The sequence below is a fragment of the Lactuca virosa genome, chromosome 2 (genome assembly GCF_052849685.1).
Source record: "Lactuca virosa cultivar CGN04683 chromosome 2, Lactuca_virosa_CGN04683_v6, whole genome shotgun sequence".
NCBI classification, from domain to species: Eukaryota; Viridiplantae; Streptophyta; class Magnoliopsida; order Asterales; family Asteraceae; genus Lactuca; species Lactuca virosa.
In genome coordinates this window covers 218,971,022-219,043,110 of record NC_136427.1, presented here as the reverse complement: position 1 = coordinate 219,043,110, position 72,089 = coordinate 218,971,022, and the positions used below count along the sequence as shown (strand labels likewise).

Genomic DNA, 72,089 nt, shown 5'->3' with positions numbered 1-72,089 from the left:
TCATCACTAATATGCCCTGGAAGTTTGTCCAAGAATGGGTCTCCAACAATTTTATCAAAAGTATGTTCCTCTTCATCATCCCATTCATGTTCATATTCCATTGTCTCTGAAACTTCAGAATCCTTGTCATCCTCTACATCAAACTCATCCGACTCATACTCTTTACCATCTGCTAAGACCTCGTTATCAGCCCAATCAAGAATTGGTTCATTTCGGTGGTCAATGTACACATCTAACTCACTCTCAAGACTATCACTCTCCAGACTATAAATAGTTTCCACAAACTCCCAATAATCAGCATCACTGTCGATTCTTCTAATACCCTCACACAAGCTTTACTTTCTCATACAGTAGTAGACATTATCACAGGCTCCATTGGTTAATTTCGTAAGCCACAAAAGAAAATCTTTATACGTAAATCCCCCAAAATCCACATCACGTACATTTGTTTTTACGGGGTCTAAGTACACCAATGGGTTTGGCGAAAAGAATCCATTGTAATGAAAATCTACAGATACATACATACCTGTAGATAAGGATGCCATGGTAACAGTCGACTTTAATTCCAAGCCCTAATCGTCGATTTGCTGTATCGATTGATTTCTCACAGAAGAAGGTAATCGAGGTGTGTTTTGGACAAGCTGACGATGACGAACCCTAATTAAATGAGAAAGGGGTGTAATGGCCACGTAAGATTCCACATAATGTTTTTAACCGAGCTAAATCAACGTTACCGGCTAAAACAGGTAATAGCCGGTAATATTGGTTATTTTTGAACGGATGAAAAAAGTTAGTTGGGTAAACGAGTACAAAAAAACAATATTACCCATATGTGAACATAAGAAATACGTAATTACCTTAATAAGTCAAATTCCCTATTTAAGAAATGAGGAAAGGATCTAACATTGCTTGGAATTTCAAATCACGTGCTCCCTATTTTCTTCTCCTCGATCTCACCAACTCGTTTGTGTGCGCTCTCACTCGTTTTTCTCCTTCTCCACGTCACATAAGGGTTGGGGAGGGTTTTATATAATCCCAAGATGTCGTAGAGCAATGTTTTAAAACCCGAATTTTTAGTTGACCCGGTGTGATGACCGGTTCACGGGTCAACCGGTTCAACCGGTTGAACCGCCGGGTCAACCCGGTTTATGGTATTTTTTATTTTTATATATTTTTACTTTCCTGTATAATGCATAAACATATAAAATCAATAATTTGATGTCCACAAAGTTTAAACATTGAGAAACATTGAAGAAACCACAAACGGCTCGTTGTTTTGACGTTCGCTACTTGTATCTAACTATCCAAACCCTATTAAAACGGGTCAATCCGGTTTGAACCGGTTCAACATAAGTGTTCGAACCGCGGTTTAGGGGAAACCCAGCCGGTTCGATCCGGTCTGTATTCTTACAAAAAACCGTTCACAATTGACCCGCCTTCTACCCCGGGTCACGGTCCAACCGGTTGAACCGGCCGGGTCAGCCCGGGTTTTAAAACATTGTCGTAGAGGGCAAGGAAAATGGGTTGAATCCAAATCTGGAATGGAAAGGATAGGGGTTGAAATCCTGTGTTTTGCATGAAAAATCAAAATTTACACTAATGGTCCCTTCTGTTTTTGCACTTGACAAAAATTCCCCAAATCCCGATTTGAGTTAAATAACCAACCCTTTAAGGAAATTTAGATTACCCCCTAAACTTTCGAAGTTGATAGTTTTAACCCAAATAACGTTTTTGGTAACAAATTTGGTACTTTCAGATTTTGTTAAAAGATCCCCCTATACTTTCCTTAATTCAGCTTCTATATATTTAATTTACCTTTTATTTTTTAAAAATAAATCCCAAAATTAATTAAATTCCTTTAGTGCCATTTAATTATTAATTATATTCAAAATCCATTTAAATCTCTTACAAAATTTATTGTAATTACTTTAGATAAATCTTAAAATTATTTCAATCTCTTTTATTAAATTTAAATCTCAACTAAAACCTTTTAATTCATAAAAAATACTAATTATTTGACAACTAGAACTTTTGTGTAAAAACCAAATTAAATTATTTAAGTTGTAATGTCGAAAGACAAAAAAAACCCATAAGGGTATTTAGGTCATTATGTAATTGCAAGATCTATAATTTCATTGTAACAAGTTTATTTAGCTATTTAATATGTTACATGCTTGCATAAGAGTGTGTATTCAAGAAAAACTTAAACTTTATAACTTATCATATGAGGAAAGGGAAACAAGAACTTACAAAGCTCATATCTAAAAATATAACAAGATTGGGAAAATTTTCCACAAGGAAGAAATGATAGATCAGGTCAAATTCAAGTAATAGCAAAAAAAAATCAGGGAATTTGGAGTTCAGATGAAGAAGTTACGACCTTCTGAAATTGGTCAAAAAGTGACACGAATGGGTAAACACCTACATTTTCGGGCTAATATCTCGAAATCAAGAATAATTTAGCTATCTGATCGTGTACGCTAGGCGTACTTCCGAGTACGCTACATGTACTTCCGAGTACGTTGCACGTACACAATTGAGTCCCCATTTCTGGATTGAGAGTAAGCTGTGCGTACATGCTGAGTACGTCGGGCGTACTCAACTTGGGTTGACTCGGTTGACTTTTGGCCTTCACTTTGACCAGGATTTTTGACAAAGTTTGACCTAGGGGTATTTTGGGTATTTTGAGCTGTAAACTGATATCTGGTCACTGTTTGATGTAAAGGTGATCGGTAGAGTTCGAATTCAGAGCAACATGTCTCTCAACTATTTCGTCAAACTATGAGATGGGTTTTCCTCACTGTACTTGTGGGTCGAAGGCATGAAAGCCGGCCCGTTGGATTTTGTATCCTGATATATTGGATTGATGTTATGCTGAGTATGTGTTAGATTGGTAGATCTGTATGAATACATGTGTTCATTAAGTATGTGTTAGATTGGTAGATCTGTATAATTACCTATGTTGTTGGTTATTGATTGTTATTTTATATATATATATATATATATATATATATATATATATATATATATATATATATATATATATATATGTTGACATGTTATGGTTTGTTGGGTTTAGGCGGTCCTGTTTTGTGTTGAAGACCAAGATACCCGGGGCGGTACGGATAGACCGAAGGCATGCACGTCGGTCTAGTCAGACTGAAGGCCCGAAGAGTGGTCCAGATAGACTATAGGCCCTGCGAGACGGTCCAGTCAGGTTAAAGGCTCATATATGCATGCTATTATCTACATTGGTTGTATGTGGTACTTTGGGGGAACTCAGTAAGCGTTGACTTATGGTTTAGGTTTCGTGTTTCAGGTACTTCAAATGATCATGGTTTTATGATGTTGGATTCTGGAGATACCCTGATTTTTTATTTGACAAAATTGAAAAAATGGTCCCTGTGGTATGCATTTTTTTGGGGTTTTAGTCCAAACCCCGACTTTTTTGGATTAGTGGTCCTTTTGAGCTAGTTTCATTGCGTTTTTGGTCCATATGAATAGTAAAATGACTGTAATACCCTTAGAATATTTATTTTCCATTTTTCTTTCATTTCTTTTTAAATCTAATACTAATTTATTTATTTTAATAATTAAAAAAATAACAAGGGACCCACTCTCTCTCTCTCTCTCTCTCTCTCTCCCACCCTCCCTCCCTCCCCCTCCCCCCCTCTCTCTCTCCTAAATTATCATACACTTGGAGGTCCGACAAACACAATATAATTCTATTTGAATGAAACTCTCACACTTGTTACACAAAAAAAACATTGCATATCATATTCAAACTACAACCTGGAAAAAAATGGAGCACCTGATCATCTTGATTCTATACTCTCTACAAATCCACTGCTAAGAAGCCTCTCTACATATTTCCCCAATATATCCACTTCAAGATTCACCTTCTGCCCAATTTTCTTCAGTGGAATCACAACTTTCTGCTGTGTATACTCCACCAACAGGAAATTGAAACACTCCTCTTCATCAAACACATCCACCACCGTCAAACTAGTTCCATCCATCGCAATGAACCCCTTCGCCACTATAAAATTTAAAATCTCCGACGACGTCTTCACCTTTTTCCACAACGAATCCCCTTCCACCTCTATTGAAACAATCTCCCCTGTTCCATCCACATGCCTCTGCACGAAATGTCCACCCATTCGTGTCGATGGTTTCACAGATCTCTCCAAATTAACAACTGCACCCTTTTCCAATTCGATTAACGAATGTTTCAGGAGCTAACCCGACTTTGAATTCCAATCACTCGGAGTAGAATTTTGTGACTGTTAAACAAGTGCCATTTACCGCTATGTTGTCGCCGAGGTTGACGTCTTCGAGGACGATCGGCGAATGGATTACCATGTCGAATGATTCGCCGGATTCGTCGAAACCTAGTTCCCTGACTTTTCCCATTTCTTCCATGATTCCAGTGAAGGGGGATGTTATCTGGTTTTTTCGGTTGAGTTTTAGGGTAAGTGGTTTTGGTGTCTGCGATTTGAAGATCAGAGATGAAGGGAGTTTAGGTTTGAGATTTGTTAATCTAAGAGAGTTGTAAATTGCGAATTTGGGGATCGAGGTTTATGAAATCCCAAAAAAATGCATATCACATGGACCATTTTTGCAATTTTGTCTTTTTATTATTGCTTTTGAGAGCAATGTTTTGTAAACAATTACGGTTTTTGGTTGGGTTAAAATGATAAGAATGATAAACTTGTTTTGTAATTCTGTCTTAAAATGATAAGAATGATAAAAATGAAGGGAAGAAGATTCGAACTCGGGACCTCCTCCCCCACCTCCTTATTCAACCAAAGCTTTAACCAACTAGGCTAGAGTCAAACTTGTTATTTAATTCCGAAAATTAATTAATATTATATAAAAGCGTAAATAATTAATAATAATAAATATTTAGAAAAAAAAATTAATAAAACAAAATATATTTTTAGCGTATTGTAAAAAAATATTTTTTACAAAAAATTTACTTTTTTTTACGTATTTGTTTTACATAAAATATTTTTTTAATGTATTTAAAAAAATACGTTTTCGTATACTATGTTATTACATTGCTATGATCCTAAAACATATTTTTACGTTTTCATATAAAAATGCGTTTTTTTTTCTTTCACATAGAAAAAAAAGTTTTTTTACGTATAAAATATGTTTTTTATATATTTAAAAAATACATTTTCTTATAAAATGTTTTTACGTAAAAACATTAAGAACGTGATAACATAATGTAAAAATATGTTTTAAGATCAAATCAAAACGACTTATATTTTTTACGTAAAAACAACTTATATTCCTCATTTTTGGTTGAAAAATGGCTAAACATCAAGGGATGTCTAATCGAACATCAATACTATAACATCACAATGCTACCTACCTCTATTTAGTTTTGGCTGCAATTAAGTGGAATAGATGGCCTCCCATTTAGGTCAATTTTTATTTGGAGATTGAGTTTAAAACGTATCTCTTAAAACGTATCTCTTTAACCGTTATATTGCTCTAAAGAGATGTCATTGTGCATTCCTATCTTTGTCAGCTTTGTAAGTTTGAAAATGAAGACTTGGAGCAACTGCTTTTCTAATGTCCAATTCAAACCTCTATTATGGTATGGATCGAGGTGTTGGCATGGGCCGCCACTAGTTTTGGGGCTCAAAACACAATCTCAAACAAGTGTTCGATGGTCCAACATGTTGTCTCCATTTAGACCTAGAAAGAAAAGCTTCTCAATGCAATTCTCGAAACCGTATTATGGTATATTTGGAAAATCAATGATATGATCTTCAAGAATGGTAAGTTTAATACATAAAAATTAATGGATAACATTCAATTTTTCCTCTTTTTGTGTGTGAAATATAGAGGGTAGTTTTTTACTTTAGATTTGATAGATAGGTATTCATCGGCTTTTGATGCTTGTAATTTGTAACATTTTTTCGTACTAGGGGTGTGCAAAGCTTAGCAGATCCAATTCGAACCGACCGATCCAGTTACTAACCGACCAATCAGAGTGGATATCCAATTACAAATGGATTCGACTGGTTCCGAATTTCAAAATCCAATTGGATTGGATCGGATATTAGATCACCCTGAAAATCCAATGGATAACCGACCGAACCAAACCAATACAATGTTAATCTAATTAGATATCCAATATTAGTCCATTAAATATCCAATTATCATCAAATACTATTATTCATAATTACAAATATGTCAATTCTATTAATGATTTTCTATGTTTGAACCTTGATCGTTGAAGTTGAAGTCTTGAAGCGTCATTTTTTAGTCTAATTTAACATATTGTATGCGTTTTTAGTTTTAATTATCTTAATTACATTTAGTTATTATTGGATAAAATATGGATTAAAATTAGTTGGATAATGGATAACCAATCGGATATATATCCGATGGATAAAACCGATCCAATCAAATATCCAATTGGATAAACTCGGTTGAGTTGCATATAACGAATTGAATTTAATCACTTGACAAATACAACATCCAATGGATATTTGAATTAGTTCGATCGCAACAAAATATATTGAATTTAAACCCACCCATGTTTCGTACTAGTTTCTTGTTAGACTTGTTCCGTTTCAAAAAAAAAAAAAAAAAGAAAGAAAAGACCACCTTTAAAAAAAAAACATAAATATACAATATGTATAGTTACATGTGAGATTCTTTTTATTTTATTAATACATTAGGTTAGAGACCTATGGAAACCACAAATTTATAAGATAAGCAATGAAAATAGATTGATAAAATAATAAAAATTTAAAAATTCAATACTAAACTATATTGAAATATGATTGTCAATTTAGGATAATATTTTATTTTAATAAATGAGACTTGAATGATTCATAATTTTATGGTTTTTTTATTTTTTAACAGAAGATGGCTAAGGTGATTGTAAGATAATATGATCGGAATAAAAAAATGTTATTATCATTTGATTAAAGGAAAAAAATATACATCATATAGCTCTAAAATATAATTAGTTACTTCAACAATTTTTTTTATATGATTTGCATAGAATTATGCATTCCAAATATAACCAAAGATTAATACTTCAAAGACTTAAATTGTAACTTTGGAGTTAGTGGCTCAAAATATATAAACTTTTTTTTTGCTCAAAATGGACCACATTTGAGATACAAAAAGAATGACAATATTATATTTATTTATAAGAGATAAAATATGTAAAAAATAATGATTAATTATTTTAAAATTTAAATCTTGATTTGGCTTTAAAATTCAAAATATGAATATTGATATTTATAATTTTTTTACAGTATTAAATGTGAATGAATTTTTAAGAATGACACATGACATCATTAGGATCATACTTTAGAAATATACAACTTGATGCTTAGTGATTTTTATTTATTAGACTAGTATAGATATAAATATAAATAAATAGATAGATATAGATGCTATGAGAAAAAAAAGCAAATTGTGATCATAGATTTTATTTACTTGATAAAAAAATAAAATAATTATTTGAAAGAAAAAATAGACGATGAAATAAAAAAGAGAGTGAAAACATATAAACAATAACCATTTTTGTCGCCTGTCATCCAAATTATATGTGAAATATTAATATTACATAAATTAAATGATATTTTTGGACACATGACATTTTCTAAAAATTCAGGTTTATTTAAAAATCTACTTTAATAAATGAAAGTTTTTTGTCATATGTCCTCTTCTTCTTCATTTGGACACATGACATTTTTTAGAATTTTTAAATTTTCTATTTTCCACTTGTCATTTTATTGTATTTTTCATTTTATTAAATTAAAATTTCACATTTAATATGTAAGGTAATATATATGTAAGGTATTTATTAGAAATGGTTTATATATGTAATGTATTCAATACATTAAAACCTCATTAATTTTAATAATTCAAAATTTTTCTCATTTTTCTTATAAATTCAAAATTTTCAAATTGTTAAAATTTCATATTTAATTTTTTTAATTAAACTCATGTAATACATGAGTCTCACACCTAGTAACCAACGAAACAACATACGGAGCAAACATATGCATACTGTTTCGTTAAAGCATCTGCAAAACTGTTTCCTCTTAAATAACAAAAAGTTAAGGTTTATTTTGTGTTATCTATAAAAATTTCACTTTGCCCATTTTCGAAGACACGAAATCTCAAATGATATATAACCATTTGGGGTTTCCTCTCAAGTCGTCTTGGGTTCATATTAAATAGTATGAGGTTTCTTCTCAAATTGTCTACGAATATACATGTCGTTGATTCATGTTCTGTGCATTAAAGATTTGTACCATTGCAAACAATCATGTCATTTGCGGTTTGGTTCTTTATTTTTTCCGATTTACAGACGAAATTCATAAACAATTACCATAAATTTCAATGTATATAATAAAAAACTCATGTAAGATTACTTAAAACATGTTTTACAGAATGTATTTTTCAACCATTAGAGAGAAAATTCTTGTATCATTGAGTGTGAAAAATGAGCTATATTTTTTTTAGGGTTTAAATATATTAAGCTATTGGGTCATGAAACCGCAGGTATGTCACGAAACTGCAACCAATTTGACGAAATCGTAGACGAGTTACTGTGTCAAACGATGAAACCGCAAACGTGATGACGAAATCGCAAGCGTGTTACCTCGTTGTCTATTTTCCGCTAAATACTACTACTTTTCTGCTAAATTATTAAAAAATTAATTACTTTATCATCATATTGTAAAGTCTATACAATTTGCAAGATGAATATTAACCTCCTTCTTAATATTATGTCATAATACCTTTTATTTATTTTTTATATAGTTTTAGCCTATCTTTTTAATTTTTATAACGAATTAGGTCCAATTTTACTTTATCACCTTCATTTTTTTTTTCTTTTTTACTGTTTTACCCCAGAATTTAATACTAATTACGAATTTGTTCCTTCACTTTTCCTTTGTATAGCTTTGATCTAGTATTTTAGTTTTGATCCGAAGTCTGTGGACCACCTCTGCAACCCTCTGTTGCAAAAGAGGGGATCAAACGGCTGCAACATGTAATAAAAAGTCTGTTTGTTTTTTAACCTCTGCAGACTGCTGCAATAAGTTAAAGTAAGGTGTGAAGAGATTTGAAGAAGAGGGTCTAGTGTTGCGCCATGCAGTACACGCGCAACAACTTTTAAGTTAGATGTCTTCTGAAAAACAAACAACTGCAAATGACCAAGTATTACACGTGTGCTGCGCGGCGCAACAATAAACGGTCAGAAATAGTTTTTTAGAAAAAAACAAACAACATCGCCCCTTAATTTCTTTTTTTACAGTTTTAGACAATTTTTTTTTAATATTTATCAACAATTTGGTTCTTCTCTTTTGATTTTTACAGTTCTGGTTCAGATTTTTAATATTTATTGAATACATATATTAATCGTAGGCATGATTATCCGTATAAAGGAAGTTAATAGATAATATATATTAAACAAAAATAAAATAACAAATTTAGCTAAAACTGTTGAGCTTTTTTTTTATTATTTATAAATAAGAGCAAATTAAGTTAATTACAATAACTTTGCATTTTACTGTGTCCACTGCAAAAATGGGTTTTAGCCTTGCATAATGGGTCTTTCATAGTAAATATAAAACAACTTTTTTGTTATGGTAATAGTCTTTGAATATTTCTCCTATAAAGCAAATAAAAAAAAAGTTTTTTAACAAAATTTTAATACTTTCGTAAATATATGAATCAGTTCATACCGAATATTAATTTCCTAGGTCAATCTAAAGATTTTATTTATTTATTTATTTTTCTGAAACGACATAGTTTTTAGAATTCTGTATGTCGAAAGGTAATTTCATAGGTGACCTAAGAAATTTGTAGAAAACATTAATTTTTTAAAAACAAACTTAATATATATATATATATATATATATATATATATATATATATATATATATATATATTATCAGCAAAATTCCATTAAATACTAAACATGATAAAAGTTTTTAGATTTGTCATTCTCTCTTAAATAAACTTGATAAAAAACTAATAATTGAAATGGCTAAATTAAAAAGCCACAACAGTGACATGAAACCAAACAACAGCTAACGGACAAAGAAGAAGACGTGAATTTTGTGTCGTTAAAAGCTTGGGTCAACCGTCAGTCAGTGATGGGAATCGTCAAGTCAACTCGGCCCGTGAGATACGTTGAGTCACTTTCGGTCAGGAAAACGCGCCAAGTTAGTGGAGATTGGAGAAATCCAAATTACCACTCTATCCCTCAATTATTTTAACAATTACTAGCATCCTGAACAATTAAAATCCGATAACTTCATACAAATTACAAGATTCTATTGATCATTTTGAGCAACCAAAAAAACACCATACGAATTGCAAGTATTTACTCGTAGTTCTATTAGTATAAAGTTAGATGTATAAACTGTACCAAACATGGGGTCTTTTAGTATTTTCCCTTGAGCAACCATGGGGTCTTTGGTCCATTACCTTAACAGTCACTCCATATAAAGTTAAACCAACCACCAATGGCCATGGTGTTCCATTATATATTGTCACCAACCCGGCCCTCACTTATACCATATAAATTATCTCTATTTCCCCTTCATATATAAAGTCTAGCCATGGCAAGACAACTAATCTTTATACAAAAGACCATATTGCCCTTCCCGGGCATCGCGTTTTTTGCTGTTCTAGTGGGGGTTATATCCATTTTCTCAATCGTTGGTTTTCTATGTGGTTCACATGGTGGTTTGAAAAGATCCGATACGTATAAAAGAGAGAAAAACACAGTGCGTCTAGGAGTCAAAAAGCAGGCGACTTCCAAATTAGGAGGTGGTTTGAGTAGTAAAGCCTTATTGATGGCCAAGATGATCTCATGGAGGAAAGTGGAAGAATTAGGAGAAAATGATCATGATGATGAAGAAGCTGTATGGAAGCGTACAATTATTATGGGGGAAAGATGTCGGCCTCTTGAGTTTTCTGGAAAGATTTTGTACGATGAGAACGGAAATTCCATCCCCGAAACTCCTCATAAACATGTTGCTATGGGTCGTGATAAAGTTGCTGATATGAGTATGACACAACCGTGAACTTATTGGTCTATGTTGTAGGAAACAACTCTTTTATGAGTTTATTGGTTTCATTTGTGAATTATGAATTAACATGTTGATATATTTGAGTTGATTTTCATTGGAAATTTATAAATATTAGTGGGTTTTACGTGTTTAGTTGTTCCATTGGAACTTGGAAGAAATCGTGTGGTTTTTCTTTTGGTTTGGCAAAATTATATATATATATATATATATATATATATATATATATATATATATATATATTTGTTCCGTTTGGTATGTCAATAGTTATGGATCGTCCATATGGCTTCTGCTTCTAAATATTTCACCAATTTTCCCGTATAAAATTACCTTTTTACCCAAAGATTGACATTAACTGTGGGTAAAAAGTAAAAACCAACTTAATTCATGATGTACAAACATTGTTATGATGGAGAACACGTTTATATATGCTTAGTCATGTTAGTTTAAGGGTTGTTTGATAGTTGTTATTGAGTCAAGACCTGATTGAGTCTAAAATACAACATTTTATCAGACCTAAAGACATATAAAAGACAATAAGACAAATTAAATGCTTATAGTTATAGTATCAAACAATCAAAATTTGTGATAGTAATGGCGGGAGAAGGAGAGAAGAAACGGGCACATTGTATAATTTTCATAAAAAGTGGACTTGAAGCCCAGAGGAGATTTAAAACAGAAAACAAAGGCAAAAAGCCCATTATTACAGGTTCATTGGCGTTTTTCTTAAATGATTTACATATCGATTTAAAAATTTAGTAGAAATATTATATAATGTAATGTAATTGTATTATTTGAATAATCAAATCAAGTTCAAATACATATTGGTAAATGCTCATTGTGCTTTTTGTTATTGAAGATTTGTGAAAAAAAAAAATTTAATATATGAACCGTTTTAGAGTTTATATTTTGTTTATGAATACGTTCCCATGAGTTTACAAATAGTTCGGGAATTACTTACTAGTTTAGAGAAGTTAACAAATTAGACTAAACTTATTTATCATTTTCTAAGAACTAATCATCAATCAGACAAATCTTTAAAATAGCCATATTTTTCACCGATGTCACCGGCTTTCTGTAAAAGCACGTCGAATCACATAAACGGGCTGCGAAGTTGGGCTGAGAAATGAGCATGGTTGTGGTCCCCCTTCTTAAAGGTAAAAAACAAAAAAAATATTTTCATATTTGTCACACTATAATTTCACATATGATGAGAAATTATCTCTAAAAAATAGAACAAAACAGTCACGATCCACCTAATACAGTAAGTTTTGTTATCTTTTATACATTTCTTGGTAAAAGTATATATGAAAAAACTACATTTTCTCAATCAATCTGACGTAAACATCACATCAATGGTGGAACTACACTAAATTCTTATGTTCTCATATGCTTGATTTTATTTGGTTATTTGTTTGGTCAATTTTTGACGTTTGAGTTGCATTAAATTCCAACAAATACTAATGCTAATATCCTTAATTTTTCTTATTTCTAACTTGTTTATTTTTTAACTTAAATAATATGTATGCGTTTGATAATTCATTCCTTAAAGAATAAAGAGTAATTAAACATGTTGAAAATCATGTTTCTTTTGTGCAATTAATTAAAAATAAAAAATTAAAATAGTAAAAGCTAGATTCGTCGTGGATGTAGGTGGATTTAGGTGTTAGTTTAGGAGTAGATTATATATTATATTTTTCGTTTAAAAAAAACAACTTGTCCGTTATGATCTACACATATATGTCATCTAACACGATTAATATTCAAATAAAATGTCGGCTCTGTGCGACGGCTGTGTAAAATTAAACCTAATAAAACATCATTCAACGTGCGTGGATTCTGATTCTTTATTTTTATTTTTTAGATACAAAGCATGATCATTAGAAACACGAATATAAAGAAACAAAAAAATTTAGAAACTTTTGAAAAAAGAAAGAGAATCTTGGTGTGTTCATGCTTTAAAGACCTTTTGCAAATAAAAGTCCCCCCTAACTAAAGCGTCCTTCGCTTTATTACGATTCTGACTTCTATGGTATCATATCAGATTTCGTACGTGTAAATGCACATAGACATCAATTAGTTTTAGGGTTAAACACAAAATCCAGATATAAAGCAGTTCATGTCTACCATATTGGTTATTAAAGACTTTTTTTACGACTAATGGTCTTTCAGCAAAAAAATATTCTCATGTATACATAAAATTTTGACCCGTTATAACTGTTTCTTCTTGAGTTGGCGCTTCATGTTCACCTTGGGGGTCAACATTTGGTTTGTGTGACATTTAGGGTATTGGTACGTTCAATAATGAATTGTTGAGAGTTCTTATTAACTTACGAATTAAATAAAATCTTCTCTTGTTAGTATGAGTTTTATGTTTTTATTTTAAACTAAAATCTTTTAATCCAAATGGTGCTTCAAATCAAGGCCGGTCCAAGCATATATGGGCCCGGGGCAAAAAAAGCAAAAAGGGCCCCTTAGGTCACCGGTCCAACCATATATGTTGTCGTGTCATGTCGTGTTTGTGTTAGAAATTCGACACGATAATAACACATAACGTCGTATTCGTGTCGTGTTCGTGTTCATGTTCAAAAATCATGTATATTTAGTAACATTGTATGTTGTTTTATAGTTATTTTTATCGTGTTCTTCGTATTTAAATTAACTTTTTTACAAGAACTTATGTATGACATTATGCAAATAGTTACATTTTTTTATTTTTGTCGTTCCACGTCTACTGTTAAACAATATATTGTGAAAATCTCATTGAAATAAATCTCCTCTTAACTTCTTAACTATTAAAAATCTTTTAATATGTTTTTCGATTACATATATTTTTATTGATTAGCGTACCAAATTTAACATATATGAAATCATTGATTAGGTTGTTTTAAATAAAAGAAGACGAAGACGATAAATGAGACTCTTAAAAAAAGTATGGTTTATTTTTTAACGGTAAAAGTGTAAAACAAATATAAACGATTTACATATAAAAATAATAGTTAACAAAAAAAGAAAAAAAAGTCTCACATTTGTGAATTCAACGGACCACAATGTTTATGAACTTTATTAGTTTGTTAACTACAGTTCATTAATTACTACTAAACAAAACTTTTAAGATATTTTAAAAACTTGTGCATAAAAAGAATCGAACTCCAGCCATTTGTTTAAAAACCCGTTTCCATCTCATCTAAATGGAAGTTTATGTACCTATTTAAAATAAAACTATCATATATTAAATTACCTGGCAGAATTAATTTTAGGGCCCCCAAAAGTCATGAGGCCCGGGGCGGTCGTCCAGCTTGCCCGCCATATTGGGCCGGGCCTGCTTCAAATAGTTTTTGGAAGTTTTTAGCTTTTGATTTCAATGTAATTTTACACCTTTAAAAAATAACAAGTACTTTAGCTAAACATTTAAAAAATAGCTTTTTTCTTTTGGTTTCTATTTAATTTTATACCTGTAAAAAATAGCAGGTACCTTAACCAAACATTTCTGCATAAAAAAATTAAGAATTAGTTTTGCCAAACACACACGATATTTCTCTCTCTCTCTCTCTCTCTCTCTCTCTCTATATATATATATATATATATATATATATATATATATATATATATATATATATATATATAATAGGGTAATATGACCTAGAAAGGTAACGAACTCTGGTCTTTGTCCACATTTAGGTAACCGTGTTTATTTCGTTCACATTTGACCATTGAACTTGTTTGACCTGTTCAAAATAGGGTAATATGACTGGTAATTCCGGTAATATTACCCTATTATGAACATGTCAAACAAGTTTATTGGTCAAATGTGTATAGAAAAACATGGTTATCTAAATATGGACAAAAAGCCAAAGTTTCTTATCCGTTTTGGTAATATTGGACAAGCACTGTCTCAGTGATTGTGCCCTGGGATCAGGCTCCGACAGTTAATGAACAATTAGGTTTGACTTTGTCTAACCCAGTTCAGTCCCGAAAAGTCATGGGCTAAGCTGTGTTGCTAGGTCTTTAAAGCACATACAACCTAGCCCCTTAAGCGTATACAACCTAACCCTTAATTAGTTGTGCCTAAACTGGGTTGGCCCAAGACTTGACCATCTCCTCATACACAAAGACCGGACAACCCAATTGCATGTCACATCAATGAGTCTTATGACTACTTGTACTTAACATAAAGAACCCAATATTACCAAAACGGGTAATGAACTTTGGTTTTTGTCCATATTTAGGTAACCATGTTTTTTTCGTACACATTTGACAAGTAAACTTGTTTGATTTACCGCTAATAATTAGTCATATTACTTTATTTTGAACAGGTCAAACAAGTTCAATGATCAAATTTATACGAAAAAACATGGCTACCTTAATGTGAACAAAAACCAAAGTTCGTTAACTTTCTAGTTCATTAACCTATATATATATATATATATATATATATATATATATATATATATATATATATATATATATATATATATATATATATATATATATGTGTTTTTATACAAAAAAGTCACATTATTTTGAGAAATTTTTTAATAAATTTTTAAAAGTTTTTTTAAACAAAAGAAATCACGATTATTTAACATTTTGCTCAAACTAACAAAAAAATAAGTTTTTTATATTTTAACAGGAAATGACAGATTATGCGATTTTCATAAAATAATGTGGGTTTTCTGTTAAAATTTTTTTTAGGACTTTATCAAAATTTTTCTTAAAATAACAAGACTTTTCCACATAAAACCATATATATATATATATATATATATATATATATATATATATATATATATATATATATATATATTAAATATTTGTGCGCACTTGATAACTACTAATCCAAACATCATTTTTCAAAATCAAAACCATAAATATTAATTAAATATACCGTCTAAGCCATATCTGGCTTTAAAAAATAGATTTAACGATTTTTTTCACTAATGATTTTTTTTTGGCTGATTCATATTATGCATGCATATTTATTAATCAAGAGTCATATAGACTATCGATGTAGATATGACTGCTGATTTAGAGTTTTTAACTACTGATTTGGAGTTTGTAGTTTCACAAACAGGGGGCTAAATAATTAATAAATAGCCGGTTAAAAAACTTTATTAATCTTTATGATAACCTTAATTATGATATAAGTAAGACAAATAAGACAAATGGTTTTCTTTGAGGAACCCTGGATATTGAAAAACTTAATTTATTAATCAATATGGATAAAACAAAAATTGAATTCTCGATTTCAACTTTAATCTTTATGTTTACCATTTGATTAACAAGTTAAAAAATATTATTATATCCGTAAGGTTATCAGTTTAGATTTTCACATATAATTTGTTTAATAGATTAATTAAATTACATTTTGTATATCAAGACTTGAATTTGGATTGTTAATTCAAAACTATTGTACGAGCACAGAGCACTGTTTGTCCTTTTAACAGGTCCTTTTTACGGATTTCAATATTAAAATCTTTACATGTTATTGGACATGTCATTAGTGAAGTAGAAACCTAAATATGCATGCAAGTAATATACATAATTACATGAATTTCATACATGATGATATGTTATCATTAGAATTTATGAAACAGAAAACAAGAGCAATAAAAAAAAATATATTTTATTTGGATATATGATCTTTAACGATTAATGGATCTGTTTGAAATAAAAAAACAGATCCATTAATTTAATAAAATGTTTACTTTATTTTAAGCATATATAGATCTCATATAATATTACCATATATATAACAAAAAAAAAGGAATTAAACTGATCACATGATTGAACAAGCATTAGGGTTATCGTCGCTAAAGAGATGAGTCATCTGTTCATCGGTGGTGTTAGGGACGGAGAAGGCTTGAACGACGTTCTTAACGTTGCCGGCGGGAGCCCTTTTGTCGTAGGCTTGAGTCACGTACGGATAACTCACCAAATTGTAAGGTATGTACGGCCAGAATTCTGCTCGTTTTCCGGTGCTCATGATCTTCTTCAACACTTTGTTTGGATCCACATTTCCATTAACTGTTACTCTGCTTTGCTTTCTGTTAATCTCCACACTCTTTACGCCTGATGATGAAATGTCACAACAAACAAAGTTTTACGACAATCTAACAGTTTAATAAAGTATTTGTAATAAGATAGTCACTGGAGGTGGAGAGACCTTTCATGGATTTAACAGAGTTCTTGACCCTTCTTTCGCATCCATCACAATCCATTTTAACTTTAATTTCAACTGTCTGGGAAACAAGACCACAAACCATTCGTGTTAGAGAGAGAAGAATAAGAAGAAGAAGAGAGATGAGAGATGAGTATGCATGCCTGCATCGGTTTTCTTCTGCTTCTGCTTGTGCTTCTGGTGCTAGTGGCACTGCAAAAGTTAGAAAGATAGTCTAGTGCTCCCATTCTTTTTGCTATTTTGCAGAAAGAAAATGTTGGAGAAAGAGAAAGAGAGAGATGAAAGAAGTTTTTTGAAGTCTAGATGATATGCACTTGGTAGTTTGGTATTTATACAAGGGTAAGTAACCATGGTACAAAATAGACGCAGCGCATATAAGCTTCTTTAAATATGACGTGTTTGCTGTTGAATGTTCAAGTTTCGCCATAAACATATATGAAATTAAGGAGTAGTTTATGATAGATTTGCCGTTTAAAAGAAATAGCTTAAAAGATTTAAGACATAAGTTCAAGCCTACCTTTTATTTACCTAAATAATAATATATTTAAACACCTCGACATCCCACTATTTTACGGATTTGTTACTTGTTAGTGATTTTAGTGTAACATGAGTAATTAAATTTTATGTGTGTTAAAAAAGACCTAGAGGACAGAGATAATTATCAATACAATGGATGAATTTTGACTAATGCAAATTAGTCAACCATATGCTTTGTTTATTAGATTTTGGGTTTCTCATGTCAATCAAAAGACGTGGATAATTCAAGATCATGTATATATAACATTTTTTAAAATTTGTGATATTTTGACCATATTGTTTGGGGTATCATGGAATACAATTCAATTTGAGATAATCCAAGAGAGAATAAATTTGGATTTCAGGTAAAATCCGAGATTCCAACATAAAATATTTTGCTTTGATTGTGTCTGGGTTGAGACAAATATGCATAGCGAAGAAGAAATAGTTATTCGTATGTATTCTATCTTCTGCAACATATATATATATATATATATATATATATATATATATATATATATATATATATGAGGAAGATGACGGTTTTAAGGGAAACGGCGCCTCTTTTGTAACTGGAGCAAACATTGGTTATTTGGACAAGTATATTCGGTTGGACCCCGCTAGGGGTATTGCTCTCAGACCCCGCTAGGGGTGATGCCCCTTGGAACCCCACCATGGGTGCTGCTCTCGGATCTCGTGTTCCCGAATCCTAATTAGCTATCTAAGTGTGCACTTCCCTCCTCATGTCTTGAATTATACAAAATGTATTGATGACACTAACATCACCAACAAGTTATAATTTTGAGCACCTTCTTGAGTTGGAATGCCTTCTACACATTTATGAAAGTCACCATGTCGTATCCACATCCATTTTATGGATATCGTGGGTTTATATAGACTAATTTATGAAGTATGTTTTTAGGGTTCATAAGAAAATGAAATATCCATACACGAGTTTAGCAAGTTACTTCTTGTATTGTTTCTAAAACTAGAAGCGTCATCTTGTGGATTACAATGCAATCACATTTTGGAATTTTTTTTGGCATATGACTGAAATACTGATTAAAGAAATTAAGCTTTACAATATCCACATCTATTTCTAGAAGCATTGGTTATCATCATGCTAAGGGTGAAACATTAGTTATCGTTATGCTAAGTGCGAAGTGCGAAGGGCGTGGAAGCTAAGGGTGAAAGGTGAAATATTTCTAAAAAAATTGGTTATCCATAACTTTTTCTAAAAACAATTGTTATCATCATGCTAAGGGTCACTAGTAGAAAAATACCTTTTAATGAAACGAATTGTGTGTCATAAAAAGGTATAGATGACACACAAATGTGTGTCATTGAAGCTCCTATCATAAAGGAAGACGACACGCATTTGTGTGTCGTAACCTTACGATGTGCATTTATGGCACACAATGTGTGTCATAAAGGTGTGCAGATGACACGTAATGCGTGTCATTAAAGCCCCTGTCATAAAGAAAGACAACATGCATTTGTGTGTCGTAACCTTACGTCATGCATTTACGACACACATTGTGTGTCATAAAGGGGTATAGATGACACGCATTTGCGTGACATAACTTCAACAACCATTTACGACGTGCATTTACGATACATATTTGTGACGTGCATTTGTGCATAATACAAAAATACATAAACAAAAGACGATGCTAACTAACATTTCACAGTTAAACAAAATATTGTTTGTCGATACAAAATATCACCGATAAATGAAGCGTGTAACAAAAGACGGCCATTCTTCAAGGATGTCATCAATATCTTCATCTGTGTAGTGAACTTTGCCGCCCCAACCTAAAAAAAATTGCGTATAAAAATGATTTTTTCTTTAACAGTGAGTAGGATGCTATATTCAACAAATAAACATAGAATGTAAATTCTCCTTTCTTATTAGGGGCATTACTTTAAAAATAAATGAAAATACATTGATATTTCTTGCATATAACCTACTATATAACAATGAGTATGGTGTTATATGTAACAAATAAACATAAAATGTAAACTCTCCTTTCTTATTAGAGTATTGCACTTTCAAATAAATGAAAGTATGTTGCTATTTCTTGCATATAGCCTAATATTCAATTATAATTAGGACTACCGATCCACTGCGGTAGGGTTTAAGTCATGGTGGTTGATGAGGTTAGGCAGACATTACTGGAGGAAGCTCATAAATTGAAGTTTTCGATCTATATGGGGGCCATGAAGATGTATAGAGATTTGATATTGAGCTACTGGTGGCCCTGGATGAAGAGGGAGATAACATGGTTTGTTGAGCGGTGCTTGACTTTCAAGGTCGTACATCAGAGACCCCACGACAAGATGCAACCGTTACTCATTCCCATGTGCAAATAGGAGGAGATTACTATGAATTTTATCACAAAGTTGCCAAGGACGGCACATGGGGTTGATTCTATATGGGTTATTGTTGATAGGTTAACCAAGAGTGCTCATTTCATCCCTATCGTTGAGAGTATATCTGCCGAGACATTTGGCCGACATCTACATCAGGGAAGTAGTGGTTCAACACGGGGTACCAGTTTCTGTGGTTTCTGATCGTAATATTCGCTTCGCCTCCAAGTTTTTGGACGAAATTTCACGAATAATTGGGTATACAACTTCATTTTAGCAACGCATACTACCCTCAGACAGATGGGCAGAGCGAGTGAACTATTCAAACTCTTGAGGATATGCTTCGGACATGTGTGTTAGATTTTGGCGGGAGTTGGGATACCTACCTTCCATTGGCTGAGTTCTCTTACAATAATAGTTATTATGCCAGTATCGATTAACCTCCCTTCGAGATGCTTTATGGGAACAAATGTCAGACCCCGATTTGTTGAGGCGAGGTCATGCATAGAGTTATGGGGAGTACTGAGGTAGTATTCAAGACCACTGAGTTGATTCAGTAGGTGCGTGGTCGGCTGCAGACCGCACAGAGTCGCCAAAAGTGTTATGCTGACCGGAGACGATCAGACCTCGAGTTCCAGGTTGGAGACTATGTGCTTATGAAGGTTTCACCTTGGAAAGGCATCATTCGATTCTGGAAGTGGGCAAGTTGGGCCCCCGGTATACTAGTCCCTTCAGGATTATCGTGCAGGTGGACAAGGTTGCATACCGATTGGATATGCCAGATGAGCTCAGCCAGATCCACAACACATTCCACGTCTCTCAGTTGCGGAAGTGTCTAGCTGATGACTCTGCAGTGGTTCCCTTGGATGATATTCAGGTTTATGAACGTCTGAACTATGTAAAGAGGCCAATTGCGATCATTGATAGGAAGACGAATACCTTGCACACCAAGGTGGTTGGTTTGGGTAAGGTGCAATGGCAGCACTAGAAGGGTTCAGAGTGGACATGCGAGCTCGAGGAGGAGATGAGTGAGCATTACATAGAGCTTTTTGCTACAACGGACTTCGATGACGAAGTCTGATTCAAGTGGGGGAGAGTTGTAACACCCGTATCCTCAGGTATGATTCTTTATATTTAATTTAGCCACTTTTACACTTTGGGTGCCCTACGTTGGGCGTAGGATGGCCTCCTACGTTGGGCGTAGCTAAAATATTTCATGCGAGGGGTTAATGCTCTACGCTGGGCGTAAAGATATCTACGCAGGGCGTATGAACGCGTGACCTAAACCCTAATTTGTAACACTTGAATTGGGTATGATTATATTTAACCCTCCTATTTAAACCATTTCATTTTTGGTCCTTGTGGCTAGTACACAGGGTGTACCACAAAGTACGCTTGGCGTACTAGCTGAGATATGAATGTGAGCATCGACCACATACGTTGGACGTACGTGGGTTACACTGGGCGTACGTTGGCCAGGGGCAAACCCTGATTTTTAGGGTTTGTTCCCTATTTAAGCTTCATTAACTCACATCTTGGACATTTTAGACCAGCCTCCACCCTTTGAAAACCCTAATTTGTCCATTTGCCTTGTGTGGTGCTCTTGTTCTGAACTTTGGTGGGTTTTGTGCATCTTGAAGTGGTAGAAGAAGAAGTTTGAAGGCTCCTTCCTTGGAGGAGAGCTATGAGATCAAGATTTAGCTCCATCATTTGGTGAATTTTGAGGTATAAATTCCATACCTTGTCTACTCCTTGAATTGATCTACTCTTTATCTTGTTTACGGTTATTTTGGTCCCTTTTGGTTGGTATTGATGAGCTAAGGCCGTTTTAGAAACTAAACCTTGTAGATCTGGACGTTTTAAGGGTCCCTTAAGCATAAAAATGCAATCTTTATGGTATTTATGGACTCATGCATGTGTTAAGTCATTTGTTAAGATCTTTTGAGCTCTAAGAGCCTCATTAAGCCATGTATGCATGTAAAGTTGCCAACTTTACGCGATAAACCACCTTAAGGAAGTCAGATCTGAGTGTTGGGTGAAGTCTTAATCGATTAAAAGTTGAATAATGGAAGTTGGCTAAGCTGGGGGAGTACGTTGGGCGTACAAGTAGGTACTCTGCGCGTATAAGTCCCAAAGTGAGTACGTTAAGCGTACGAGCTGAGTACACCCCGCGTACTCGACAGATGGGCTTCAGACTCTTAGGCTCTCAGTTTTGGGCCATTTTTGGACTTAGTTATTTAGGGCCTTTTTTGGGCCATCAGATTTTAGTTGGACTGATGTTTTTATTTTGGGTCCACTTAGATGAAGGCCCACAAAGGGATTTGGGCCCAATTTGGAAAATCTGGCCATATTTGGGCTTTGGGGTGACAATTTTGGAATTTGGGCCTTTTAGGGTAGTTGGTTGGGCCTTAGTCTTGGACCAAGTTAGGTAAAGGGTAAAATGGTCTTTTTACCCTAATTTAGACTGATGGTTATGGATTAGAATCCAGTTATTAATTGGATGTTATTGGTATTGATAGCACGAGGATTTGTCGGACCAGTAGCCATAGATTTATCAGTGTGATTCAGTAGTTCGAGGTGAATCTTTCTCACTGTGATTAGTTGATCGAAGGCACCAATGCTGACCCATGGTTTTATATGCTAGGGTGCTAGATGTATGCGTGACTCTTGCATGTGTATGTATGCTTAGTGGGCGGGGCCCAATGGGTAATTTGTATGTCATTACTTGTTTTACGTGTATGTTTGTATATTGGGCGACGGCCGTTGTGAGAGTTAAGGCGGGGCCAGTTATACTCAATGGACGGGGCCCGTTATGCGAGTTAGGGCGAGACCCGTTATACTCAGTGGGCGGGCCACGCTATGCGAGTTTAGGGCGAGGCCCGTTATACTCAGTGGGCGGGGCCCATTATATGTTTGATATGTGTGGTATGTGGTATTTGGGGGAAACTCACTAAACTTAGTGCTTACGGTTTTCAGTTTATGTTTCAGGTACTTCTGGTGCAAAAGGGAAGAGTCTGGGGTGATTGCAGTGCACACACGATATAGTTCCACGTTTTGATGATAACTCTGATAATTCAGGATAATTATTGATTAATATTTGTATTTATTGTTAGTTGGCGCGAGGTCATCCGGTTCAGAGACTCGAGCAGTCATTTAATTATCAGCAGATTGAGGTGAGTCTCCTCACTGAGTTTAGCGGGTCGAAGGCATCAATGCCGACCCAGGGTTTATATGTTAGGATGCTAGATGTATGTAACACCCACAGATTCGGGCTAGTCAATTCAGAGACAATAAGCGTAAAAAATGGCTTTTTGATAGAAGATTATTTAGAGTAGATAATCTTAACCTAGTTATAGTATATGTCACAAGGATTCCGTACATATAAAGAACGCTGAAATCCGACTTATAACGAAGAAGTTATGATCTGTCGAAGTTTTGCGACAAAACCGGCACAACACCGCGTAACGTAAAAAGTGAATTTTGACGAAATAATTTTTAGCCTTAGAGATCTAAACCAAAGTCGTAGCATACGTTAAACCGAGAGCATGCATATAGAGAATGTCTAAATCCGACTTCGTTTGAGGAGGTTATGATTTTTCTAAGATTTAGCGTAGCAGTACATAGCCCAGAAATCGAATTTTAGATCGATCAATTTTTAACCGACACAACCTAAATGAGAATTGAAGATCTTGTTAATATAAGCTCAACGATATAAAGACAGTCGAAAACGGACGTCGGATGACAAAGTTATGAATTTTTAACGGACTTTAACTGTTTAAGCCTGTTAAAATATAACATTAAAAATAAAGTCAAAATTAGCCGACGGGGTCTAAATAAAAGTTGTAGATCACGTCGCTATCTACACATGGATATAATATGCGAAAGTTACGGATTTTAGAAGATAATTAGTTTTTGGAGTGACCAGCAAGTGACACGTGACACGATCTGAGCCACTGCTTCTTCCCCACGCCTTGCCACCAGATGGTGACACCTGACACCTCAACACGACGTGTTGGGGCTCAGAGCACGCCATGTTGGTCAGTTCCCAGCCTATAAATAAAGGCGCAAATCACCCCATTTCTTCACACCTTTTAACTCTTCTCTCCCAAATCCCCCCAAAGCCTCAAGGCTTTTCTCTAGCCCTGCTTAAGAGTTAGAGGCGAGTCCCCGAGCATCAAGAGGCTCCGATAAGAAGAGCTTTCGGCTCAGAAGTTCTGCCCACGCAGAGCCCGGTTCCTCGCTAAACCCCCTTGTAAGTGAGTTATGCTTACCCTACTTTAAGTATAACTTATGTTTAAGTTCATTATCGTTATTATGAACCTATAAAAAAGATTTATCAGTGATTCCAAGTCATTATACTGATTGATCTACTTACGGGGATGATGTCTAGGTTGTGACTTTGAGAGGTGTTTAAAGTGAGATTTCCAAACAGTATACTTCGTATACCAAACGGACCCTACCACCGATATGATCCTACCTGGTTGTTCTTTACTTGATAGATCATGAAAGTAGACTTTGAGTTAATGATAAATCTATACTAATAATTAGTCGCAAAAAATATTAGACTAAAATCTAGCGATAATAATACTAGATTTCGTTAAAGGAAAAGACGATTGTTAGAAGCGAAGCGCTACCCGAATTTCGAGTCATCACTTTAACAAGTGAGTACATAGTTACTTTCATCTTCCACATAGATATGAAGTATGTAATATAAATTACGTGTTATGTGTGCATATTATCTTTGTTCTTTTTATCTATGCTGGATGAACCAAGTATACATGTTTTATTTGATTTAAACTGTATATGTATTTTATACCTATAAAAGTATTGGGTAAAGATGGATAGATGAATGATGAGAGATGAAAGATGATATAGATGAACATTGGGAACTGTGCCATAACCTGTAGGTGTTTTTGAACTACGTGTTCACCAGATGTACTCTAAAAATCCTGGCAACTGCGCCTAAAGGATAATATTGACAGTTGTGCCTAATAGAGAACATCATAATCCTAACAGCTGCGCCTAAAAGATAATATTGGCAGTTGTTCCTAATAGATAACATCGGCGGCTATGGACTTAGTGCCTGTTGGATAAACCCTGGTGTAACGACCCAAAAATCAAGGGTGAAAATTTCATTTTTGATTAGCCAAAAAGCATTTCCATAAACCACGAAATCCAAATACAATTGTTTTCAAAACTCATATCAATTACAATTTTATTTCAAAACATCAGAGTGTCCCATAAAAATGCCTGAGAGAGTACATGTCACGCCATCAAGCATTTCCCTTTCCCTTGGGCTCAGAAGTACCTGAAACAAATCCACAAACTGTAAGCTAATGCTTAGTGAGTTCCCCAGGGCATACGCCACACACAATCTACGTAACACATAACATATTAGCTATTAAATCTACATATATACTATATAAGCCATGCATACAACAATAAGGATGTTGAGGGCTCGTCCCCAGGGTCTTACTCCAGGAGGCCATGGGCTCCCCACATGGTCTTACACCTAAGTGTCATGGGCTCCCCCATGGTCTTCGATAGGAAAACCATGGGCTCTCCACATGGTCTTACATCCAAGTGCCATGAGCTCTCCCATGGTCTTCCACACATACATACCATATATACCACTAACATGCATCCTAGCTCAACAAACTATCATACCACATAATACAACTATAGCTAGGATGCCAAATATCATAAAATGGGCCGGCCTTGGTGCCTTAGACCCATTGGTATGGTGAGGAGACTCACCTCTCACGAATGTTGTGCTGATAACCTGGAATCAGATATGTCCCACGTGCTGCTCCAACTCAACTGCCTATAATCATTAAATGATTAACTTGTCATGGTCCCATAATTACCCTCAAAGTCAACCCTGGTCAACCTTGGTCAAAGTCAAGGTCAACAGTCCATGTTGACCTCAACTCGTCGATTGCATCTAGCAACTCGTCGAGTTCCCGCAGAGTCCAGAACACCTGAACAAACCCTATCCAACTCATCGAGTTGGTTCGTCAACTTGACGAGTTCACTTGATATCCAATCGACGGGGAAACCCGATCCGACTCGTCGAGTTGCCAGGGCAAATCATCGAGTCCCCCTCCCTGTTTGCTTATTATGATAATCCATCGAATGCAGGGACTCCAGGGCTTAGATCTGAAACCCTAAGGTGTCTAGAAGGATAAAGTTTCCAACTTTACCTTCCAGAACCACTCCAAATGCTCTAAGTCCTTTATCAAAGGTTGGAAAGCTCTAAAGCTTAGCCATTTGGTCCAAGACTCTAGGGATCTGGAATCCTTCCTTTCCAGAAAAGTTTCTAGTCCCCAAAACGTTTCGAAGATGGAGGCTTTATGGACATATATGTCCTTAAGTCAAAATGGCCAAAAAGGGGAAAACACACTAAAAACCCTTGTATGGCATCCTTGCATGACCAAAAGCTAGATCTAGCCCACCTTGGGACTATTTTTCCCTGAAGATCCATAAAGTTGCAAACTTTATGAATCTCATGCATGCAATCAACAAGAATAATGGGAAATGAAGGGTAAACTCAAGATTTAGCCATTTTCAAAGATAAAAATCAAGTCTTGAAGACTTACAACAATCCACAAGATGATCAAGCTCAAGAGTGAGGGTTTGGTTTGCTGTATCTCCTCCTTCTTCTTACTATCTCCTCCTTCTTAAGCTCCACAAGTCACTCTTAGCTCACAAAATGGAAGAGAATGGGGATTAGGGTTTAGGACAGACGTTTTAGGGTTTGGAGGCTGATGAAAGGTTAGCCTCAAGGTCCTTAAGGAGATTATATAGGGTGCAAACCCTAAAAAATAGGGTTTCTCTTTCCAGCTCCTACTCGTCGAGTCGGGCCTTCCGACTCGTCGAGTAGGACCTAACTTCTGCGTCCTCTTGATAGAATCCACTCGACGAGCCGGGGCTCCCAACTCGTCGAGTCCCAGTATCAAAACCCTAAAATTTTGAAAATTACATTAATACCTGGAACAGGTGTTACACCTGGCAGCGATGGACTTCGTGCCTATTCCTTAGGACAATCCTTAGGAATGTATGATTGAAGAATAGATAATTCTTAGGGTAGATCCTTAAGAATAAAGAAGATAATGGGGATGGGAAGTTGGGTTAATTGTTTGATGATGAAACATAATAACTATATTATTGTGGGTTGAAAACCCTATGTACTCACCAGGTTTCCCAACCTGACCCACTCAGTTTATTTTTATCACAAGTATTGATGTGAAGATACATTACATTGAGAGATTAAAGGAGATGTAAATCATTAGTATAAATGAGTGTAAGGTCTGTTTATGCTTATGTTTCTGTATTGACGATAATATCCCAATTTTTTAATATAAATAAAACACATTTCTTCGGAAATGATTTGATAATATATTTATCATGTTTTTCTGGGAACAATTTCCATATTATCATTCTTCAAAAAGGATACTCTGATTTTTAAATAAATATAAATATTTTTTTTTAAAATGACCGTGAATTTGGGGATGTCACAATGTATGCGTGACTCTCGCATGTGTTATGTGATGGTATGCTTACCGGGCAAAGCCCGATGCCAGGCGGGGCCTGATGAGTACATTATATGCTAGTTATCAGTATGTGTTTTTATGCTTGCCGGGCGGGGCTCGATAACTGTATGGTATGCTATTGTCTTTGTGATTATCGCACCTGTTCGTATGATTATATGTTTGTATGATTATATGTGTACCGGGCGGGGCCCAATGCCAGGTGGGGCCTGATGACTGACATATCTGTATACCGAGCGGGGCTCGATGCCGGGCAAGACCCGATGCCGGGAGAGGCCCGATGAAGGGCGGGGGCCCAGTATGTGATTATTATGTATGGTATGTGGTATTTTGGGGAACTCACTAAGCTTTGTGCTTACGGTTTTTATGGTTATGGTTTCAGGTACTTCAGGTTCGAGAGGGAAGGGTCTAGCTTGATCGCAGCGCATCTACCCATGTTTATGCATTATGATGATTTTGGGATTGTACTCTGATAATTGTTTTCTTATAAAGTACTTGAATATTTAGAAAAAAAAAATATTGAATGTTAACTTAAAGACAATTGGTGTTTTAACTGTATTAAAAATGAAATTTTTACCTCATAGTTTTGGGACGTTACAAGAAAAAGAAAATCTGAAAAATGTATGTCCTTCAAGAATTCAGATCGTTGGAAAAATCATGTTTGGTTGGAGAAGATAACCAGAGACTCGTTGGAGCTCTCAAGGACGCCGAATACCGGCTAAACCTGGCCGGTCATAATGGTATTCCGTGAACAAGGTAGTTAAACAAGTTTAATGATCATGTGTACCAAAAAATATTAATGACTAAATATGTAGACGGGATAAAATTTATTACATGTATAAGTCACTAACCCTTAATAACACAATGAAATAACACAATGAAGATGAGCAATGTAAGCAATAAATAAAGAAAATCAACCAAATGAATCTAGATCAAATGTGATGAGTATACGAAAGTATGATGCGTGTTGTTTTGGTGTTCAAATATTTTGTAGATTGCAAGTATAAGAATATGCATAATCATTTATAAACCATAGATAAATATCCGAGTATATAGAATAATTTGTGGAGCCTACTCCTCACTCCTTAGCGATGGATTTGCATATAATTTGAGAACGACTTGTTTGACCCCCTGATTTTGAAGCCTTTTAATTATTCGTTTTCATTTGATGGTGTCGGTTTCATGAAAAAAGAATGTCACTTATTTGATTTCGATAGAAATGAAGATATAACTCGTAAAATAGAGAACGTATACGAAAGAGAGATGTAAAAATGGACCAATTGGAAGTGCCATGAAATAGTATGAGCATTTAAAAAATGGCTTTTCTGTATATTTTTTAAAGCAAGAAAATGTTGTGAAATGCTTTTACTTTGTTGCTCTGTTTTCCACTCATTGGATGTGCTCATTGGACGTGGGTTTTGCCTTTCTTATTTCATTTACTATAATATTAGCACCCACAATAATCACCTTTTGTTGGTTAGATTCTATCCATCTTTTCTTTAAAGTTGAAATTCCTTTCTTTTCGAAATTTCTTTTTTCAACTTAAACTACCACTAATAATTGAATACATGTCAATGAGAAAAAAACAGTCATCCCTTTGATATTCCTAAGCAATGTTCGAATTTATTTTCTTATTTTAAAGCAACTTTGTTTTGGTATTGTTATCATGAGTATTGAAAATGTGTCTTTCCCCATTGAGGGTTTAAATCTCGTGATACAAAAAATATATAGATTTAGAAATATAATTGATGGTATGTGAATTACCTGTTCTAAGAAAAGGTATATAATTAACAACGTGGTCGACTGTTCTAGAATTGAGAATTTCTACCATGTGAAAAGGTATAATTCTTTTGATAAAAAATTAGGAGATTGTTTAAAAAAGAATGGTCCTTTCCCTTTTTTCCTTACAGGGTAAGATAGCGTACAAATTGGAATACAAGATCTTGGTCCATTTTCTTTTTGTATAATTAGAAAAATAATCCCCTACGAGAATAAAGGATGCACCTCAATCCCCATACCGTATATTAATATGTGCAAAATCTATAGATTCCTACTATATGAGCCAAGTTATGCGCATCCGTATATTAAACTACTTAATACAACAATATATGGATACAAAATATACAGATACAATCATTCTAAATTCTATAAGATCCAATATGTGTTAGGTAACATTAAACAATAATAGGCAATATTGCTTAATATGGTTTAGTTTAAATTAGTTTACTATAAAACTAAGTGTTAAGCCCGTGTATTACACGGGTTGATTAAAAAATATTAAATATTAAAGTGTAACATTAAATATTTTTTAAAATAAAATTTTGAAATAATAAATAAGGAAGAAATATATTCATTGCAATTTATGTCACATTTATTAAAATAAATATTTTACATATATAAGTATAATAATAAGTATTATGTGACATTTTAATTTTAAAATTTGAAAAAATACAGAAAATGACATGTGGATATTATTTATTCTAAAAATACTACAAAATGACAAGTATCGAGACTCATAAGAGATTGACATTTTGGCAAAATGAATCTTCATTTATTAGAGTAAATAGTAATAAGTAATATTTAACAATAATACAACAAAATAGTATTTTAGTTCACATGAGAAGGAAGTACCTAAAAAAATAGGAGGTCGTGGAGATTTAGAATCACGATAGTTTGGTGGACATGTGTGGCAAAATCTAGCTTCTAGCTCGAAGCTGAAAGTTGTAATTTTGTTTGTGCATAAATATTAAGCAAAAGCAGTTTTTAACTTTTAAATATGTAAATTACATAAAACCAAAAGTTAAAAGCTACATGAATCGCTTTTGGATTATTACATTTTTTTAATAAAAGTTAAGAGTTCTTACTGTCGAACGAAAATTTTTTTGAACTATTTTCTTAAAAGCCAAAAGCTTCATGTTGAACACGCCTAAGAGCATATTTGAAAAAGCTAGTTGAAAGCTGATAGTTGATAGCTAGAAATTGAAAGTTATAGCATTTATTTTTGTTAAGTGTTCGGCAAAATAAGTTGTTAACTTTTAAAAGGTGTAAAAATAGATAAGAATCAAAAGCTAAAAGCTTCCAAAACCTACTTTAAATAGCTTTTGGATTTAATTTTTTTTTTAGAATAAAAGCTAAAAACTCCTAATTCCGATCAATTTTCTTTTTGAGTTTTAAAAAAAAAACTAAAAGTTAAAGGTTTCCAAAAATTTCGAAGACTCTGTCTCCAATGCAAGATTTTTTTTATATACTTTTTTAATATTTTCTTGATCACTAAACATCATTAGAGAGAATATGTTTTTTTATTGTTCGTTTAATATATATTGAATGATCAATATATATACTATAATGGTTTGTTAATTTTAACATGTTTCTCTTTAATAATAGTTTGTTTTACCTCCTTAATTTAATTTTAGTTTTAAATAAATTTTATTTCTTTACTACATTCTATTAAATGTTACAACAATTTATATATTACAAACCATAGTAAAGTTTAAAACAACTAATTAGATGAAGGTGTTTTATGAAACATTTTAGATAGATGCGTATCATTTAGTTAAACTCATAAAAAAATATTATAAAGATTAAACATTAGAGATCTAATTTTATTATATGTCAAAACTAATGGGATGTTCTGATGACAATAACTTTAAGTTATAACATATGTTTACCATTAGAGATATTCTACTTGTAGTTAATATACTAAGTTCCTTGCAACCGATTCAGCTTCTTGGGTTGTTGCTCAATTTTTACGGACTTAGTCTCCCTTCTTTTAAGTACTAGCTTCCTTGTAGTATTTACTTGTTTACCTTTGCTCTTTTAAATTTTATTGTTTGTACTAACATATACCTCATTTTTTTTTTGTTCCATTCCATCTATGAAAGATGTCTCCATACCCTCCGGTAGAAGTATGAAAAAAGTCTTCATACCCTCACCCTCATGTGGATGCAGAGGCGATGCCACATTAGAGTCAAGGGTGTCCATGGACACCCTTAATTTTAGAGTTTTTTATATGGATTATATGATAATTTTTATATGGACACCAAAACCATCAGTAACCACCACTGGCAAATTTGGATTTTCCTCCTCTATCTTCACTCCTGAACCTCTAGAACTCAACCCCTGCTACCAGAACCACTCTCTCGCTTCTCTTCACTCCGCTCTCTCGCTAAAAACTATTGTCGTCACCATCTAAACTGTCTTCCACCCCTCTTGGCTATATAAGCCTATTCATCTCTTTCTTGAACTAGATCTGTTTGGTGATGGTCGATGGTAATGTTGGTGGTTTCCGAGTGGCGGTGGTAGCGATAAATCTAAATTCGATGGTGGCAGCAGATCTAAATCTAGTGGTGGTGGCTTCAGGATTTTGGTGTCGTCGGAGATGGTGGTGATAGTGTGTGGTGTTCGCCGACGTTCTAGTATCTTCGGAGTTAAACAAATATAGTAAATTAATATGAACTATATACGATATTAGTGTGTAAAAGACATTTATTGAAAACAGTGATATTCAACACTTAGAAATTGACATTTCGGACATAAGTAGAGATATTTTTTCAAAAAAAAAAGGTAAAAAACCAAAAAATTATCCTGGAATTTGAAGATAAAACTCGGAAATCGGAATGAAGCAAAAAACTATTCTATGAAGAAAAAAATAGTCTGAAATAAGACATTTAAGAGATTTTGATTATTACTATTAAAATACTACTAGTAATTTGTATGTCAATTTCCCTTTTTTGTTATCTGAGTTGTTTAATTTCATATATATATATATATATATATATATATATATATATATATATATATATATATATATATATATATATATATATATATATATATATATATATATATAGAGGCTTAGGTTATTCTATTCAAACTAAGTATTGTGTTATTGTATGCATAATTGTGGGCCAATCATTTTACTTAATTTTGGAAAGTGAATAATACATATTATTAAATTAAATATAATTAAAAAATACCAACTAATTTCATTCTAAGGGTATTTTAGTCAGTTAACATAAATTTAAAAAAGGAAAATTCCATATTTGAAGGAAAATAGATTCTATTAATTTTAAAAATCTGATTGTGTGGATGATAATTCTCCTAATTCGAAAATTCTGACGGAATATGTTTATCAATATATTGAAAAGTAACAAATATGATTGAACCATACAAGAATTACACATTCTGACATAATATATATTTTGATTTAATGAACTTCTTGAAGAATAACAAAATTTTGGATACAAGTTAAAAAAAATTTCATTACATTCTTAGAAAAGAAAAAAAAATTATATACTATTCTATGCGAATGTTACACTTATTAATAACACAAAAAACATAATATATGAATCATTCTAGCAGAATATACTATTACATATATATTTTTTCATTACATTGTATATTATTCTGGTAGAATAATCCATTCTTTTTGGAAGATTGGTGGTCATTGTTCATCTTCATCCCATACAATGTCCATCTTCAATATTCTATTCTCACATAATCAGAATTCAAGATTCCATTCCAGTAGAATGTTGTAAGTTTCATATGTACCATATTTTGCTTTGATATCTCTCGTTTCATACCTACAAAAATAATGGTATTCAACACGTGATCATTACAAACCAACAATATAAGATAAAATTCAAGCATAAAGAAGCAAACCAAAATAAAGTCACGGAAAACCCATTAAAGAGAAATGGATTCGTGATTCCATTCCAACAGAATTAGAATTCATGATTCCATTCCAACAGAATTGAATTCGTGATTCCATTCAAATGATCAAGAAAATTGAAAACCAAATGTAACGCAATCTTATAGTCTGAATTCGTGATTTTTGTCTAATGAAGTTTTGTGCTTTAATGATTCAAAAAAATACAAGAAACGGGAAAATCACCTTAGCAAGGGATATATCTTCGTCCTTGGACCGAAAAGATATTTCTTGCTTAAATCTTTCCTTTGCAACATTCTTTCTTCAAGAACAATTGAAAAGATTGGACTGAATCCCTAAAATAAACAGCAACAGGCTGTTGTTTATTTCCAGAACCGGGGGGTCTACCCGTTGGTCTCTTCCCTGAAGATGGTGCCGGAGATGAGAAGTCATTGGATTGTCTCTGAAGCAGCAGGCTGTTGTTTATTCCCTCTTACACATTTCATCGAACACCTATTACACATAGCCAAACATCCAATTTAAAACTTCAATTGAAGCGTAAAGAACATCTAAACAAATAACATTATAAGACTGAAAACGAAGGGAGAGCGGATACGTGCAATGCAGGTGTACTGTTTCCCTCTCAAAGTCGTCCAATCTCTCTGCGTGGGTCATTCTTTTCAAGTGGTTGTGTGTAATTTCTTCCTTGAATATACATGTTGTTTTGCTTGATTTCGTAGGACAACCTTGCGGTGGAAGGAGTAAATACAGACTCATATGGAATCAAGATTGGAACAAATGGTCTCACCTGCGAATTTAATCAGGATTCGAAGGCTGTATCGGAATTACTTTGAAGACCTGTTCGCAATGGGTATTTAAAATCATCGAGTAGTCAGAACTCAAACTTGGAATCGAACTCAGTTTTCTGATCGAAAATGGCTTTGTATTTGGAATCTTGTAGCCAAGTGGTCTCGCAATCGGTGCTTAAGAAATCGGAACATATGAAATCTGAATTCGGAATATGATTGTGTACCCGTTCGCAATTGGATGTCAAAGTTGAAAGTCAAAATTGAGTTTTTGAGAATGTTTCACATGCGAACGATCGCACCACCATTTTCGGCTTGGACTGCCACCGAACATCTTCCAGGGGTTGCTGTCACTTCGATCGAATCAACTCTCGCACCCATCACTTTTTCTTACATGGAAATCTCAATCGACAAAAGAAATGAGGGATGAAGACGACGACCTGTTGTATATAAGAAAAGAAATTAGGTTAAAAGTGAAAGATAGCGTGATTACAGGCACTATTTGTGGAAGCTATTTATCAAATTACTAAAATACCCCTGTTTATTTATTTAATTAATTGGATTTTTATTTAATTTTGATTGGCTCATATTTATGCATACAATAACACAATAAATACTTTAAACACCTGAACCTATATATATATATATATATATATATATATATATATATATATATATATATATATATATATATATATATATATATAGAAAATCACGTGGGATGTTTGAACAGTAACTTTTTAACATTCACATTTCGACCCTATAGTTTTCTTTCCTTCACAGAATTGCCATAGGAGTTTAGGACTTTTGGTTTCTGCCACCACTTTTTAGGGGGTTTCACAATTTTCATCCTTCAACTTTTACACTTGCAATCTCCATCCACAAAAGTATGTTCAATTGTCAATTTAGTCCCTGTCTTTTCCAATATTGTTATATTTCGATACTTTTTCCAACATTGTTCTATTTCGATATTTTTTTGCACAATTTTTTGTGGTTATTACACATTTTGTCATTCCTTGGTCAATGGGTAGTCGACCCTATTGTAAAGTCTTGGATTTTGTCGGTTTTACATGTTTTTTTAAACTATCACTTCGAGTTATTTTTTTAGAAAACTCTAAATTATTTCTAACCCATGCGAAGCATGGGCTCTTTCCTAGTATATATTAAATCACAAGGATCTTAGCGACAGTAATTTTTTAGCCTTTAGGTTTTTGCCATAAATCTTTGGTGTATTTGACACTTTTCGTCCCTAAAGTCAAAACTTTTATATTTTTGTGTTTTGATTAAGTTTTTATGCCTTTAGGTTTTTGCCACAAATCTTTAGTGGCTTTGACACTTTTAGTCCTTGCAGTCAAAAGTTTTACATTTTGGTGTTTTTGCCACAAATCTTTAATGAATTTGACACTTTTCGTCCTTGTACTCAAAAGTTTTACATTTTGACATAAAAAACCTCTTTTTGAATTTTGCCACCATATTTTCCCAACTTTGGCAACTTTAACATTATTGCCACAACATTTTTGAATTTTCTCCACCAGTGTCCCTTCTTTTGGTTGTACACTTTTGACATCTAATTTTAGGGGCTCTCGATTTTCTCTCCTATTTGTGGTGATTTACAATTTCAACACATATCTTTTAAAGTTTGCCGATTTTTTCCATATTACCCCAAAAACGGCGTAGCCACGGGTTCTTTACTGGTTAGTATTAATTTTGCATGTTGCTACATCAAGTGGAACGTACATTTAATCAATGGAAGGTGCATGTTGCTACATGCACCGCCTATATCTTACCCTTCTTTTATCCTACTCTTATGAGAATTTGATATTTTTATTTATATCGACATATTGTTACTGTTGATACTTCATATGTTCAAACACGCTAGCTAAGCTATAAAGCAAATATTTGACTTGTATGCAAATAAAACCAAACAAATATCTATTTATAAAAAGGACCTTCGAAATCCTGCTATGCGTTTACATCCTCTTTTTTATGTACTTTTTTGATCTATGGTCTTAAGTTGTAAACAACAACCTCAAATGTTATACAAGCTGTCTAAGAAAGATGCCGATATGGATATTTGATATATACTAATAATACTATCATCACTTTACCGCAACGACGGAACCAATTAGTTGGTAGGAGTGGCACGTGCTACCCCTCATTGTCTCCCGACATATGTTCAAATTTTGGATTACTTTTATATTCATATACTGCAATGCTAAATTAAATGGTGCTTCTGTCTTAAATAAAAAGCCCAAAATTCTAAACAACTTCCAAATAATTAAAGGCCCACGAAATGAAGGAAGTAGCTCAAATTAGGCATGCACAAAAAAACCGGTTCAAGATCCGAACCGGTCAAAGAACCGGTAAACCGGTTTACGCTGAACCGGTCCACAGTGAACCGAACCGGTTTGAGAACCGAACCACCAGTTTACACCCGTTCGAGATTTTAGTCGTTGAAACCGGTTTAGAACCGGTTTATATCGTGTGAACCGGTTTGGAACCGGTATGGAACCAAACCGAACCGGTTTAGAACCGATTGAACCGGTTTAGAACCGGTGTAACCGGTTTAGATAGGTTCGACTAATTTTTTGAGTGAACCGGTTTGAACCGAACCGGTTTGAGGCTGAACCGGTTTTGCTTGGCTAGGGAGTGAACTGAACCGGTTTAAAGAACCGGTTCGGTTTGAAAAATGAACCGGTTTGTGCATGCCTAGCTCAAATGTGTACGCAAAACTCTAATATTAACGTAGCCAACAACAATATTTCAGCAAAGCAAAAGGAAAAAAGGAAAACTGGGTTTCCTTTCTCCTACCCCTTGCTTCGTGACAAGGCATATACAACACAAATGATCTTTGACATTTTGGTTTTTTCCACCGGTAGCAACCGCAACCATTGAAATATGTTTTTCCGCAATTAAGCTTTTAAAGACCGACTTGCATAATAAAATGGATAATGATTTTATGAATGATGCTTTGATTTGTTGTGTAGAAAGGAAGCACTTATGGATGTTAAGATTGAACGAGTGCTGAAACGCTTTTCAAAAATGAGTAAACGAAGATGTCAACTTTAAAATATAAGATTTTTGCACTAGTTTGTTGTATCTAATTAATCGTAATTTTTAAAAATTATCTTATTACTTTTTATCGGGAATTTTTGGTGCTACCCCTTGCAAAAGTTTCTGGTTCCCCCTACCATATTCCTTCTTTGCATGAAAGATCTTCTGTGTGGTACTTACTAATTTCAATTAGCTCCCTCAATTATTCAGTATAATCAAATTGCCCCCTCAAGAAAGCATAACTTAACTTTTCAAAATCTCATTAGGAAACTGAAAGTTCTGCTATTAAGTATCTAAGCATAACCATGTCCTATCACGAGGTATATGGTAATACTGAACCAAAAAGATGACCAAATGGTGAAATGGTAATATTAATATCAAGAATATATAACAAATTAAGATCAGTGTGGAGGTTATGTTTTGCTAATCTCATGTTGGAAGTTAGGTAATCTAACAAAAAACCCTAATGATATCAAGAATGTAAATCTTGAAGCCGTGACACGAACATTATTGTGGGGGGGACTAAAGGTGTGGAAAGTGAAAAGCTCAGAGATTCCATTGACAGAATCTATCCTTTACACCCTATTTTGTCTGCTTATATGATGCCTATGGGAAACTTCGCGTAGGGAAGAAACTCTCGAGGTTTATGGATGGAGGATGAGAGGACCATGGCCAAATACACTCATGGTTTTATTCTTGACATGTGGTTTGATCGATAAGAGGACCACTAAATCACCTTCCAGTCCCTGCAGCCCCATCTTTCTTTCTCTTTTTTGATCTTTCTTTCATTTGCATGTTTACAAGACCAGGACTTCATTAAGAAAGAGTTCTAATTCAAAATATTTACATATAGGTATGAAAATGGTTACATCTTATTTACTGAAGTCATCTCAAAAGCTCAACAGTATGCTACCAAAATCGAATTGAGCATGAACATTCATATCTTCTTTTAGGCTAAAAGGGTCAAAGATTTCCTAGAGGTAATGAACCGACATTTGAGGTCAAATGGTTTACTTACCGAACAGATAACATCCTACATTACACGACCTAGTTAACTCGAATTCAAGGCTTATAGAGCCTAAAATTTATGCAAAGCTTAGTGAAAAAGAAAAATTGAACCTAATGATTAATATTGTAAGCACATTTTTATTGTTTTTACAGAAACCATAATAAATTCTCAAATTAATAACCGATTATATGCACGAAGACTTGTGACATTTTATCAAATAAGAACCGAGATCAAAAGACATTTAAGTAATATTGATTCATTGAATGTCTCTTAGTGAGAAATGGTGGCTCATAGAAGCGATGATGAAGAAAGAATTCATTCTTCAACCTTTATTAGGGGAGAAATGTATTTGGATTGTAAACACCCTCGTATTTGAAATACTTGATTTTTTTTGTTTTCTTTTAAATTATTAAATGATGTTTGGGACCAAATTCCACATTTGAGTTTTAAAAACATATAAAAACGATTTCTCGGAAACTAACAATTTTTTTAAGCCCATACGAGGGGCGTTACAGAAGCATTCTTGATGGGCTGCTAATGATTCATGAATTATATTCATGAGTGGATGAGCCAAGAAAATGTTTTTTTTTTTTTTTTTCTTAAAGGTAGATTTTTACAAAGAGTTTGATTCGTTAAATTGAAACTTCTTGGACACTATAATGGAACAAGTGAACTTTGATGTTAAATGGAGGAGTTGGACAATGAGTTGTCTTTCATTGGATCCTGTTTTGATTTTAGTCAATGGCTATCCAACAGAGGCATTTGACATCCATAGGGGTAAGACTAGGTGACCCCTTATCCCTTTCTTTTCATTATTGCAATGAAAGGACTATATATGATGATGAAAGCAACTATCATCACTCACTTTTTCAGAGATATCTCCCCCTAAAAAATGGCCCTTTATTGCAACATCGGGTGTACACGGATGACGTTATGTTCATTGGTGAGTGGTGTTTGGTCAACATGATTAACCTTACTCGTCTACTTCGTTGCTTTCATATCGTTTTCGGTGTCAAGATTTGAATAAAGCAAACTGTACTGTGTTAGGATGGAAATTTGGAAATTGGTAAACCTTGTGAGTTTTATTAAACGTGAGAAACTTATTTATTACTTATTTACCCGATAAGAGATTTGATTGTTTATATAATCCAAATCAAAGTTAAGTGAAAAACTTATCTTTTGGTGGGAGACTCACACATGTTAGTTCGGTTTTGTGAAGCCCCCACTTTATTACTTTTCACTTTTCATGGCCTCTAAAAGGCTCATTGAGGCTCTTAAAGGATTAAGGAGATTTTTTTTTGGGGAAGTGAAAAAAAAAAAAAAAATCACGTAATTTAGTCTTAAATTTTATGACCGTGTCAAGTGATAGATAAGTGTGAAGTAGACACCAAGTCTTGATTTATTTAAAGTCAAACAAATAGCCGTATATAAATTTTCCCAAATGTCACTAAGGACGAGTTTTGCAAAAATAGCTGTTAGCTGAAAGCGGGTAGTTAATAGCATGTAGCGGAAAGTTGTAGCTTTTATTTGTTATATGAGTGTTTGGCAAAAGTAGCCGGTAGCTTTTGAAATATATAAAATTACATAAAAGAACAATTGATTAAAAATAAATAAATATATAAATATATTTTTAAAGATAATTATGGAAATTGATTTCAGTAGCGTTTTGTTAAACGGTACATGAAGTAGCTTTTAAATTTAGAGCGTTTTGTTTAAATTAAAAGCTAAACACTCGTACTGCCAAACGAAGCTTTTTGTTTAAACTATAGCGTTTTGTTAAAAACTAAAAGCTAGAAGCTCCCAAACGCTTCGTGCCAAACATGCCCTAACTCGTCAGAAACAAAAACACTCCATATTTGGTAATCGCAAGCTTTAAAACTTATATCATTTATCCTTTCAAATATATAATCAAAAGAAAAAGAAAAAAAGAAAAAACACAACAATATTTTACTACTACATACATTTACCATTCCAAGAAGAAGCAAAAAAATTATAAGTTATAACCTCGAAAACTCCACCTAAATCTGCTGGTTCCATATACAAACCTCCAAATTCAATTCCCCAGACGAATTCAAATACCCAAACGGAACCAAAAGAAAATCCGCAGGTGGAATCCCATCAACCCGACCCGGTAAATTCTGGGTATACGACTTCAATCTCAAAGAACTTCCACCTCTTTCTGACACAAGATAATATAAAAACCGCTCATCCGAATCATTGGGCCCAATTCCAGTAATTGTAACAGTGTGCCCAATATTTTCAGTCCCTTTATTTAGTAAAAAAAGAAGCCCATCTTCTTCTGCTTGTAGTACAAGAAAGGTTTCATGCATTCCCAATGACACTGGTAATGGGCAATTGTAGCGGAATCGGCGTCCCGAATCCCAATGTTTTGTGCTGAAGTGGTCGGATAGGTTTTCGTATTGCCCATTGAAAGTGCAGTTTGGAACAGGGCATTGGTTTTGATCGTATGCGATTCCGATTCCGATTCCGTTGTTTTGATCGTAATCCATTGTATTATTGTTATTATTATTATGATTGACACTCACATTCACATTGTTGTTGTATCCGAAACCTTCAATTTTTGTTGGTAGTGTAATTTGGTCCTTGTAATTCATCACCACGCTTACGCCTCCACCTCCCTACGTTAATTTAATGTACACATGTTTTAATATTATTATTATTAATTTATTATAATAGTTTGGTAGCTAAATTGATAAAGTTACCAGGTGTTGGTGTTCTTCCTGTGGGGCCACACTACGTGGGGCCAGGCTACGATAAGCTCTATGATTATCTGGGAGAGTATCAACATGCACCCCAAGACCCCTCTCCTTACAAATCACCTGCACAATAACATAATAAAGCCACTATATTTGGGCACTTTTCCAGCCAACTTATCAAAGAAAACAAAATATAAAGAATTTTGTAGTTAGACAATTATATAATTCCTAATGTGGAACTAACTACATTTGTAAACATAAATCTTACCTCTCCAGATCCATAACCACCAAGCTCTTTCTCTTGTTTTTCTCTCTCAGAAATGTTTTCTTCTGTCCATGAAGATAAACATGGAACAACAACCGGGCCCAGCTCTCCAGGGACTCCAATTGCAACACTCTCATAGTAAAAAAGCTGTCAAATATCAACATCAACAACCCAAAAAGAAAAAAAGCAAATCTTTAATCATTAAAAAAACAAACAAACAAAATCTTGTTTACCTGAAGAAACAAAAGACACCCACCAACTGCACGTTGTTTTCCTTGGCGAAAACGTGCAACCTCCCTAACTAACTTATCAAGCAAGAATTTTGCCCAATTGTATTCATGAATAGAATCCATATCTGTCAAAAAATGAAGAAAAGAAGGGCTAACATCCAGTCTTGCAGTAGGGCACAACAAAGTGCCCAAAACATATAAAAGAAACGCCCTTTTGAAGTCCTCTCCTGCTTCTTGTTCACCCAATTTTTCTTCCAAGAAACGGACAGAAATACCCCTATTAGAAGCATTGTACCTTAGGCGTAAATCTGCTACCACATCATCAGAGCCTGAACTCACCACATCTTTCCCACTTGCTGACAAACCCATTACAAGCTCCACATCAACAGGGGACAAAGGAATTCGTTTTCCACAAATCTCTAAGCTTCTTCTAATGGTGTTAAATCTTTCTAATAACCAAAGACATAAACTTCTGCGTAAAGTTCTACATTTTAGGTCAAGAAGACTACCAAATCCCATGGATTTCACAGCTTCCTTTTGTTCGGGTGTGAATTGTTTTATCACATTCACTAAACGACCAGGGGAACACCTTGTCACTAGATTGGCCTGTAAGAATAAAGATAAGTAGGTTGATTAATAAAGAGTTTGGTGACAAATTATTATTATGTAAAAAGAAAATGTTAACCTGTTTTCTTGGTTTTGGTTCACGAGCAGGTGTGGAACTCAAGTAGTCATCCCATACTTCACGAGCACGTTTAGTGTAAATTTCTTTCTCTTCAAGGCTCATTACTTTCCAAGCATTTGAGGCTGCTTTTGTTGCCTAAAAGATGATAGATTGATTATATATTAAGATTCTTTGAACTTATGTTTTATGTGTAGATGGTTGAATCAAGATTCAAGACTAAAGTGCTTACAACTTTTAGACCAGAGGATTCGGGGTGGGAAGCACTGTACTCCTTGATGAAATCACGGCTAGAATGGTGTTTACATTTGAATATGTTAATATGAGATGATGTAAGAGAAAGAGTATCAGGTGTGTGATAGGTTTTGCATTACCTAAAATGGACCCAAGAGCAAGCTGGACGGGGTGTATGACCTTTTTTATTCTTCTTCTTTCTGCTACTACTCCCTTCAAGCTCGTTATTTGTTATTTCTTTTCTCTTGCTCCCCATTGAATCTTCATCACTTAGCACCTGACACATAGAGAGAGCAGAAAAAAGGTTAAATGAAGCAAAGGTTTTAGACTCATAGAGATGTTAAATTACTAAGAAAGCACCAAACAATTCATTGGGCATACAAATGTCGAGGCTTTCTGTTGGCATCCCCTTAACCTAGGTTGTCCAATACTGTAGACGTGCATTCGCTATCATAATCAAAACACTTTAAACTCCAATTGAATCAAGAAAGACACCCCAAATTTGACACCAGAATAACACTAATTTCATACTTAAATAGAATAATCAAATCATAAACTGTGCCACTCGTCATAATTCGATCAAAAAGTCTGCATTAAACTAATGTGAATTACAGGTTATAGAAAAAACTGTTAAGAAGGGAATTTATACCAGTGGTGAGATGTCAGCTCTGTCGAAATCAGGACTATCAGCAGCCATGTATATACAAGAGTATATGTTAGTTAGGGTTGTGAAAAGGGCCAAAGGGGGCAGCTTCAAATCATTCTTATTTTTCTAGGGTTACGATCCTGATCGAGTGAGTTGGCTAATAGGCGGGATTTTGCCGATGATCAGGGGAAGGATAAGAGGAATGAAGGAGCATTTGGCGTCCGACGACAACGGATTTTGATGAGTTTCGGCTTCCGATTGGGTTCATTAGCAACTGCTTAGCGCTTTGCCCTTTTGTATTTGTGTAACTTTTCTCTATGCATTTTTGCCATTTCCTACCCTCTTTTATCGCATCTTTCACTTTAGTTGCCTATCTTCTAAATTACTTCTAAAATTAGTCATAGTGTGAGGCTATGATGTCATCTAAAACGATATATTTATTATCTCATTTTATCTACGTGTGCGAAATTCGAATGTCTTAAGACCTGCTTGGTTTCCTAATTGCAAAGTCATATTTCTTCGGGAAAATGACTTATATGGGTAACTATGTTTCAAAATTGTTCAAAAAATACAATTTAAGTTTGGTGAGTTCAAAAAACACCATCCAAGTAAAGCATTTGTATAAAAAACACCAACGAAATATATTCTTTGTTCAAATTTAGCCATGTGGTAACCGGCAATTACCGTAAAAAATAAGTAAAGGAAAAAAAAACAAGAGGAAATGACTCAAAGAGGTAACTATGTTTCAAAATCGTTCAAAAAACACCATCCAAGTTTGGTATGTTCAAAAAACACCATCCAAGTAAACTTTTTGTACAAAAAACACCAACAAACTATATGTTTTGTTCAAATATTACCCACCGGTAACTGGCTCTTACAGGTTAAATGATGACTTGGCTTAACTATTATGACATGACATAATAATTATTGACAAAACAATAAATGATATATTCCTCCTTTAAAACTCGATTTAGGGTTTCTTCATTAACAAATGACTTCTTCTTCTCCTATGATTGCTCTTCTTCTTCTAAAGTGATGATCTCGAACTCAAGTCCAAAACTCTAATCCTTGACTTAAGGCAAAAAAGGCTCCTTTACGCCTGCCTTAATGGGCCTCCCTCCCCCTAAGGCCCAAATCCATAAAAAGCCCCAAAAGGCATCCAAGCCCAACCATAAGGCCTCTAAGGCCCAATATGGCCCAAGAACCCCCAACATGGCCTTAAGCCCAAAAAATGACTTGCTACAATCATGTGGGCCTGAGGCCTAACTTAAACAGGTCCATGCATACGCTCAACATATGCTGAAGCCTCTACGATTGGGATGTCGAGCCAGTACGCCCGGTGTACTCCTAGCGTACTCGACTAGGGTCAAGAACCGCAAATCTTCCAAAGGCCATAACTTCTTCATTCTAAGTCCAATTTCATCATTCTTTATATCCAGGGGTAAAGGAGCCCTTTTTGCCTTAAGTCAAGAATTGGAGTTTTGGACTTGAGTTCGAGATCATCACTTTAGAAGAAGAAGAGCAATCATAGGAGAAGAAGTACTAATTCGTTCATGAAGAAACCCTAAATCAATTTTTAAAGGAGGTATATATCATTTATTGATTTGTCAATAATTATTTTTCCATGTCATAATAGTTAAGTCAAGTCATCATTTAACCTGTAAGAGCTAGTTACCGGTGGGTAATATTTGAACAAAAAATATAGTTTGTTGGTGTTTTTGTACAAAAAGTTTACTTAGATGGTGTTTTTTGAACATACCAAACTTGGATGATGTTTTTTGAACAATTTTGAAACATAGTTACCTCTTTGAGTCATTTCCTCTTGTTTTTTTTCCTTTACTTATTTTTTACCGGTAATTGCCAGTTAGCACAAGGTCAAATTTGAACAAAAAATGTAGTTCATTGGTGTTTTTTGTACAAATTCTTTACTTGGATGGTGTTTTTTGCACACACCAAACTTAAATGGTATTTTTTGAACGATTTTAAAACATAGTTACCCATATAAGTCATTTTCCCTATTTCTTCCTACCTATTACTTACCTCGAACTTCTAGTTGGCTATAAGATGAATCTAATTAAAAATTTAACTCCAATTGTTGAAAAACTATTGAAAAGTAATTTTACAAACGCTCCTTATGCAAAGCTTGCTCCCTCTCCATTGGTGATACTTACTCTTGTCGAAGCGGTTCTTCGAATCCTCCTTTTATACTACTTTTCTTTATTTAAAGCTCATAAAAAAAATACTATTTTGAGTATTAGGGGGAGAATTATTTGTGGTAGCAATCAAACCTCCAAAAAGATATGTTTTGGTGTCGTGTAACAAATTTATAAACAATAAAAATGGTCTTGATGTTGATAGCTTAAGGCCAACCAACTTTGTAGTCTTGTTAAATAGTGGTTAAGGTAAAATAAAAATCGCTTTTATATCTTTGTTATTTAACCTATCCATAAAACTAGTGGTCATGATAACTGTTCTCTTACCAAGAAAAGTATATTTAGCACTTGGAAGTGCATCGTGAAAAATGAAAAAGATTTGAATGTATAATATCCCAAAAATCAATGTCAAATTTTTATTTTTAAAATCATTCCAAAAATTAATAAATTTTACAAAACAGGTTTCCAAATGTCATGTAACGCCCGTAGATTCGGGCTACTCAATTTAGAGATATATAAGTATTAAAAATTAGTTTTTGATGGAAGATTATTTAGGAGGATTAATCTTAACCAAATTTTAGTATATGTTACAAGGGTTCCGTACATATAAATAACGCCGAAATCCGAGTTATAACGAAGAAGTTATGGCCCGTCGAAGTTTCGCGGCAAAACCAGCACGGCACCGGGAAACGTAAATAATGAATTTACAATAGAGGACTTTTGGCCTTAGTAATCTAAACGAAAGTCGTAAAATATGTTAAACTGAGAGCGTCCATTAAAAGAACGCCCAAATATGACTTCGTATGAGGAAGTTATGATTTTTCTAATATTCGGCATAACAATGCACGGCCCGAAACTCGAATTTTAGTTCGAGCGATTTTTGGCCTACGTGACCTAAATAAGATTCGAAGATCTCATTAATAGGAACTCAACGGTAAAAAGACAGACGAAAACGGAGTCCGTATGAAGGAGTTACGAATTTTACGCGGACATTTAACAGTATAATCTCCTCGTACTGTTAAATTTAAAATCGGCCAAGAATTAGCCGACGGAGTCAAAATGAAAGTTGTAGATATTATTTTTACCTACGTGTGGATATAAAGAACGTCGAAAACGGAGCTCGTATACGAAAGTTATGAATTTTTAAAAATCGGCTGATTTCCACCCTGTGTACGATGCCACGTTTCAGCACCAGGCTGTGCCTGGCTGTAGCCAGCTGGCTCACGACGTGAATATCAAGAAATTCACGACGTGAATCTTCCTTCAGCCCCCTATAAATAGAGGTGTCGGGTTCCATTCATTCTCACACCTTCCCATCTTCTCATTCTCTCTCTAGAGTCTCTCTCTAAGCCCCCTAACCCCTCCCTAAGCCTAGGTAAACCCCCTAGCACCCAAAGGAAGCCCCAAGGCTCCCGGATTCCCGAGAAAAAAGGGTCTTTCGGCTCGGGAACGCGGCTCCAGCGAAGCTCGGTTTTCGAGAAAACCCGCTGTAAGTGAGCTATGCCTACCCTATCTTTAGTATAGCTTATGTTTTAATATAGTAATGTTATTAGGACCTTATAATAATTAGTTGGGCTATTATTATGAGTTATATAAGAGTCGTTATAATATATTTTTAACCACTCGCGGTACAAGGAATCTGGTTTAAAAGGTCGCATAGGGTTGTTGGATTTCAGAAGTGCTATTTGCCAAAATGGTCCTGCCCTCCGGTGTTTTATGTCTGGCCTTGTCTGTACATAGTGGGTGAAGAGTATTGTTTAACGCTTATATAATAGTAATAATAGCTAGACTATTAATTAGTCTCGGTGAATGTTAGACTAAACCCTAGTGGTAATGATACTAGGTTCTGTCAAAGGAAATTGTTTTAAGAGTAACGAAGCGCTGTCTGAGTTCGAAATCACCACCTTAACAGGTGAGTGCATAGTTACTTTCATCTTACACATAGATATGAAGTATTTTATATAAATTACGTGCTACGTGTGCATATTATCTGTATACTTGCTATCTATGTTGGATGAACGATTTTATACATGTTTTAAATGATTTAAACTGTATATGTATTTTATATCTACAAAATGTGTTGGGTAAAACATGGGTAGATGTAATAGTTGCTGTGTGACAAAATAATGAGAGGCCTCGTTATAAATGTTATTGATGATCCAGTCATCTAGCGGAGTATAGATGACGACCACAGACTATTCTAGACAGTCTAGTGCAACGCTAGCAGGCTCGCAACCTGTAGATGTTTATTTGAATTGTGTGCTCACCAGCAGTACTCCATCCCCCACATGGTTGCCTTATTTGACATGAATTGCTGAGGAACCCCCGAAGCATGTGTTGTCACCCCGATGAAAGTCCTTAGACTAGGTCCCTTGTGTTAGACGTTTTTAGGGACGTAAAGTGAGGATAACGGGAAGGAGTAATCGGGTTTGATTGGTTTGATAAAGTTAATAAACTTATTTATTGTGGGTTGAAACCCCTATGTGCTCACCAGGCTCCCAAGCCTGACCCACTCAGTTTCTTGTATTATAGGTAGTGGCGCATGAGCATAGATGTTTGGATGAGAGACATTAATGGATTGTAGGCCTGTAAATATGAAATAATGTAGTAAGGCTTACATTGTAATGTTTATGCTTTTGCTCTGTATCGAACATGACATCCCGAGGTTTTTAATGAAATACATTTCTTCGGATATGCTTTGATAAATCTTTATCATATTTTATTTTGGGAACAAATTACTCAACACTTTTATTTAAAATGTTACTCTGATTTTTAAACAAAGCATAAGCAAAATCGGTCTTTTCTTGCCTTGAAAATGGGGTTGTCACAGTTGGTATCAAAGCATTAGTTTAAGCGAACTAGGAATTCGTAGGATTTCTAGACTTAAACTTAGAATGCTAAGCGATGATTTCGAGGTGAGTGCCTACTATATTATAGACACGAGCACTAGCTTATTTAGGGGACAATGCCTAACATGATTGTATGTGCTAAATGATTTATGTTATGCATTATATGATCGGATCTATGGTCTGTTACCGACCGGATCTGGAAACTTTAGGTGTTAAGATTTCTAATCGTTTAATTACGGTATTAGAACTGGCATGTAACTTTTCGGAGTAATAGGGAGATTTACACGTCGATCGTAAATAAAATCTTTCCTATCTTAATTCTCGTCATTACACATCGGACGTCTGATTTGGTGTATAGATCGAAATGGCAAGAACCCGAAGTGGATTCGGGAACGCGAATGAAAACAGGAATCAACCACCAGTGATTGAACAAATACCTGTGGTAGTAGCCGCTCCTTAGCCAATCACGATGGCCGGAGTGCAAGCAATGATCCAGATGATGTTGGATCGTCAAATGGAGGAAACAAGACGTTTACTTCAACAGAATCAGGATGGACCCACGATGCCTGTTGAACAGCCCGAATTGAATGATGGGCAGTCTGAAGAGGGAAACTACAACAGGACCGTTGGTCAAGCTAATCCGTCGGTGAGGAACAACCAAGATGACGGAGTCGAGAGGAATGGATGCAAGTATAAAGACTTTCTAACTTGCAAGCCATCGACTTTCACTGGAAAGGAAGATCCGATCGGAGTTACGGATTGGATCTCGGAGATGGAGTTGGCCTTCATGACGTGTGGTTGCAGAGGCAAGTTACAGACCACCTTCGCAGTGCGTCAGTTCCGAGGAGGCGATGTTCGTTGGTGGAACACCCTGGGGAAGACTCTAAGCCCCAATGAGCCCCTACAACTAACGTGGGCAGAGTTTTTGGTGCAATTCAAGCGCAAGTACTGCTTAGCCCAAAACCTGCTCGAGCTAGAGAACCAATTCCTGACCTTGAAGAAAGGAAGCATGTCAATTGATGAATACACCAACAACTTCACAGAGAAGATGGAGTTCGCCTTGCGTCTTGTTCTAGATGAGCTGACGAAAATCGACAAGTACGTAAAGGGACTTCCATGGGAGTACGCGGTGCCAATGCGTCAGGCACCTACTCTGGAGGCAGCTATCTGGGCTGCCAAGTCTGTTGAGGAAAGGATCAAGGGAAGAGTCGCCAACAAGATTGAGGTTGGCGAAAAAAGAAAGTTAGAGGGGTCTACGAGGCCCACTAAGAAGATCAAGTTTGGTTCAAAGGAGTTTAGCGGAGGAGGAAATGAAGCGAAATGGTGCGAGAAGTGCAAGAAGAAGCACTTCGGGAAATGTAGCGAGGAAGTGACCTGCTACAAGTGTGGGAAGACCGGGCATTACGCCAACGAGTGCACCGCCAACAAAAGGGTGTGTTATGAATGTCGTGAAGAAGGGCACGTTGCTAAGGATTTCCCGAAGAAGAAAAAGGCGGCAAGACCAAACATTCCACCGAAACCGAAGGCAAGAGCGTTCCATATGATCCTTGACGAAGCAGATGGCAATGAAAGGGATCAGGAATGAGGATCTATGAAGTAGTCGTGTAGATAGTACCACGTGGTGTAGCCTATTAGAGGCATAGTATAGGTTGAACTTGAACACCTATGTAATCGTTTCAAGGAATAATATAAAACCTTCGTTTTGTTATCTGGTGTGTTAAGTTCTTATGTGATTTTTTTGTATAGTTACTTGGAAAAACTACGAGACAATACTTCGGACGAGTATGAGTAGGTATGAATGGTAGTAGAGGCCTATACTACCGGAAGCACAGGACTCGCACTTGGATCAGGGAAAGTCACAAGGTTACCAAGAAGCTAGTAATTGATTTCGTTTTATTCAAGTATGTTGTTACCATCATTTCGGTAATGACTGAGAAGATGATTGTTATTCTGACCCTAGAGGTCATATCATCTCGAGTCCGACTAAGATGAGTGTGTTACGTGGTTCAGAGAAGCAAGTTTGATGTAGCATCCGACTTAAGTCAGGAGATTGAAGTGAAAGATAATCAAAGCGATTGTGATCGTTGTTAAAGTAAGAAACTTGTAGCTAGAAATGCTACATGCTAAAAGGTGATTATATCACATTAGGACATGAAGGAAGGTATTCCATTCTGGAATTTGACTCTAAGAGACATGAGTCCAAACATTGCATCACACGATGATAGGTCATTAAAATATGACACATCGGTCCATTGTAGTAATTAGAGAACTTGTCTTAAGTTCATTAAGAAGAAGAAGGAGTCTCCAATAAGTATTGAGTTTGTAACTCGAAGGTTACAACATAGTATGAAGAGCGGGTGCAGGATCGAGCACCGTATGTAGTAAGAAGTCCAAGAGATAGATATTCATTCGAAGGAACATAGAAGTTACGACTATTACCTAGGATGAAGAGATAACGCATGGAGTCATTGTACAAGTCCTGTTTTGTTGATGATTCTGGGACGTAATCATCCTAAGGGGGAGATAATTGTAACGCCCGCAGATTCGGACTAGTCAATTTAGAGACAATAAGCATCAAAAATGAGTTTTTGATGGAAGATTATTTAGGAGGATTAATCTTAACCAAGCTTGAGTATATGTTACAAGTGTTCCGTACATATAAATAACGCCGAAATCTGAGTTATAACGAAGAAGTTATGGTCCATCGAAGTTTCGCGGCAAAACCAGCACGACACCGGGAAACGTAAATAATGAACTTACAATAGATGACTTTTTAGCCTTATTAATCTAAACGAAAGTCGTAAAATATGTTAAACCGAGAGCGTCCATTAAAAGAACGCCCAAATATGACTTCGTATGAGGAAGTTATGATTTTTTTAAGATTCGACATAGCAGTGCACGGCCCGAAACTCGAATTTTAGTTCGAGCGGTTTTTGGCCTACGCGACCTAAATGAGAGTCGAATATCTCATTAATAGGAACTCAACGGTAAAAAGACAGATGGAAACGGAGTCCGTATGAAGGAGTTACGAATTTTACGCGGACATTTAACTAGGGCTGGCAATTCTCGACACGACACGCGACACGACACAAAATAAATGGGTTTGGGTTGAGTTTTTCAACCCGCCAACCCGTTTATTAAACGGGTCATATATGGGTTTCTCAAAAAATAAACGGGTTGACCCGCCAACCCATTTATATTCTTAATAAAAAAATTATTTTATTTTTAAATGTATTTATGTATCAAGTATTAATATTTAATAAATATTATATAATATATACCATTGATTCATAGACCATTTGACTATTTTGACATTTTGACTCGTGGTGAATGGTCTAAGGTCGTAAGTCGTAACCTATAAGGCTAAATCTGTAACATGTTTCTATGAATGTTTTTAATTTTCATTTAGATGTTTAAGACTTAAATGTCTAAAATTCAGACCCACGAACCCGCCAACCTGTGAACCCGTATAAATAAATGGGTTGGCGGGTCATATATGGGTTTATGTTCTAAACCCGCCAACCCGTGATCCGCCAACCCGTGACCTGTATATTTAAATGGGTCCTGTTTGGGTTGGCATATTTTGACCCGCCAACCTGCGACACGCCAACCCAAACACGACACGATTGCCAGACCTACATTTAACAATATAATCTCCTCGTACTGTTAAATTTAAGATTGGCCGAGAATTAGCCGACGGAGTCAAAATGAAAGTTGTAGATTTTATTTTTACCTACGCGTGGATATAAAGAACGTCGAAAACGGAGCTCGTATGCGAAAGTTATGAATTTCCGAAAATCGGCTGATTTCCACCCTGTGTGCGATGTCACGTGTCAGCACCAGGCTGTGCCTGGCTGTAGCCAGCTGGCTCACGACGTGAATATCAAGAAATTCACGACGTGAATCTTCCTTCAGCCCCCTATAAATAGAGGTGTCGGGTTCCATTCATTCTCACACCTTCCCATCTTCTCATTCTCTCTCTAGAGTCTCTCTCTAAGCCCCCTAACCCCTCCCTAAGCCTAGGTAAACCCCCTAGCACCCAAAGGAAGCCCCAAGGCTCCCGGATTCCCGAGAAAAAAGGGCCTTTCGGCTCGGGAACGCGGCTCCAGCGAAGCTCGGTTTTCGAGAAAACCCGCTGTAAGTGAGCTATGCCTACCCTATCTTTAGTATAGCTTATGTTTTAATATAGTAATGTTATTAGGACCTTATAATAATTAGTTGGGCTATTATTATGAGTTATATAAGAGTCGTTATAATATATTTTTAACCACTCGCGGTACAAGGAATCTGGTTTAAAAGGTCGCATAGGGTTGTTGGATTTCAGAAGTGCTATTTGCCAAAATGGTCCTGCCCTCCGGTGTTTTATGTCTGACCTTGTCTGTACATAGTGGGTGAAGAGTATTGTTTAACGCTTATATAATAGTAATAATAGCTAGACTATTAATTAGTCTCGGTGAATGTTAGACTAAACCCTAGTGGTAATGATACTAGGTTCTGTCAAAGGAAATTGTTTTAAGAGTAACGAAGCGCTGTCTGAGTTCGAAATCACCACCTTAACAGGTGAGTGCATAGTTACTTTCATCTTACACATAGATATGAAGTATTTTATATAAATTACGTGCTACGTGTGCATATTATCTGTATACTTGCTATCTATGTTGGATGAACGATTTTATACATGTTTTAAATGATTTAAACTGTATATGTATTTTATATCTACAAAATGTGTTGGGTAAAACATGGGTAGATGTAATAGTTGCTGTGTGACAAAATAATGAGAGGCCTCGTTATAAATGTTATTGATGATCCAGTCATCTAGCAGAGTATAGATGACGACCACGGACTATTCTAGACAGTCTAGTGCAACGCTAGCAGGCTCGCAACCTGTAGGTGTTTATTTGAATTGTGTGCTCACCAGCAGTACTCCATTCCCCACATGGTTGCCTTATTTGACATGAATTGCTGAGGAACCCCCGAAGCATGTGTTGTCACCCCGAAGCATGTGTTGTCCTTAGACTAGGTCCCTTGTGTTAGACGTTTTTAGGGACGTAAAGTGAGGATAACGGGAAGGAGTAATCGGGTTTGATTGGTTTGATAAAGTTAATAAACTTATTTATTGTGGGTTGAAAACCATATGTGCTCACCAGGCTCCCAAGCCTGACCCACTCAGTTTCTTGTATTACAGGTAGTGGCGCATGAGCATAGATGTTTGGATGAGAGACATTAATGGATTGTAGGCCTGTAAATATGAAATAATGTAGTAAGGCTTACATTGTAATGTTTATGCTTTTGATCTGTATCGAACATGACATCCCGAGGTTTTTAATGAAATACATTTCTTCGGAAATGCTTTGATAAATCTTTATCATATTTTATTTTGGGAACAAATTACTCAACACTTTTATTTAAAACGTTACTTTGATTTTTAAACAAAGCATAAGCAAAATCGGTCTTTTCTGGCCGTGAAAATGGGGATGTCACATGTCACAATCATGAATCAGAGTAACCCAAAATTATAAAACACATAAAATCTATGATGATGTGCATAATCAAGCCTTCGTCTTGCCCTTGTCCTCTAAAGTACCTGAAACCATAAAATCAAACTATAAGCCAAAGCTTGGTGAACTCCCCACACAAACATATAACATCATGCATACTGGGTCCACAATAATCGGAGAAGATTACCTCTGAGCCTACAGCACGAGTCTGGATTGCCCACCTGGCCCACAGCTCATCTCTGGATTGCTCCCGAGCCCACAACATAAGTCTGGCTTGCCTTTTCGACCCTCAGCTTATGTCTGGCTTGCTCCTGAGCCCACAACATAAGTTTAGCTTGCCTTTCCGGCCCTCAGTTTATGTTTGGCTTGCTCCCAAGCCCACAACATAAGTCTGGCTTGCCTTTCAGCCCTCAGCTCATGTATGGCTTACTCTCAAGTTTGTTGGCTTCCGCACAGAGCAATATTGCCTTAACCTAACCACACTATGTTGATATATACAACATATAAAGATATAACCAACAACAGGTAATCATGCAGATCTAATAGATCACTACAACATAACAAACATCCTATATATCAGGATACATAACCTAGTGGGTCGGAATTGGTGCCTTCGACCCACTAGTACAGTGAGGAAAACTCACCTCATAGACTGAAAGATAGCTAAACAGATCACTTCTCTAAATATTGAATCTACCGGTCACCTATAAAATAAACAAGGACCCAATCTCAAACTACTAATCAAATGAACTAAAATGACCTAAAGTCAAACTTGGTCAAAATCAAAAGTCAAAAGTCAAAATCTCAAACCAGACCGAGTATGCCCTATATACTCCATCTCTACGTATGGCATAGAGAGTGCCTTCCAAACTGTCGGACTCCCATTCAGTACGCGTTGCGTACTCCTAAGGTACGCCCATCATACTTACGCCCATATTTCCCTGTTTATTAAGCCCTTATTCCTTAAAGACATCACGTCTAGAACTCAGATCTAATCCCAAATATCACCCTAAATCATAAAGTTTCCAACTTTATGACTTTGCATGGCTAGAAGGTGCCCAAAACCAAAACCCTAACTTATAACAAAACTTCAAGCTTCATTTCTCTTGCATGAGTGAAAGGAAAGGATCAAGATCAGATTTTTATGACTCCAAGCACCTTAAAACGTCTGAAAAGATTACTCAAAAGGTCTGGAGTAGCACATACTCAACTAGACCAAGATTATTGGACCAAAATGCACAAAAGCCTTCTGGAGGTTGCGAAGGAGTAGAGCTCGCGAAAATTGACCCAACCCACCAACCCAACCCGAACCCAACCCAAAATTAGCAGGTTGGGTTGAGATTTCCAACCCATTTATGATAAATGGGTCAACCCATCTAACCCATTTAATTAAATGGGTAGGGTTGGGCAAATGTTTTCAACCCACTGACCCATTTAACTTTAATATATATTTAGATTAATAATTGTTCAAATATTAACATGTATTAATCGAAATATTAATTTATAAATCACAATGTTGTATTATTATTTATGTTTTAAAAAATACAGTCTTAATTCTTATCTTTTTTCTTTGTGCCGAAAACACTAGTTACTCTTCAAAACCATTTCGAAATTACATATCATTAATGGTATTTGAATAAAGTCTTTGTATTTGTGAATTGAGATTGTGCTTTTATTACAATTTGAAAGTTTAGTTAAGTTTGGAACTAATTTAAGTGTTGTAATCTTTAGTTAATTTATTTACTTTTTTATTTTAAATGGGTCAACCCATTTTTTTAATAGGTTGGGTTAAGAATTACATAAAGGGTCAACCCAATGACAACCCATTTATCTGAAAGGTTGGGTTGGGTCGGAAATATCCACCCATTTAAATAAAAAGGTTGGGTTGGGTTGGAATCTTCAACTCAATTAATAAATGGGTTGAACCCGAACCCAACCCAGGTCGACCCATAAGGAGATGTAAGGTCCAGATCCACGAGGCTTGAAACTTCTCAATTGATTTCTTAGAGCTTCATTCCTTCAAAAATGTACACAAAACACTAAAAAGGCTCAAAACTTCACAGATGGAGATTAGGGTTTGCAAGGGGTCGTTTGGAAGGATGGAGGCTGAAGGTGGAAAGGTTTTTAGGAGTTAAGGTTGTTTAAATAGGGCTCAAACCGTCAATATTTGGGTTTGCTCATCAGCCGAGTACGCCCTGTGTACTCCTTGTGTACACAAAGGCACCCACGTCACCTTTTAATGACCTACGCCCGTCGTAAGGACCATTTTTGCAACAAATTTACATTTTGAGTCAAGAAAGGAAATTACCTGATTTGGCTGGGTGTTACATAATGAATTGGGGATTGATCTTAATAACATTTTTAACTAGGAGAGTGGTTGATGGAAATAAAACTTAGTTTAGATGTCTCATTGCTTTTCTACGGAGTTGTACGTGTCATATTAAAGGGAACTTTATTTTATAAATAATGATATATAATTATATATCAAGCAAACGAATTATTAACCACAAACTATATAAATTTTATTATTTTGTTGTATTTTCATTAAAAAATACCTAATATAATTCATCAATCATGATTGGTATCTTAATAATTTTTTCATTTGCATTCTTTTTCCCTCGATAAAACTCATCCTGATATTAGTGATTTAACTAAATTCTAAAGGAATCGGGTAATTGATATAACACATAAGTAATACAATTTTATTTTATTTTCACATGTATGGTGTATTTTGGATAGAGTTTTTGGAAGATTTTAGTTTTTAGCTTTTAAGAAAAAAAAAAGTTCATTCGATAATACGGGCCTTTATTTTATTTTAAACAAAAATCTCTTAATTCAAAAGTTACTTCAATGGCATGTTCGACACAAAGCGTAGTTGTTTGGAGCTTTTAGCTTTTCAATGCTTTTAGGTTTGATTTTTATGTAATTTTATATTTTAAAATCGAACAACTACTTTTGTCGAATATTTATGCATAAATAAAAGCTAAAGCTTTTTGCCTCCAACTAACACCTATCAGCTCGTTTTCTTCAAACACGCCCCCAATATCACAAATAGATATGCGATTTTCTCTTATACTTATATATTTTAGTGTTGGTGACAGTAAAAAAGTAATATGAACGACCAATTTCTCTACTAACGGGTAAGATGTGATGAATGGTTAGTGCAACCAAGCAATAATTTAGACGGTTTATATTATCTTATCAGTATCTTCAATCTTGAATTATGAGGTTTAACTGTTTCTTCACCTGTGACTAAATCGTTTCATTCTCAACACATGACAAACTTGACAACCAACTTGGACCTTTTTTTTCAATTTTGAAATGAGACATTGTAAGGGTCTTGTTGCATTTTCTTGAAGAAAAGTTTAAATGTACGTTAGACCTGTGCCTTCTAAACTTACAAGTAATGTTAACAGGCAAAACTTCCATTTTCAGCTTTCTCATTTAAAAAACAGCCGAGGTGACCATGGCAGCTAAACTAATAAAATCTATGCTCCCTTACACACCAGCCCTATAATTTTCACCAACTCTATCCCATCAACAGACCAGAAAACCTCTCTTTATACGTAATTCTATGGTGAACCTCAAGATCTCAGATGGGATGGTTAGATAGTTCTTGTTGGGGGTATGTTGCTCCCACTTTCCACTCACCTCAGGTACACTCTTTATCGAGAAACATGTCTCCGAGCATCTCACACTAAGTTTGTATACAAAAGCAGCCCTAAATACGTTTGGTCCTACGCAATCCACATTAAAAACTCTCCCATGTCCTTGAATGTCATGGTTGAGGACGAAGATGACCCTTTCATTCTGTTCTTGAAGAATTATATACTTTTGACCTCTTTTGACATCAATATTGAAGGTGGTGTTGAAGGTGAAAGGAGTAGCAGAAGATGAATGATGGGTGCGGAAATGAACGTACAGGTTGGCGTAAGAACCGGTAAACCCGCAGGATGAAAGAGGACAGAAACATAATGTATGGCTACATACGTGTTCATGCTGAGCTTTCATATGGTAAATCAATGGCTCTGTGCATCCATACTCCTTGTTTTCGCAGTCTACTGTGATTGAATTGACTAGCTTCTCCATAGCTCGACATCGGTTGAATCCAATCGGCAAGCAGCATGAAGGACACTTGTGATTCGATTTCGTGCAACAACAGGAGCATGCTATGTGCCCATTTTGACACTACAATGGTAAATGCATTGTTAAAACAAGAGCATATGTGTATTCACGGATTTGAATTGAAAAGGGGGAATTATTAATTACCTGGTAGATTGGAGAGCGTAATGGTTCGAGGCAGATCGGACAATCGAGCACGTCTGGATCGGTGAACACCACCGGAATGTCTCTGCTTGAATCTCTGATCGGCGATGAAACCGGGCTAGAACTCGAATATCCACTATCAGAATGGTGATTCTGATGTTGCCCCAAATCATCCACGATCCAGACATCATCATCCACGTCTTCCATCGGAGTCCCTCCTGAGCCCAAATCGGAATCGGATTCCAGCGGAATCACATTCTCGTCTTCCTCCACCGTACATGACGGACAGACTCTGTGTGGCGCTCGTGATGGCTGAAACATCTGCTGCTGCGGTGCCGATTGGGCGAACCGCGGCCGCCTATTATCGGACCGGTTGACCATTGGATTCTCCGCATCGTCTTGGCCGCCGCCAGCAGACGCCATTGAGGCCGAAGCTTGAAGCCTCCTGACCATATTTTGACTTCTGTCCGCCATAGATTTGAGATTCTTGATTTTTAAAATATGAAAGGGACAGAGCAGCTGTTGTTGTTAAGAATAAAGAAATAGTTATAGCAAAATTTTACACCTGCTGCCGACTTCATTGCGCCTGGTTTCCAGAATTCTAACGAGAAAAAAATAAAAAAACAAAAAAAACGGGTGGAAGTAAGAAAAAAAAAAAAAAAAATTTGGCGTTTCGTTAAAGGAAGGAAGTAGAGAGAAATGAAATGATATTTTTCCTCCAAACTTTCCTTCCGATTTGGAAGGATTTGGAAAGAAAGAACAAAATGATTAACTTTCTTTCCAATTCCGAAACACAAAAGAAAATTTTGTTTTCTTTTCCTTTTCTTTTTTCTCCTAACTTTTTTTCTCTTCCTTTATTTTCTTTTGTTAAACTCGAAAACTAGGCGTTAAAGTAAATAAAAGAAAAGAAAAACAATGAAAGAAAAGAAAAGAATGAGAGCTTAAAGAATAAATTATTCGAAAGAAAAGAAAAAGAAAAGAACATTTATACCATTCATAGAAAAAAATTTATTTTAGGTGTTGAAAGGAAAAGAAAAAAACATTAAAAAAAGACTATTATAACATATTGAGTAAATATCTCCACTCCCAACCAACTCTCTCCCTTCCCCATCCCTTCTCCTCAAAACATTAACAAAAGATTTTTTTTAATATAGAATAAATAGCACAAAGAAAAACCACATGGCACATCATGAAACAAGTAAATACATAAGCTCAATCCAGTAATCGTCAATTGTTTTCAAGATACAAAACGAAAAACACAAACAACTAAAAAAAACAAAAAAAAAATCACAAACTCATCCAAAATCACCAAAAAAATATATGTTTCAAGTCAATAAACGCATAAGATCAATCTAGTAACAATCACCTAAGGTTATTTAATCGCGTATGCCCATCATCCTAGCTCTTACTTGATTTGCTGCCAAAAAATTTAGAGCCCTCGATAATTCATGGGGTTCCAAACCTACCAACTATATTTCTCTATAAATTTCTTCCCCTGTATACTCCCGATGATAAGCTCTATCAAATATTATATTACACTCCCTGATAGCAGCAACCACATTATCAATCAATTTCATAATCTTTGAGTTAAAATCTTCTTTTTCTTCTTCAAATTTCCTCTTTTTACTCTTACACTTCTTTGCACTTGAAGACCGATATGGTGAAAAAGGAGTTGGAATAACCTCCTAAATGTCATCATCAACATCAACCTATTGGTTCTCCAAATGAACTTCACTGGTAGCTAACAACTCATCAACTACTATAATTGTTTCTACTTGAAAATAATACCAACATATCATCGAAGTTTGCCCCCCTTTTTGTCTTTAACGATGCAACCTCAGGTTTTGACTGTTTAACAACACAAACATTATTAATATTGCAAACGATAACATAAAATATTTAAAAAGCTAAATAGACATAAAAGGAACACTTACTTGTATTAAATTATCTCATACTTCTTCATCTGCTTCTATTAGTTGAGTAGACAAATTCCAAGAGAACCCACTCAATGAAATTCCTCTAAACAAATTGTACCATTGAGAAAAATGTGTTTTTAAGGTTTTGTAGCGATTCTTTAAATTACTTTTGGTAATACTCATTTGATGCTTTGTGTTAAACACCTCAACCATTTGATCATGCGCAGTTGGTGTAAAACTACCATTTACTGTATTCCCTATATCTAGTTGTTTAATCATTGCTTGAATGTACGCACAATCCATTTTCTCTGACCATTTAACTTGTTCCTTTTTACTACCGTTGGCTTCGTGATGACTTTGCACATAGGAAAAAACAAAATATAAAAGAAGGATACATTGTTAGACCTAATAAATTCTTGGAAACTATTAACATAATACTAATGAAAAATATGAAAGGTAAATAACATAAATAATCTCAAAAACCTATCTTCAATACAATGTGAAATTGAAAAACTAAAAGTATCAATAGGAAACTAGTTTTACATATTACTTTTAATTATTTGAATGTATCAAATAATTTGCCCACATTTCATTTGCAATTGAATTCCTTAGTTGTTGTGCCCTACTACTACCCTCATCTGTTTCTGTTAAATTACGATGCTCTTGCTCTTATGGTCCATGTAAGATCTCCTGCATCACTTCATCTTCAATATTTATGTCGCGGTCTTCATCTAGTAGAAAGTTGTGTAGAATACAACATGCAGAAAAAAGTTATGGCAGATTGTGTTTCACAGGAATAAAATGGTTTTGTTGTACTTCGAATGATAGGAAACCTTCTTTTGAGGACACCAAAAGCTCCTTCAATGGCGTTACGTAAGGAAGCATGACGAAGATTAAACAACTCTTTTGAATTTTGAGGAGCACACATGAGGTACTCTTTTAAATAGGTCTGACAATTCTCGACACGACCCATGACACAACACGAGATAAACGGGTTTGGATTGAGTTTTTCAACCCGCCAACCCATCAACCTGTTTATTAAACAGGTCATATATGAGTTTGTCAAAAAACATATGGGTTGACCCGCCAACCCGTTTAGATTTTTTAATAAAAAAATTATATATTTTCTAAATATATTAAGTATTATTCGTAGGAATGTAGGATACTATGATATGATACCACTGTATTAAGTATTGACGTTTGGTGAGTTATTTTTAATGACATTTATACATTTTTACTTATGTGTGTTTTAACCTTGCATATTTTTTCTACTTAAAGGTTGAAGTTCATCATAAAGAAGAAAACGGTGTTGGAGAATTGACTTTGTTTTTTAGGAGAAAAAATGGGAATTGTGGCTTTTACATTAACACTTGAATTTGTCTATGTTTGTATTAATGTTTTAGTTTAAACATGTTTCCATGAATGTTTTTAATTTTCATTTGCATCTAGAATATATTCATGTTTAATTATCTATTTTATTTATGGAATGTGATCCACGAATCCAAATTTGACTCACGAACCCGTCAACCTATGAACTCGTATAAATATGTGGGTTGACGGGTCGTATATGGGTTTATGTTACAATCTCGTCAATCCGTGACATGTATAGTTAAATGGGACGTGTTCGAGTTGGTGTATTTTGACCCGTGACCCGCCAACCCGAACACGACACGATTGCGAGACCTACTTTTAAATGATATTGAACACCTCTATATGGCGCCATTAGTTTACTTGTATGAGGCAAACCCACATCTACCAAACCATATCTACCTATAAAAAGTTAAATCAATATCATTGTAAAATCTTATATATTGAAATTACTTTGGTTTAATAAATTACTTGATGGAATTAGTTGTTTATCATCTCTTGTAAATGCATTCTTTATTATTCTCGAGTATGATGTAGTACCCTCCCAACCCGTTAACACATACGTAAACTTCAAATCAAATGTACAAGCAGCTAGTACGTTTATTGCCGGGTATCCCTTACGACCACGATATCCAGGGGCATCTTTAGGTACATAGACACAAACATGTGTTCCATCAATTTCCCCTATATAATTCTTGAAAAAAGGAGGTACACAGACACAAACATGTGTTCCATCAATTTCCCCTATACAATTCTTGAAAAAGGATAAAATCTTTTTTTTTCTTGAATTTCTCTCGGTACAACGTCTCATTTAGGTTGCTGAATATAAAGACCTTCTATTGATATAATGGATCACAATACTCTATGAAAAAACATACTCGTTTTCGATCTAGAGCGACGATACATCCACGAGGTAAACCGAGTTCATAAATCGTTACTTACAATATGCAAAAATCTAGCAACATGCTCTTCAACGGGCATGTGTTGCATAGGTCGTAGACCACCTTTAGTTTGTAATATTTCACATAATCTCCTAAAAGTGTTTTCACTTTTACGAATAAGGTCACATTATTGACCTCCCTCTAAAAGATTGTGCAGTAACTCTTCCCATACAACTTGTCTTTCTAAAATAACTTTTCTAGTGGGCAACTTAACCTGCTTTGTGTTGGCCAGAGTACGTTGTGTAATAAAAGTCAACAACAAGCAAATCAAATTAACCACTTGCAATTGTCGAGCTCTCAAAACATGAGCGGAGGTGAGTACCGGATTATCCATAAGGACTATGTATATGAACTAAGCCCTTTTTCTGATACACGATCAAATTGTTTGAGTTATATTAAGAAAAAAAATTGATCGCTTTCAAGATACAAAAAATGCTAATTTCAAGAAAAGGAACAGTGACGAGTTCACAAAAAATTGTGATAGAATTGTACCTGAATGATGCGTCGGAATGGATTGATTGTCTGGGTTTGATATGTTTATATGAATATATGGATATGTTTAGATAGGGTTCTGCTATTCAGAAATAGACGAGCTATTTCAACAGAAGAAGATTGAGATCAACTCAAATCTTAAACACTCAAACTTAGCTTGTCTATTTCATATGGGCAAAGGCCCTATTTATAGGCTCAAAGGAGCCGAGTACAATAATTGAGTTGCAATCGTTTGATTGCAATATGACAAACCTATTTACATTATAGCCCCCTAGACTATTGAGGGACTTACACACTTTATGTTACATCACAATAATACAATGGACATATAATAATTATCCTACCGACACTTTAATTTAATAACAATCCTTTCCATATTGAAAGGACACGTGTCTTCAATAATGTGTCTTCTTTAATAATGGCTTCTTATGTCATTGCTTACGTCATTCCTCCCGCCTCCGAAAAGACATGTTTTTGAATAATGTTTGCTTTTGTCATGGCTGACGTTAATCTTCCATGAATGGTGTTTCTTCTGTGTTTTCTGAACAGTGACTGCAATTGTGTCTTGGAGCATGCATAATATGTTTGCAAAGTTGTTTCTTGATATCATCGGGTAATTCAGCCAGTTGATGAGAAATTTTTTTGAAAGGTTGTTCGAATGTTTCAATTGCTTTCATTGCTTCCGAAGTGATTTAATTGTCTGTTAAAGAGTAGATAATGAAAGTTTTACTAGCATAATTTACTCTGATTCTTGACCTTTGATCTTTACCGTTGCCAATGTGTGATGATGCTAAATAAACACCGGCAAGTGCAAAGATTAGATGTTCTTATGTTGGGGATTCATGGGGTAGATCATCTTTTGTTGGTTTTGAGCCGTTGCTTATTCCCATGTTTGCAAAAGTAATACTTGGGACAATTAGTTGAGATTCTTCATCAAAAATTGGGTAGCTAGAATGCATTTTGATGAATAATCCTCTTTCTTGTTTTGCAAAGCGTATTTTATAATTTCTGATGATAGTTTGCACAGCAGAAGGGAATTCGCTGATGCAGTGTAGATTGGTGCCTTCTAGATAGATGGTGTCGATGAACCCATGAATAAAATAATCCCATAAAGTCATAGGATCTGATAAGTCGGCTAAGAAAACTGCTTTAGGACCTGGTCGTCTGGCTACTGGGTAAAAGCCCATCAGAGAATGGACTTCGGTGTATGAGATTAGGCTGTCCCATAATTCGGCAAATTTTTTGGCAGATGGTTTTTTCATGGCTTCTTTTTCTTTGGTTGATAGAATGGATTCAAGGGCAATTTTTGCATTTAATTGGTTAAGGGATCTTGGGATGGATACAGGTTTTTGTGGTGTGAAGCTGGTCATAGGTTTTTGTGGTGTTAGGAGAACTGTTTTTGAACATTCTACGTTATCTTTTATTACTGCTTTGTATGCTTCGTTGTATGCGGCTTCTGCTTCATTTTTTTTGTAACTTTTGTGAATAATATTTCTTCCAAGAATATATGAACTGGCAATTCCCCAATTGTCATATACTCCTTTGTTTTCTCCGTTGAAAATCACGTACCATTTCTTTATATTTTGATCTGCTTGAAGTGGTGGATATTCTTCTGGATTTTGTATTATAGGTTGTTTTTCTGACTTGAGCATTGTTTGTGGCTGACTATCATCTGATGAAATTTCTTGAATGTCTTCTTTTGGTTGCTTCGTTGTTGAACTACTAGCTGCTTCTTCTTTAGGTACTGATTGGGATGATAGAATTTGTATTGTTTGTCGTAGTTGTTCTTTTTCTCGTCTGACTGCTTCGAGTTGTCTGACTAATGATGCTTCTTGCTCTTCTTTTTGTTTGAACTGGTGTTTGATTTGCTTCATGATTGCTTCCATTTCAATATATTTGTGGATTGAATATTTGCGTCTCTTGGGTACCTGAATAATTGCTTAAATTTGTTTGTTTTAAATAATGATATGAAAATTTTCATATCAATGTCTGCTTTTGGTGATATATTCATATCACTGTATGCTTTTGGTGATATATTCATATCACTGTATACTTTATTATTGTTTACTTCAGATGGTACTTTCATACCATTGTATGCTTTAGCAATGTATATTCCAGATAGATTAGATATGAGGTTTCCCTCAAGTTCTAATTCTAGTAATACTTTTTCCATAGGATTATGTACCTGCATCTGAATCAGAATCAGTTGTATATGCATAAATATCTATATCCGAATTTATATCTGAATCTTCTATGGGTTCGTATCCAAGGTCGTATGCAATTTTTAATATATTTGTTTCTTTTTCTTTTTTAGTCTTTTTCAGGCATTCATAAGCTTTGTGTCATTCTTCTTGACATATCCAACATTTACAGTCTTTTTTATTCGATGGGCAATAATTTGTTTTGGATTGATATTTTTGTTTATATTGTTTTCAATTTCGGAAATATTTTCTTTCCCCTTGTTTATAATATTCTTTATATTTGGGTTTATAAGTTTGTTTTTTCCAAATTTTCTTTTTACTTTGTTGTTTTTCTTTACACCCATATTGATTTACTTTGTTAGAAAGGATGTCACAACATAAATCAATTTTTGCATCTTGTGCTGTTTTTTGTTCTAAACATTTTTTCTGCATCCATGCTTTTAATATGCTTATTCGTGCTCCTAAGGTGTCTGCAACTTTATTTTGTTGTAATGCTTCTTGGAAATCTTTTATTACACTTTGGCTTGCTAATGATGGTAATTTTTGATAGAACATATCTAATGCTGCCTTTTTTCTAATGGAGTCTAAATTATAATAATGTTCAGAATATTCACATATAAATGGTTCTAAATAACACATATTACAAATTCGTAAATTAGTTAAATGCCATAGTGATTCTAATTGAAAAGCTTCTTTTGATATTTTATCTTCAATTTGTTTTCCTATGAATTCCTGAATAAGACGGCTTAATACATTTTTAAATGTTTCCATAGCATCAGTGGTGGCTATCATCATTGTTTCGGTTTCATCAAGAGATGAAAGGAAACGATATGCGTTACCTTGTGTTTTATGAATGATATAATTAAGAAAATGTTTTGGGTGTAAATTTCTTAATTCTTCGGTTAACTGAATTTGTACTCCCATTTTATTACTCCATTCTTGAATTTTTGCTTCAGGATTTTGGTCACAATCAATAAAAAGAATATCTGAATTTGTTGGAAATGTAAATAATTTAGGTATGTATTGAGGAGGTATTTTTTCCCATTTGTTCTGTTTATTTTTAACCATTCCTTGTCTATATAAAAAATTTTCTTCTAATGAAGGTGGTCCATAAATATATTGACTTTGATAATCATCTTCAACATATGATTGTTTTCGTTTTAATCCAAAATTGTTTTGTGAATCTCTATATGGATTTGAATAAGGGTTTTCATCATCTGAAGAAAAATCATATATTACTTCTGCATCATTATCATCTGAATTATTTTCTATTTCTATATTATTTTCTTGGGTTTCAGATGGAATTTCTAGTGCTGCAAATAATTTAGTTAGTGTTTCTACTTTTTCTTGTAAAGTTTCCATATATTGTGTGTATTAAAAATAAAATTTTTAGTTTCTTTTTTCTAGTGAAGTAGTTGTTTTTTCTATCATATTTAACAAATTAATTTTGTTATTTTATCTTCAAGGTTTTTTATTTGTTCTTGTTTCCAATTTATACTATTATTTATTATATGTATTGCTTCAATATTAGATATACAAGTTATCATTGACATGTCAGAATCTATTTTTAAGTCTAAAAGAAATTTTTTAGATTGTTTTAATGTTTTACGAAAAAAATTTAATTCTTGTTTATTTGTATCTAGGCTTGAAAAACTCATGATTATAATTTTATAATAATAATGGTTTAGTTTCGTTTTGGATTTAAAGTTACGTTTAATAGTAGTGGTAATTATAATAATGTTTAAAATACATACGTTTTAAAATACAAATAGTTTTGTTTTTAGACGACGTATTTGCTTATAACGGATTTTAATACTAGTTCTTATGAAATATCTAACATCATGAATATGGTTATTGTTTAAAATCGTACCTTGATTATTAGGTTTGTAAGAATCCTTGAGATTTTTCTTAGAATTATTTATAGATTCTTGGATTTGTTGTATTCTTAAAATAATATTTGTATTAGGAATACAATTCATCAAAATTTTGTTAGACATAAATATATATTTCAAGCATGAATTTGATTAATTTGATTATTAAGAACGAGTATTATTTTAATAAAAATTTCAAATTTTGTAGAATTAATAGTTAAAATAACTCGGAATGATAATATCATGAAGAAATAAAAGTAATTTAACAATTGAAAATATCTTGAGACATATTTATGGTATTAAATATTCTTACGATAAATATTTTAATTGTTGATAACCTTTTTAAATATGAATATTTAAAAACAATGGTTATTCATTATCATGTTTATGATGCTTATCATGTTTATGATGCTGCATATGTATATATTCTTATTAACGATAGATTGAATATGCAAGATAATAATAATAAGAATAATAAGAACGTTACTTAGCTCTGATACCAATTTTTTATAAACATGCTCTGATACCAAAATTGACGACATGGCGAAATTAATATGATTAGGATAGAATTGTACCTGAATGATGCGTCGGAATGGATTGATTGTCTGGGTTTGATATGTTTATATGAATATATGGATATGTTTAGATAGGGTTCTGCTATTCAGAAATAGACGAGCTATTTCAACATAAGAAGATTGAGATCAACTTAAATCTTAAACACTCAAACTTAGCTTGTCTATTTCATATGGGCAAAGGCCCTATTTATAGGCTCAAAGGAGCCGAGTACAATAATTGAGTTGCAATCGTTTGATTGTCTGGGTTTGATATGTTTATATGAATATATGGATATGTTTGGATAGGGTTCTGCTATTCAGAAATAGACGAGCTATTTCAACAGAAGAAGATTGAGAACAACTCAAATCTTAAACACTCAAACTTAGCTTGTCTATTCCATATGGGCAAAGGCCCTATTTATAGGCTCAAAGGAGCCGAGTACAATAATAGAACTGCAATCGTTTGATTGCAATATGACAAACCTATTTACATTATAGCCCCCTAGACTATTGAGGGACTTACACACTTTATGTTACTATGCTACCGACATTTTGCATATAATAATTATAAAAGACAAAACCATAAATAATTACAAATTCCTTTTCATATTGAAAGGCCACATGTCTTCAATAATGTGTCTTCTTTAATAATGGCTTCTTATGTCATTGCTTACGTCATTCCTCCCGCCTCCGAAAAAACATGTTTTTCAATAATGTTTGCTTGTGTCATGGCTGATGTTAATCTTCCATGAATGGTGTTTCTTCTGTGTTTTCTGAACAGTGACTGCAATTGTGTCTTGGAGCATGCATAATATGTTTGCAAAGTTGTTTCTTGATATCATCGGGTAATTCAGCCAGTTGATGAGAAAATTTTTCGAAAGGTTGTTCGAATGTTTCAATTGCTTTCATTGCTTCCGGAGTGATTTCATTGTCTGTTAAAGAGTAGATAATGAAAGTTTTACTAGCATAATTTACTCTGATTCTTGACCTTTGATCTTTACCGTTGCCAATGCGTGATGATGCTAAATAAACACCGGCAAGTGCAAAGATTAGATGCTCTTGTGTTGGTGATTCACGGGGTAGATCATCTTTTGTTGGTTTTGAGCCGTTGCTTATTCCCATGTTTGCAAAAGTAATACTTGGGACAATTAGTTGAGATTCTTCATCAAAAATTGGGTAGCTAGAATGCATTTTGATGAATAATCCTCTTTCTTGTTTTGCAAAGCGTATTTTATAATTTCTGATGATAGTTTGCACAGCAGAGGGGAATTCGCTGATGCAGTGTAAATTGGTGCCTTCTAGATAGATAGTGTCGATGAATCCATGAATAAAATAATCCCATAAAGTCATAGGATCTGATAAATCGGCTAGGAAAACTGCTTTAGGGCCTGGGCGCCTGGCTACTGGGTAAAAGCCCATTAAAGAATGGACCTCGGTGTAGGAAACGAGGCTATCCCATAATTCGGCGAATTTTTTGGCAGATGGTTTTTTCATGGCTTCTTTTTCTTTGGTTGATAGAATGGATTCAAGGGCAATTTTTGCATTTAATTGGTTAAGGGATCTTGGGATGGATACAGGTTTTTGTGGTGTGAAGCTGGTCATAGGTTTTTGTGGTGTTAGGAGAACTGTTTTTGAACATTCTACGTTATCTTTTATCACTGCTTTGTATGATTCGTTGTATGCGGCTTCTGCTTCATTTTTTGTTTTGTAACTTTTGTGAATAATATTTCTTCCAAGAATATATGAACTGGCAATTCCCCAATTGTCATATACTCCTTTGTTTTCTCCGTTGAAAATCACGTACCATTTCTTTATATTTTGATCTGCTTGAAGTGGTGGATATTCTTCTGGATTTTGTATTATAGGTTGTTTTTCTGACTTGAGCATTGTTTGTGGCTGACTATCATCGGATGAAATTTCTTGAATGTCTTCTTTTGGTTGCTTCGTTGTTGAACTACTAGCTGCTTCTTCTTTAGGTACTGATTGGGATGATAGAATTTGTATTGTTTGTCGTAGTTGTTCTTTTTCTCGTCTGACTGCTTCGAGTTGTCTGACTAATGATGCTTCTTGCTCTTCTTTTTGTTTGAACTGGTGTTTGATTTGCTTCATGATTACTTCCATTTCAATATATATGTGGATTGAATATTTGCGTCTCTTGGGTACCTAAATAATTGCTGATTTTTGTTTGTTTCAAATGATGATATGAAAATTTTCATATCAATGTATGCTTTTGGTGATATATTCATATCACTGTATGCTTTTGGTGATATATTCATATCAATGTATGCTTTTGGTGATATATTCATATCACTGTATACTTTATTATTGTTTACTTCAGATGGTACTTTCATACCATTGTATGCTTTAGCAATGTATATTCCAAATAGATTAGATATGAGGTTTCCCTCAAGTTCTAATTCTAGTAATACTTTTTCCATAGGATTATGTACCTGCATCTGAATCATAATCAGTTGTATATGCATAAATATCTATATCTGAATTTATATCTGAATCTTCTATGGGTTCGTATCCAAGGTCGTATGCAATTTTTAATATATTTGTTTCTTTTTCTTTTTTAGTCTTTTTCGGGCATTCATAAGCTTTGTGTCCTTCTTCTTGACATATCCAACATTTACAGTCTTTTTTATTCGATGGGCAATAATTTGTTTTGGATTGATATTTTTGTTTATATTGTTTTCAATTTCGGAAATATTTTCTTTCCCCTTGTTTATAATATTCTTTATATTTGGGTTTATAAGTTTGTTTTTTCCAAATTTTCTTTTTACTTTGTTGTTTTTCTTTACAACCATATTGATTTACTTTGTTAGAAAGGATGTCACAACATAAATCTATTTTTGCATCTTGTGCTGTTTTTTGTTCTAAACATTTTTTCTGCATCCATGCTTTTAATATGCTTATTCGTGCTCCTAAGGTGTCTGCAACTTTATTTTGTTGTAATGCTTCTTGGAAATCTTTTATTACACTTTGGCTTACTAATGATGGTAATTTTTGATAGAACATATCTAATGCTGCCTTTTTTCTAATGGAGTCTAAATTATAATAATGTTCAGAATATTCACATATAAATGGTTCTAAATAACACATATTACAAATTCGTAAATTAGTTAAATGCCATAGTGATTCTAATTGAAAAGCTTCTTTTGATATTTTATCTTCAATTTGTTTTCCTATGAATTCCTGAATAAGACGGCTTAATACATTTTTAAATGTTTCCATAGCATCAGTGGTGGCTATCATCATTGTTTCGGTTTCATCAAGAGATGAAAGGAAACGATATGCGTTACCTTGTGTTTTATGAATGATATAATTAAGAAAATGTTTTGGGTGTAAATTTCTTAATTCTTCGGTTAACTGAATTTGTACTCCCATTTTATTACTCCATTCTTGAATTTTTGCTTCAGGATTTTGGTCACAATCAATAAAAAGAATATCTGAATTTGTTGGAAATGTAAATAATTTAGGTATGTATTGAGGAGGTATTTTTTCCCATTTGTTCTGTTTATTTTTAACCATTCCTTGTCTATATAAAAATTTTCTTCTAATGAAGGTGGTCCATAAATATATTGACTTTGATAATCATCTTCAACATATGATTGTTTTCGTTTTAATCCAAAATTGTTTTGTGAATCTCTATATGGATTTGAATAAGGGTTTTCATCATCTGAAGAAAAATCATATATTACTTCTGCATCATTATCATCTGAATTATTTTCTATTTCTATATTATTTTCTTGGGTTTCAGATGGAATTTCTAGTGCTGCAAATAATTTAGTTAGTGTTTCTACTTTTTCTTGTAAAGTTTCCATATATTGTGTGTATTAAAAATAAAATTTTTAGTTTCTTTTTTCTAGTGAAGTAGTTGTTTTTTCTATCATATTTAACAAATTAATTTTGTTATTTTATCTTCAAGGTTTTTTATTTGTTCTTGTTTCCAATTTATACTATTATTTATTATATGTATTGCTTCAATATTAGATATACAATTTATCATTGATATGTCAGAATCTATTTTTAAGTGTAAAAGAAATTTTTTAGATTGTTTTAATGTTTTACGAAAAAAATTTAATTCTTGTTTATTTGTATCTAGGCTTGAAAAACTCATGATTATAATTTTATAATAATAATGGTTTAGTTTCGTTTTGGATATAAAGTTACGTTTAATAGTAGTGGTAATTATAATAATGTTTAAAAGACATACGTTTTAAAATACAAATAGTTTTGTTTTTAGACGACGTATTTGCTTATAACGAATTTTAATACTAGTTCTTATGAAATATCTAACATCATGAATATGGTTATTGTTTAAAATCGTACCTTGATTATTAGGTTTGTAAGAATCCTTGAGATTTTTTTTAGAATTATTTATAGATTCTTGGATTTGCTGTATTCTTAAAATAATATTTCTATTACGAATACAATTCATCAGAATTTTGTTAGACATAAATATATATATTTCAAGCATGAATTTGATTAATTTGATTATTAAGAACGAGTATTATTTTAATAAAAATTTCAAATTTTGTAGAATTAATAGTTAAAATAACTCGGAATGATAATATCATGAAGAAATAAAAGTAATTTAACAATTGAAAATATCTTGAGACATATTTATGGTATTAAATCTTCTTACGATAAATATTTTAATTGTTGATATGAATATTTAAAAACATTGGTTATTTATTATCATGTTTATGATGTTTATGATGTTTATGATGTTTATCATGTTTATGATGCTGCATATGCATATATTCTTATTAACGATAGATTGAATATGCAAACTAGTAATAAGAATAATAAGAACGTTACTTAGCTCTGATACCAATTTTTTATAAACATGCTCTGAAACATGCTCTGATACCATTTAGTTAGACACATTATTGAAGACATGTGGCCTTTCAATATAGAAAGGAGTTGTAATTATTTAGGTTTTGTCTTTTATAATTATTGTATGTCTATTGTATTATT

General features: G+C 34.2%; 3 protein-coding genes and 1 pseudogene across 3 annotated transcripts; all 4 read right to left on the bottom strand.

Annotated features, from left to right (window-relative positions):
• Positions 1 to 3,779: 3,779 nt before the first annotated feature.
• Positions 3,780 to 4,572, bottom strand: LOC145156813 (riboflavin synthase pseudogene; annotated as a pseudogene).
• A 12,125-nt stretch (positions 4,573 to 16,697) lies between these two features.
• Positions 16,698 to 17,584, bottom strand: LOC145156812 (heavy metal-associated isoprenylated plant protein 21-like). The gene is made up of 3 exons (XM_079076046.1): positions 17,412 to 17,584; positions 17,254 to 17,329; positions 16,698 to 17,159 (listed from the first exon to the last, which is right to left on the bottom strand). Exons 1-3 carry the CDS (start codon positions 17,493 to 17,495, stop codon positions 16,867 to 16,869), a joined length of 453 nt encoding a protein of 150 aa, XP_078932172.1. The 5' UTR covers positions 17,496 to 17,584; the 3' UTR covers positions 16,698 to 16,866.
• Positions 17,585 to 40,075: 22,491 nt separating this feature from the next.
• Positions 40,076 to 43,280, bottom strand: LOC145160227 (uncharacterized). The gene is made up of 8 exons (XM_079079343.1): positions 42,998 to 43,280; positions 42,489 to 42,625; positions 42,347 to 42,404; positions 42,118 to 42,252; positions 41,436 to 42,038; positions 41,206 to 41,349; positions 40,944 to 41,060; positions 40,076 to 40,859 (listed from the first exon to the last, which is right to left on the bottom strand). Exons 1-8 carry the CDS (start codon positions 43,043 to 43,045, stop codon positions 40,239 to 40,241), a joined length of 1,863 nt encoding a protein of 620 aa, XP_078935469.1. The 5' UTR covers positions 43,046 to 43,280; the 3' UTR covers positions 40,076 to 40,238.
• A 13,623-nt stretch (positions 43,281 to 56,903) lies between these two features.
• On the bottom strand, positions 56,904 to 58,276 carry LOC145160226 (putative E3 ubiquitin-protein ligase SINA-like 6). The gene is made up of 2 exons (XM_079079341.1): positions 57,764 to 58,276; positions 56,904 to 57,682 (listed from the first exon to the last, which is right to left on the bottom strand). The coding sequence occupies exons 1-2, from the start codon at positions 58,232 to 58,234 to the stop codon at positions 57,032 to 57,034; spliced, it is 1,122 nt and encodes a 373-aa protein (XP_078935467.1). The 5' UTR covers positions 58,235 to 58,276; the 3' UTR covers positions 56,904 to 57,031.
• Positions 58,277 to 72,089: the final 13,813 nt, after the last annotated feature.

Bases quoted from the DNA above. Each gene is read 5' to 3' on its own strand.
- LOC145156812 (XM_079076046.1), bottom strand. From the start codon at position 17,495: ATGGGAGCACTAGACTATCTTTCTAACTTTTGCAGTGCCACTAGCACC. The intron at 17,330-17,411 runs GCATGCATACTC...CTTGTTTCCCAG, and splicing joins GCAGAAGAAAACCGATGCAG to ACAGTTGAAATTAAAGTTAA. The intron at 17,160-17,253 runs GTCTCTCCACCT...TTTCATCATCAG, and splicing joins CTCTGTTAAATCCATGAAAG to GCGTAAAGAGTGTGGAGATT.
- LOC145160227 (XM_079079343.1), bottom strand. From the start codon at position 43,045: ATGGCTGCTGATAGTCCTGATTTCGACAGAGCTGACATCTCACCACTG. The intron at 42,626-42,997 runs GTATAAATTCCC...TCTATGTGTCAG, and splicing joins GAGCTGACATCTCACCACTG to GTGCTAAGTGATGAAGATTC. The intron at 40,860-40,943 runs GTAACTTTATCA...AAATTAACGTAG, and splicing joins AGGAAGAACACCAACACCTG to GGAGGTGGAGGCGTAAGCGT.
- LOC145160226 (XM_079079341.1), bottom strand. From the start codon at position 58,234: ATGGCGGACAGAAGTCAAAATATGGTCAGGAGGCTTCAAGCTTCGGCC. The intron at 57,683-57,763 runs GTAATTAATAAT...TTACCATTGTAG, and splicing joins TACGCTCTCCAATCTACCAG to TGTCAAAATGGGCACATAGC.